Genomic DNA, 72,089 nt, shown 5'->3' on the forward strand with positions numbered 1-72,089 from the left:
AGTTAATGCAGCCACATCTCCTGGAACCCTTGGGAGTTTCCAGCAGAAATGTTCATGGAGGCATATGGTAAATACAGTTATTTAGAACCAGTTGGTAAAATCCATCAACTTCTTTGAAATTTGTGGGAATTGAATGAGGACTGAGCAGCGTAAGAGCTGGCCCACGAGAATAAATTGATAGCACAACTTCCCGAACTGGGCCCCTTTGGCGGCTCCTGAGCAGAGATATGTTTCTGGTTGTAAGTAACCAACAGGACACTTCTCTATATCATTTATCTCAATATGTCCTTCCATTCATTCCTCTAGTGTACTCCTCTCTCTTTTTCACTGGAGTCTGACATCATAAAAAGATATCACCCAAGCTTACAATTATTTCTCTTCATTCCAACACCTTCTTCTGCTTTCCATGACGTAGGTATCATATTAACACTGGCATATACAGTTGGCATATTAACAGTGATCACCAGCCATTACCATAACTCACATTTCATTAGCATGGAAAGTTGTGTAGTGGGCTAGGTTGAACATTCTTGTTGAAAGTCATAGAATGTACCACACTAATAATATCCAAGTCCTATTTTTCCAACTCCTTATTTGCTCTTGGCTATATATAAGTAATTTCCACTGAGGGTATGTCTACACTACAGCATTATTTCAAAATATCTTATTTTGAAATAGTTAATTAGAAATAAGTTATTTCGAAATAACGCCTCTCACATAAAATACATTTCAAAATAGTGTTTTGCTATTTTGAAATAGCATGTCCACACTGATTAGACGCTGAATCGCATTTAAGGCCAGCTGAAACCAGTTCCAGCAGGGCATCAGGTCAGTAGTTGCTTTGTGTGGCTGCTGTCTGAGGCTATCTGAGGCTTGTGCTTAAAGGGACTCCTCTGGACAGCTAGTTCTCAGGTTTTCCTACTTGCTTACCTATCTCACTGAGGGTATGTCTACACTACAAAGTTAATTAGAACTAACAGACGTTAGTTTGAATTAACTTTGATAGGCGCTACACATACAAACCGCTAGTTCGAACTTAATTCAAACTAGCGGAGCGCTTAATTCAAACTAGGTAAACCTCATTCTACGAGGACTAACGCCTAGTTCGAATTAAGTAGTTCAAATTAAGGGCTGTGTAGTCACTTAATTCGAACTAGTGGGAGGCTAGCCCTCCCCAGCTTTCCCTGGTGGCCACTCTGGTGCCCGTGCCCGTGCCAGGTGCAAGCCTGCCAGGACCAAGCCAGCAGACCCTGCACCTGGCACGGCACGAGCCAGCCACCCACTGCCACCCAGTCCTCCGCCTCTTCCTGGGACCAGGATGGTGGCTCCCAGGAGCCTGCCTGGGGCTGCAAGAGGTGGGCGCCCACCTGGTCTAGTGTGGATATCCATCTCCAGCCTTCCACAAACAGAGACCAGGGACACCATTTCTACCCCCTGGCTAATAGCACTCCATGGACCCAACCTCCATGACTTTATCTAACTTCTCTTTAAACTCTGTTATAGTTCTAGCCTTCACATCCTCCTGCAGCAAGGAGTTCCACAGGTTGACTATTTGCTTTGTGAAGAAGAACTTTCTGTTATTAGTTTTAAGCCTGCTACCCATTCATTTCATTTGGTGTCCTCTAGTCCTTCTATTATGGGAACTAATGAAGAACTTTTCTTTATGCATCCTCTCCACACCACTCATGCTTTTATAGACCTCTATCATATCCCCCCTCAGTCTCCTATTTTCTAAGCTGAAAAGTCTCAGTCTCTTTAGCCTCTCTTCATATGGGACCTCTTCCAAACCCCTGATCATTTTAGTTGCCCTCCCCTCTCCCAGCCTCTCTCTTCCCCTCTCCCACCTCCTTTTCCCAGTCTCCCCGAGTTTTGTTCAATAAAGAGAATTTCTATTTTTGAACACACGTGTCCTTTATTTTGTACATCAGGAAGGGGGGCTAGGGAGGAGTAAGTGGAAGGAGGTGAGGCAGGAATGGGGCATGAGCCACCGATGGGGAGGACTGGGGTGGCCCTGCGGGCTCCTCGGGGTGGAAGCTCTCCTGCAGCCCCCTGATTGCTCCCCCCCGGATAGCAGCCTGCGGCAAGTGCAGCCGGGCTGATGGCCGAGTGCTATGATGTACTGAGTGTGGGCATTCAGGGCACTCCAAGCCAGGACTGCTTTGCTGTCCCTCATCAAGTTAGACAAGCGAGCGGGGAACCCCTGAGAAATGTCTGTCCAGGATGGGGATCAGGGCCCTTTAAGCACAGCCCTTGGCTAGCCTGAGGCAGCAGCTCCACACTCTAAGTCCTTATCTGATGCCCTGCCGGCACTGCTTCCGGCCATCCTTAACCTCGGTTCAGGGTCCACTCAATGTGGATATGCTATTTCGAATTAGCAAAATGCTAATTCGAACTAGTTTTTAAGTCTAGATGCGCTAATTCGAATGAGCTTAGTTCGAATTAACTAATTCAAATTTAGTTAGTTCGAATTAGTGCTGAAGTGTAGACATACTTAGAGGGACAGCAAAGCATTTTTTTCTCTGATTGCTTTGGTTGGGACACCACAGCACTCGGCACCATGGAGCCAGAGCTGCCCCTGGGCACTCTGGTGCTCATTTTGGATGTCTTGCTGCAAGTCTGGCAGCAAATGCTGGAGACTGCCTGGCAGCTTCTGTGGCAGCCCAACCCCCAGGTCCTCTTCCAGACCCCCCTGGGGGCTGTGAAGGAGCAGCAGCCAGATGCCAGCATGCCCAGCCACATCTGGTGTCTGGACACCAGCAGCAACTGGTGGGACCACATCGTCCTGGAGCGCTGGAGAGACCAACAGTGGACCCAGAACTTCAGGATGAAGGAGGACACCTTCCTCAAACTCTGTGAATGGCTCGCCCCTGTTTTGTGACGGAAGATGCACTTGAGGCTTGCCATTCCCCTCCAAAAGCATGTGGCCATCACCCTCTGGAAGCTCTCCACGCTGGATAGCTACCGATCCATGGGGAACCAGTTAGGTGTGGGGAGATCCACCATCGGAGCAGTGCTCATGCAGGTATGTCAGTATCCAGCCACTGTGCCTGAGTGGGGCAATGAGGGGATGGGCTGCCCCAGGAAAAGGGGGGGAGGTGGTGCAAGTCCCCTCCACAGGAGGGTTTTTTCTGTCCGAGCCGCACTACAGACTGCCCACAGTGGCCAGGATTGCAAGGGAGGGTTGCTCCTGGGGAGGGGGTATGGGACAGGGGTGGGAAAGGAGCACACTCAGTCACCCTAGCACCCCAGTGACTATCAGTGGTTTTGTGTGTCCCTCTGCAGGTGGTCAAGGCCATCAATAGAGTGCTACTCCGCAGAGTCATCTGCCTCACTGATGTGGACGCGGTCATTGAGGGGTTTGGCGCTCTGGGCTTCCCCAACTGCCGGGGGACAATCGACGGGATGCACATCCTATCCGTGCCCCGGAACACCAGGCTTCACCGTACATCAGCCTGAAGGGATACTTCTCGGTCATCCTGCAGGCTGTGTCTGAACTCCGGGGCCAGTTCATGGACATTAAAGTGGGCTGGTCCGGCAAAGCACACGATCCACGGGTTTACCGCTACTCCTCCGTGTGCCAGAGGCTGCACGCCGGGACCTTCTTCCCCGACCGCCATATCAGGGTCGGGGACGTGGACATGCCTGTCTGCCTGGTGGGGGATACGGCCTACCCACTACAACCCTAGCTCATTAAGGCCTACACGGGACACCTCAACCCCTCCCAGCAGATCTTTAATGCCAGGCTCAGCAGGGCCCGCATTGTGGTGGAGGGGGCGTTTGGCTGGCCTAAGGCCTGATTTAGATGCCTTCTCACCCTCTCCGAGAGGAATATTCCACACGTGGTGGCAACATGCTATGTGCTGCACAATTTGTGTGAGCGGAAGGGGGAGGCTTTCCTGCCAGGCTGGATGGCAGAGGCCAACCACTTGGCTGGCCTGTATGCACAGCCACGCTCGACTGCCAGCCGGGAGGCCCATCGGGGGGCTACCGGTATCTGGGAGGCCCTGCGGGAGAGCTTACAGATGGAGGAGGAATAAAGTCTCCCTGGCGTGCCCCACTGGGGCCTTGTGCTTTATTCCACCCTCATGTCCTTCCACTTTCCCCTCCCTAGCTCTCCTTCCTGATGTCAAATAAAAACACGTGTTGCCAAAAAAACCCTCTCCTTATTGACCATAACTGGGGGTGGGGAGGGGGAAACCTGGGAGCAGGGAGCTGGAAGGGGGAGGCAAGGGGGGTAGGGGGAGGAGAAGCTTAGGGTTGGGGGTCTTGCCGGCCCACCTGTCTCCCAGCACTATGGGTATGGGGGCCTAGGTGTCCCCGGGGGGGGGGCGGATGCGGGTATGGAGGGGGGAAAGGGAGGGAGGAAGAAGCAGGAGGGGGAGCAGGAGTGGGAGGAGGAGTGATAGCTGGAGTGGCAACAGGAACTTGAGTGGCAGCAGGCAACAATCTCTGCACCATGGCGTGCAGGTGGTCGTGGATGGCATGGCCCTGGTCACGCAGCTCCCGCACGCTCTCCTGCCACAGCTGGAGATCTTCCTGCACCCACTGCTCCTGGATGTGGACCTTCCTTTGCAGTAACCCCAGGTGCTACCACTGGTATCCCTCCTGGTTCCGGGTGAGACTGCTGGCCTGGGTGCGGGAGGATGTCCTGGGCGGGATGGTGCACCCTGCACTCGCAGCTGGTGCAGCTGTGGAGAAACCAGAGAGGTGGTTAGTTATCCCTGGGGACACAGTGGGTGAAGCCCAGCCCCCCTCTGCAAGGTGAGGACAGCATGGCTCCGCACCATCATATCCTGCTATCCCCAGGAGTGTGAGCTGGCCCGGGACTGTACCCATGCCCCTGTGCTGTATATAGTGTGGGTGTGTGTGGGGGGAGGATGTGTCCTGCCTCTGTGTAGAGGGTCCGGCCCCTCCAAGATATGGTCCAGGGCCTCAAAGTAGGGGAAGGAGTCTGGGTCTGCCCCTGGTTGGGAGCTGCTCCCTGTGGCCCTGGCATAGGCCTGCCTCAGCTCCTTTATCTTCATGCGCACCTGCTCCTGGTTGCGCATGTGGCCTTTGGTGGCCAGGTTGTCAGCCATCCGCCTGTAGATGGCCGCATTCCTCCATCTAGTGTGGAGATCGTTGGAGGCCTCCACCCAAACCTCAATCAGGTCCATAATCTCCACATTGGATCAGGAAGATGCCCACCTTTTGCAGCCCCTGGCAGGCTCCTGGGAGCTGCCAGACTGCTCCTGCGGAGCGGTGGAGGGCTGGCTGGCACTGGCTGGCTGGCTCATGCTGGCAACGGGGTGAGGGCAGCACATATGGGCTCTGGGCTGGCAGGCCTAGAGCTGGCACAGGCCCTGTGGCCAAACTGAGTCTACCCCTTTAAGGGCTCTGGGGTTGGGGGGGAGCAGAGGAGTTTTCCTGGTTCAGCCCAGAGTGGCCACAAGGGCTCCCTGGGAAGGGCTGGAGGCCCCCTATTTCGAAATAAGCGTCTACACAGCGCTTATTTCGATTTAGCTATTTCGAATTTGGCATTATTCCTCATAGTATGAGGTTTACCAAATTCGAAATAACCGCTCCACTATTTCGAATTTTTCGAATTTATTTTGAAATAGCGGTTTGCCTGTGTAGACGCTATTAAAGTTAATTTGAAATAACGGCTGTTATTTCGAATTAACTTTGATGTGTAGGCATACCCTGAGAGATGTTTGAGATTTCAAAGCAGTCTAGTGAATTTAGATATATATCTGCCATTAAAATTAAGGAATAATAAGTGCCTAAATGTCTTGGCCTGCTTTAGTTTGAATCTACTTGTACAACATGAAGGTCATTAACAACTGACACAACCTACTTAAGGCTCTGGTGGATTCTCCAACTCTTGAAAACTTCATAGCAAGAGTGGAATCTTTGAAGGAAAACTGAGCCAGAGATTTTCCATTTAAATTTGCCTGCTAAATTTTTGGTTTAGGTCACAGTTGTGTTTTGCTGGTGTTTCAATAGGCTTGATACAATAATCTATTATGAATTCTGTGTCATTATTAATTAATTATTATTATTATTACAAGTAGGAATAACAATCATGGACCATTGTATTAGGCGTTGTGCAAACATACAACAGTCTAAATCTAACTAATTGTCCTATTATATATTTAATCTGTTTTTACCAAAATAACTAAGAATTGTCTAGTGATTTGATTCATAGTTTAGATGAAGATGAATATGCATAGCTGCTTTCATAGCCATAAAAAAGAGCTCTCTCATTTCTTTCTTTAATTTTCCTTTGAGCTTTTTGTGCTTTTCTGGATCATATTTTCCTGTGTTCTTAATGATCACAGATCTGGAATCACTACAAGACTGTAGCTTTCTATTTATCTACAGGCCAACTCCTGTTCATGCAGACATATTGCCTGCTCTTATACAATGTCCTGCCAAAGAAATGTCTTTAACTACAAAAGGCCTCTTATAGGACATGCGAGAGATGAACTGGTGGGGATAATGAAAGGAAAATATTCACAAGGGTTCATTTATTCCCTTTCCATGGATATTTCTACAGTTTTATACACATTGAAATATTTGTATGAAAAAGAAGTATTCTGAATATGTGGGTGAATGCGTTTTGGCACAAGCATATCTACTTGCAGCCACAAGCTGGCCTCAAGTCTATAGATGTTTTAGTCATCTATTGAGAGAGCTTGAGAACACCATGTGACCATGCACACAGGATTAATGGTCACTTATAAATGGTGGATTCTTAAAATAAATCAATAATTCATATGCTGCCCATAGGCTGAAATATGCTGGCGTAAGCCATTTGCCATATAGTTTGAAGAAATTAACCTAATGACACCTGAATTTGTGAACAGAACAATGGCTAAATTCACTGACTAAATTGTCCTACAGGTAAGTTAAGTAACATAGGGTGGATCCCGTGTGGTGTTGAATACCGTCTGTTCTCACCACTTTGGCTTCTGTAGAACTCCATTAACTGCAGTGCACTTATCCTGGTGTTAAAAGGGCTTGAATGAGATCAGACATACTCAGTGGCTACATCTACACTGGCATGATTTTCCGCAAATGCTTTTAACGGAAAAGTTTTCTGTTAAAAGCATTTTCGGAAAAGCACGTCTAGATTGGCAGGATGCTTTTCCACAAAAGCACTTTTTGTGGAAAAGCATCCATGGCCAATCTAGACACGGTTTTCTGCAAAAAAGCCCCGATCGCCATTTTCGCGATCGGGGCTTTTTTGCAGAAAACAGTATTGTGCTGTCTACACTGGCCCTTTTGCGCAAAAGTCTTTCGGAAAAAGACTTTTGCCCAAACGGGAGCAGCATAGTATTTCCAGAAAAGCACTGACAATCTTACATGAGATTGTCAGTGCTTTTCCGGAAATTCAAGCGGCCAGTGTAGACAGCTGGCAAGTTTTTCAGCAAAAGCAGATGATTTTGCGGAAAAACTTGCCAGTCTAGACACAGCCCTAGTGTGTTGAATGAGTTTCCATTTGTATTGTCTTTGTCTAATCCTTACCTTAGAGAGAAACTGCAAAAGTCTGGTTATGTCTAAAACATCTGCTTCAATACTGCCTTTCATGTACACCAGGTCTAGGTATCTATTAGCATGGAGACATGGTTCATTCCATTTGGGACAATGGTTGGCTGACATAGACATTTCAGTGGGCATGCAGGAGGCTTCATTATTTTATGATTCTGCAATCTCAGGTTGCAAAGAGTTTTCTGGAGCATAGGGATTATGGATGGCATAGAATAATAGGGTTGGAAGAGACCTTAGGAGGCCATCAAGCCCAACCACCTACTAAAAGCAGGACCAACCCCAACTAAATCATCCCAGACAGGGTTTTGTAAAGCCAGGACTTAAAAACCTCTAGGGATGGAGATTCTACCATCTCCCTAGGTAACCCATTCCAGTGTTTCCCCACTGTCCTAGTACAATAGTTTTTCCTAATATCCAACTTAGATCTCCCCCACTACAGCTTGAGACCAGTGCTCCTTTTCTGTCATCTGTGACCACTGAGAACAGCCTCTCTCCAAACTCTTTGTAACCCCCTGTCAGGTAGTTGAAGGCTGCTATCAAATCCCCCCTCACTCTTCTTTTCTGCAGACTAAGCCCAAATCCCTCAGCCTGTCCTCGTAGATCATGTACTCCAACCTCCTAATAATTTTTGTGGCCCTCTGCTGGACTGTCTCCAATGTACCCACATCCTTTCTGGGGTCATTGGTAGCTGGCACTATGTAGAACAGCTTTTTGACTGATCTACTTTATGCTATGGACTGTACCTGTGGCCAGACACTCCCAGAGCGGTCATTAGAAAAGTGGCTTGAAACTACATTGACTTCATCTGTTCTTGAATATGCTGAGCTGAGACACTGGAAAGGATCCAGGTTGCTGTTACTTTGTACTTTCATGCCATGTTTTTAATTTGCTTCCCCCAGCCAGAACCTATTCCAACATTTCTTTCCTTTAAAAACATCCATACATTCAGCAGCTCCTATAAGAACAAACTAGCAAGAGATGGAGGTGAAAGGAATTCTGGAGAGGGACACATTTTAGCTTGAAGGGCTTATTACAAAACAAGGTGTGCGGAAAAAGGTGTGATATAAATCATGAAAAATGCCTGGGTATAGCCCATTCTAAATCTCCATGTGCATCTAAAATTATTTTTGTTGTGTGTAAAGTTACCTGTTCAGATATAAGCAGTAATCACTCTGTTACTATAACCGATGAAAAGAATCAGACACAGAAGATGAGTGTTTCAAAGATTTGTAGGAAAGACAGATCAATGCGCAGATCAATCTGACCTTGAACTAGTGCTTTTGTTGCTTCTGCATCTTTGGCTGATTTCAGAAACAGTTTATTTCTGACAAGAGAGACAGCCAGGCCACAGAGAAACACAGAAAGCTTGAGAGAGTCTGGCTTGAGCTGCAGAGGTGTAAATCATTTCTTCTTGATTCCTTTTGGATTTTTGCATTGACCAGAATTAAACAAATTAACTACGGCAAGAGCATGACCATTAGGTGCCCAGCCATGTGCTAGTTAAGGGGGATTGCCTTCAAAGTTAAACGCCGCTTGTGTTTGGCTCTGTGTGTGTGGTGGGTGTGGATGTCAAACATGTGGGCTATTTCAAGTGGGCTAAAATAAGCATTTGGGATGTGAGAACTGTTCAGTTTTTTTTCTCTTGTTCGTTTCTTTGTTTCCTCTGTCTCTTTCTTCCCTCCCAGTCATTTTCACAAAAGCTGTTCTCTCCCCCTCAGTTCTCGATGTCCTGTGCTCCTCTCTGTCTCCTAGGCCATGTCCAGACTCAGGGGTTTTTTCGGGAAAAGTAGCCTTTTCCCGAAAAAACTTCCCCTGCGTCCAGACTCAAGCCGCGTTCTTTCGAAATTATTTCGAAAGAACGCGGCTTTTCTTTCGATGGCGGTAAACCTCGTTTCACGAGGAAGAACGCCTTCCTTCGGAAGTTCCTCTTTCGAAGGAAGGCGTTCTTCAATGTAAAGAGGCCGTCTTCGAAAGAGAGCATCCAGACTCGCTGGGTGCTCTCTTTCGAAAAAGCGGATTTTTCTTTCGAAAGATCCGCCTGCAGTCTAGACGCGATCTTTCGAAAGATGCTCTTTCGAAAGATGCTTTCGAAAGAGCATCTTTCGAAAGAAGCCTGCAATCTAGACATAGCCCTACTTTCAGTTCCTTTGTGTCTCTTTCACTGCTTCAACTTCTGGCTCACCTCACTTTTCTCCTACCTGCTTGCCAACATGCCTGCTACCATTCTTGCTGCTGTAAATGGAGCCAGTTGACCTATTTAGTCCAATGGGATTTTAGTATAGCAAAAATACTGTATTTTGTTTCACTGCTAGGGCTGAAAGAGCTTTTTGGGGGATGCTTGATCCCAGTCAGCTTAGAAGCTGCCTTTATTCAAACTCCTAGAGGATTATGTGTAGGGAGGCGATTTCTCCAGGTAAAATGAGGCAAGTTAATAATAATCTGTTGCCTTCATTTTGATTTTTGTCATGTTCGTGGCTTTGTGTCAGGCCATTTGGGGTAAAAGTTCAGAGTATTTATAAACACGTAAATAGCTTTATTCCCCAAATTCAAGCAGGCAAATTGCTTGCCCCCTTCTGGTTTAGTTGCAATTTTTTTTGGGGGGAGGGGTAATAACCATGAGCATTGCTAAGCAGCTTGGGTTTGCTGCTCACACTGACAAAACTTCCATTGACTTTGATAGAAGAAGGATCAATAGCCTACTGTTCCCCTTGGATCTAGGCCTGCAAAGTGTTGAACACTTTCTATGGGATTGTTGGGTGCTCAGTGTCTCTCAGGAGATGCCCTTAATGTGGGAATTATTCATGTCCCTATGCCATTACATAGGGGAAAAAAGTGCAAGACTTTAGGATTTACATGAAATCGCACCAATGATAATCTTCTCACAAAGCAAATACATGAGCCCAGAATTGCACCAGGATTTACACTTACTCAGATGCTACAAAAAACCCTAGGTTTTGTATGACCAACGCTCTGCAAAACACCCCTTAGTGAAAACTTCAAATGGCTCCCACTGAAGTCACTAACAAAACTCCCTGAGAGTTCAAAGCTACACGATTGTACCCTAAATAAGCTGATTTGACAGGCATGTTGGTTTTGGCATTGTGGGGAGGATGCAGGAGTGAGACTCAGAAGACCTGGGTTTTATTCCTGGCTGTGACACAGACGTGCTGGGTGACCTTGGGCAAGTCACTTCAGCTCTGTGCATCTAATGGGCGAGTGGGATTCATCTGCTGTGTCAGGCAGACCACTTAGGAGAAGGGAAACTCTAGTTTGAAATCAAGACCAGCTAATTTGTAGAAACTGTGCCAGTCACATATGTACATGGGTCTGTAGTGCCAATCCAAGCGAATGGGATACGCTTTGGCTGTGTTTTGACTAACATCTCAAACATTTGTTTGGCAATATGAGGGACCCTAGAGGCATAGAGCTAGAGCCAGAGGGACCACCAGAGCATCTAGTCCGACCTCCTGTATATTACAGGCCACCAACACCACCCAGCACCTGAAGGAGACTGCTCCTGCCCCCGAGCAGCTTATTTATGAAATGTTTCTTTTTCTTCTCCATCGCCATGTCTACACTACGTGGAAGATGGATGCTGGCACGGTCGATCTTCTAAGATTTGATTTAGCGGGTCTAGCATTAGATCTGCTAAATTGAACTCAGGGGGGCACCCTGGTATTCCTGCTCCTCACAAGGAGTAAGGGAAGCTAACAGGAGCATTTGCTCCTGTGTATCTCGTGCTGTATAGATGGCGCGGAAGCGCAATTTAAGACACGTTGACTCCAGCTATGTAATTAACATAGTTGGAGCTGTGCATCTTAAGTTGACCTTCTGCTGTAGTGTAGACCAGGCCTAAATGTTCTCCTTGAGTGGGCTGTACACAAAGACCATTGAAGTCAGTGCAAAGAATCCCCTTTGGCTCTGGGAGCTTTGGACTAAGCCTATGCTGAGCATACAAAGCCCCTGGTCTGTGCCCAGAACTGGATCAATGCTAGTGGGAGCAGAAGGACTGTAGAATAAGTCACATGCTAATATGCTCCTCTTTGAATGATTTTAGGTTTACACCAGCAAAAAAACCTGCATTTTGCCCTGAGCTAAAACTTTGCGATGCTGCCACTGGAAAGCTGAGACTTTTTTTTCAAAATTTCCAAAATGCCCAAATCCTCCCATTTCACTTGCTCTGCAGTGTGCTCCACACTGCGCTCTGCTTGGGATACAAAGTATTTGCTCCATGCTGCACTGCATCCCAGTGAAGCAAAAATCATTCCTTGCTGACTGGTACCCTGCTGACATCCCATTTCAGTTAATTAGAACCGCGAGTATTTAGCACAAAATATAAATGAGGCAGGATTCCAAGCTGTGGAAAGAAAGGAAGGAGAGGGGCAGAATGGTTGGACAGCTAAGGGGATATGTAAATGTATTTAAAATAGATGATTCTAGCTGCAGTGAACAGATGATTTTTTTAAATTCCGACTGGATGGCTTTAATCAAAACTGATAGTTCATACATCTGCTCTTTGAAGATAAGCCTGCAGTTACACAAATCACTTCAAGAAAGAAGCTGTGGTGTGCTGATGAGACCTCAAAAAGTCTAACCCATGACTAGGACGATTATAGTCTGGTTACTTTAGCAAGTTGCTAATTCTGAAATATTAGGCTGAGTTATATGTCCTGTCTGCAACATGAAAGAGATGCCTGTAGATTGTGCCAAAGCAATTAAGATGTTTTACAAATCATTAGAAACCATCCTTGATTTAATGGGCCTTCTCCCTTCACCTCTCCAACTTTTCTCCATATATTTGACCTAGAAAGGCAGCTTTCCATCATCCTGATATTTATTTCATAACAGGAGGTGGAGATTATAAAATAAAGTGGGAGCCTGCTTTAGGGGGATCCTCTGAAAGCTGCAGACTCAAATTTAGGATGATACCAGAAAGTATTTACCTTTAGAAAGATTATCTGAAATAGACTGATAGTACACAGGCACAATCTCAGGAGAAACAGGTTCAGAGTGTGTAGAGGAAATCCATTCTTGTGAGATGAAAGAAAAAGGAAACATTTATGTTGCTTCATTTCCATTTTGATCTTAAGGTATTAGATACAGTATTTTTGTAAAACAATGAGGGTATGTCTACACTACAAAGTTAGTTCGAACTAACGGACGTTAGTTCGAACTAACTTTAATAGGTGCTACACTAGTGCTCCGCTAGTTCGAATTTGAATCGAACTAGCGGAGCGCTTAGTTCGAACTAGGTAAACCTCATTTTACGAGGACTAACGCCTAGTTCGAACTAGCTAGTTCGAACTAAGGGCTGTGTAGCCCTTTAGTTCGAACTAGTGGGAGGCTAGCCCTCCCCAGGTTTCCCTGGTGGCCACTCTGGCCAACACCAGGGAAACTCTATGCCCCCCTCCCGGCCCCGGACCCCTTAAAGGGGCACGGGCTGGCTACGGTGCCCGTGCCAGGTGCAAGCCTGCCAGCACCCAGCTAGCAGACCCTGCACCTGGCACGGCACAGAGCCACCCACCCGATGCCCCCCAGCCCACCCCCTCTTGCCGGGACCAGGCTGGCGGCTCCCGGGAGCTTGCCCTGGACCGCAAGAGGCGGGCACCTTCCTGGGCTAGTGCGGACATCGTGGACCTCGTCCACGATCTCCGCACTAGGCACAGGAAAGTGGCCGTCTAGGGCAGGAGAGCTGCCAGCCTGGCCACCCAGGACCAGGTGTGCATGAAAATCAAGGGGGTCCACTGAGACCCCCGACACTGAGCCCTGAGCTTACAATGGCCGTACTGGGTCAGACCAAAGGTCCATCTAGCCCAGTAGCCTGTCTGCCAACAGCGGCCAACCCTAGGGACCCTGGAGGGGATGGACCGAAGACAATGACCAAGCCATTTGTCTCATGCCATCCCTCTCCAGCCTTCCACAAACTTTGGGCAGGGACACCACTCCTACCCTCTGGCTAATAGGACTCCATGGACCCAACCTCCATCACTTTATCTCACTTCCCTTTAAACTCTGTTCTAGTTCTAGCCTTCACAGCCTCCTGCAGCAAGGAGTTCCACAGGTTAACTATTTGCTTTGTGAACAACAACTTTCTCTTACTAGTTTGAAGCCTGCTACCCATTCCTTTCCTTTGGTGTCCTCTAGTCCTTCTTTATGGGAACTCAGGAAGAACTTTTCTGAATGCACCCTCTCCACCCAACCCCTGCTTTTAGAGACCTCTATCCTGTCCCCCCTCCGTCTCCTCTTTTCTAAGCTGAACAGTCCCAGTCTCTGTAGCCTTTCTTCATCTGGGACCTGTTCCCAACCCCTGATCATGTTAGTTGCCCTCCCCTCTCCCAGCCTTTCTCTTCCCCTCTCCCACCTCCTTTTCCCAGTCTCCCCCAGTTTTTTTTCAATAAAGACAGAGTCAATGTTGGAAGAAACGTTATCTTTATTTTGTACATCAATAAGAAGGGGGGCTAAGGAAGGGTAAGTGGAAGGAGGTGCGGGAGGAATGGGGTACGAGCCCCCGATGGGGAGGACTGGGCTGGCTCTGCGGGCTTCTGGGGGTGGAAGCTCTCCTGCAGCCCCCCAATTACTCCCTCTCCCCAGATGGCAGCCTGCGGCAAGTGCAGCCGGGCTGATGGCCGAGTGGTTTGATGTGCCCAGTGTGGGCACTCAGGGCACTCCAAGCCAGAACTTCTTTGCAAGCGGGGCACCCCTTAGAACTGTGTGTCCGGGGTGGGGGTCGGGACCCTTTAAGCGCAGCCCTCGGCTAGCCTGAGACAGCATCTCCATGCTCTAAGTCCTCCTTTTATGCCCTGCCGGCACTGCTTCCGGCCATCCTTAAGCCCTGTTCAGAGTCCACTCAATGTGGACTTGCTAGTTTGAACTAGCAAAACGCTAGTTCGAACTAGTTTTTAGTTCTAGACGCGTTAGTTCGAACTAGCTTAGTTCGAATTAACTAATTCGAACTAAGTTAGTTCGAACTAGCGCTGTAGTGTAGACGTACCCTGAGTGAACAACTTGCTTTATTTCATCAGGCCCATGTGTTCGTGATCCACGTAAAGTTACACTGGGAGATGCGAATTAGACCGAGTCTTTGGTTGCTTTGAATGTGAAGCATTTGGCCTATATATTCACCAACAACCCTGTGGATTTGAGGCCTGTTCCAAAGCCCAGTGGAGAATGAAGTAATGGGAGGCAGTTAGCTGCCGAAGAGATCAAAAGTTGAGGCACAGAAGAAAAGATGGGGCCTTCCCCTGTTTATTCTTTGTCATACGTGCAGCATCTCTCTTCCTCCGTGCTATTTTATGTCTCCTATTCCCTGGCACAGCAATGGCACAGACAGCTTTTTTGGCAATGCTGCTTTTTTCTCTACAGCCCTCTATGAGTCGTGTGATGGGGTCAGGGTGCATTGGTCCCAGAGGCTACATTAACTTCATTTCCAGCAGCACTAATTACTCTTCAGCTATGACATGGATTTTTGTCTGCCGAGAAAAGTGAATGTGCTTGTAGAGTAGTTCTTTGCTAGCACTTTGGCCACACCTAATTGATTTCTTGCAGACCTTTTGGTGAGGGAAAGTTGGTGAGGGAAAGAATCTACTCTTGAACCACCAGTTTAAAGTAATATTGTATGTGGTGCAGACCTCTGACAATGGTGCGCATCTTTCCCTCTCGGTGCATCTACACTGCAGGGTTGGTTTTTTTTGGAAAAACGGCTGTTTTTCCAAAAGAATGGAACTTGCATCCACAGTGCTATTGTGCTCTTTCGAAAGAAATTTGAAAGAACGCAGGGGTTTTTCCGACATTGGTAAACCTCATTCTGTGAGGAAGAACGCCTTTTACGAAAGAACTCTTTCAGAAAAAGGCGTGTGTGGATGTGGAAGAGGGAGTTTTTTCAAAAGAAGAGGCCTCTGGGAAAAAGCACAGGTGCCCTGGTGGCCACTCCGTCCATAGTAATCACAACTTAAATGCGAGATAGCGTACATTCAGTGTGGACTCTATCTTTTGAAAAAGCAGATTGCTTTTTTGATGTGCTTTCGCAGTGTGGGACGCTCTCTTTTGGAAGAAATTTTTTCAGAAGCTCTCTTCCGAAAAAACTTCCTTTGAAAGAAGCTTGCAGTCTAGACGTACCCCCAATCACAACTGTGTATATGCCACTGGGTTCAGTTTGCCAGGGGTTTGTTAAATTCCCTTTAGGTTTTGGATGCATATAAACCTGAAACCTAGCTCCCACTGAATCTCAAAGTAGGGACACTATGGGTATGTCTGCATTGCATTTCTCTTCCGAGAGAGGAATACAAATGCAGAAACCCGAAATTGCAAATGAAGCACGGATTTGAATTTCCCGTGCTTCGTTTGCATAATCGCAGGCCGCCACTTTTCCAGAATAACAAACACGGTCCCTGCGGGGTTATTTCAAGAGAAAACTCTTCCTTTGAAATAACCCATTATTTCGAAGGAAGGGTTTTCTCTTCTGCTGGTTTCATCTCATCACTGGTATCTTCCAGAGGAAGTTCTACCTGCCTCCTTCATTTTCCGTTTAGCAGCAGTGTGGAGGCTCACAACCACCTTTCTGCTGTTGGCTGCCTTTGCCTCATTCTGGCACATAGGGTGCCAAAAATGCCCACCATGCAGCAGTATTCCTTCTAATTTTTTCCATCCATGAATGGAATAAATGTTATGTGCACCAAGACATGTATGGATGTGCACCGCCCATAGAAGAAACACGTGCTGCTGACTGTGGGTGCTCAGCTATTCAGCTGGAGAGCATTTGCATCTCCTCGGTGGCCACCCAAGAATACAGCTTACAGGGAACACTGCTGTACAGCTAGCAATTCCACTGAACTTCCCTGTTCTCATTAGCCTCATGATGATAATGCAAGTAATAGGAGGAGGAGACTAAGGGGGGATATGATAGAGGTCTATAAAATCATGACTGGTGTGGAGAAAGTGAATAAGGAAAAGATATTTACTTGTTCCCATAATATAAGAACTCGGGGCCACCAAATGAAATTAATGGACAGCCGGTTTAAAACAAGTAAAAGGAAGTTCTTCTTCACACAGTGCACAGTCAACCTGTGGAACTCCTTGCCTGAGGAGGTTGTGAAGGCTAGGACTATAACAAGGTTTAAAAGAGAACTAGATACATTCATGGGGGTTAGGTCCATTAATGGCTATTAGCCAGGATGGGTAAGGAATGGTGTCCCTAACCTCTGTTTGTCAGAGGGTGGAGATGGATGGCAAGAGAGAGATCGCTTGATCATTACCTGTTTGGTTTACCCCCTCTGGGGCACCTGGTATTGGCCAGTGTTGGCAGACAGGATACTGGGCTGGATGGACCTTCGGTCTGACCCATTATGGCCACCCTTACATTCTTATGTTCAAACTACCTGGGAGGAGAGGGTTCAGCTGAGGCTAGGGAAGGCGGACAAGGAAAAGGAAAGAGTGGGAAAATGTATCAAAAACCTCTGGAAAATGTTATTAAAAACTTGAGGGCTTTGGGTTTGGTTTTTAATTAATTATTACTATTATTTCTTGGACACAGCTCTGACTGTTGTGAGCTTTTCTGACTCTATTTCCCTTTGTTTCAGCAGTATCTACAGCAATAGCATTAGACTTGGGCTGAAATTTTTCATTTCCTTGCTACATGCTGCAAAAGAGCATTGAGGAATTCCATAGAACCATTATAAAATGGCTAACGCTCTTTACATATTAAATGGTCCTCGAGAGGATATTTTTATAGCTAGGGACCATTATAAATTCTCTAGCTGATGAGCCTTCCATTGAATTTTTTTTTTGTCTAGACTCTAAACTGTAATTGCTTAATAATTAATTCTCCTGCTACAGTGAAATACGGAACTGGAATGTGTCGATTTTGTTTACAACCTGAGATCGTTCTTCCTCTTTCAGGCCAGAATCTGTAAGGAATGGAGCATCTGCAGCTCTGTCTCAAGATGCTGTCGGCATTTTACAGGATAGAGCCTCCTCTTTGAGTCACTTCAGCTTGCAGTGATTTGAGATCTGTATATCTTGGGGTGATGCTGTTTGGTGTCTACTTTCATGGGTCTCATCTCCAGCGTGGCTTGGATCCAGGATTTCAGTTTGGCCTTCTGTAACAATGGATTATTTTCACTTCTTTCTGCTTCCATTTATTCCAATATACTTTGTTTCTAGGTTCCCAAGTCTTCAACCTCTCAGCTGCTCGGCCTTTGCTCCTTCCGCTTGGCTCTAGCCAACCTTTCTTCTCTGTAGGTGCCCCTCAGATGTTTCACACTAGTGAGCAACATGATTTCATCTAATACATACACTTTTCAAGAAATAATGCCCTTTAAACTCTCAGTGACCTTTTAAGTCTCGGATAATTAAAATAGAGGTGCATTTTCAAAGAGTGGTTCCAGATGTCCAGCACATCCAAAATGAATCTATCATAATCCACATTAGACATGAACCAGAGGTCACCTACTAAAATGAACAAGCAACAGCAATGTTTCCTATAATTTTTTTCCACCCACGTACAAAACAAACTTTATGTGCACTGAAGCACGTGCGAATGTGCACCACCAGTAAAAACACATGCTGCTGGCTGTGGATGCTCTGCTAATCAGCTGGGTGGCATTTGAATCTCTCGTGAGTGGCCGCCCAAGCGCACAGCTTACAGGGAACAATGGCAGCAAGTTTAAAAAACTCCCAGGGGAATATTTCTTTGCACAATGCAGTTAGCCTGGGGACTTGTTTCCAGGGAATGTTGTGAAGGCCAAAATTATAACTCGGTTCAAAAAATAAATAGATCAGTTCATGAAAGATAAGTCCATCAATGAGTGTTAGCCAAGATGATCAGGGATGCACCAGCATGCTCTTGGTGTCTCTCACCCTCTGATTGCTAGAAATGGGGACTGCCCTGTTCTGTTCATTCCCTCAGAAGCAGCTGGCACCAGCCACTGTTGGAATATAGGATATTGGGCTACATCAATGGTCACCAGCCAGTAGATCAGGAACTACTGGTAGATCTTGGAGCCTCTGACAGGTGATCCTGACTGGTTTGGCCAGGAAGCTATCTAGTTCCAGGACTTCAACTGCTCCTTCCCCCACTGCTGCACATCTCCTGCCCTTTGCCTTGGAGCTGCTCCCCAACTGGGGAGCCTTCTGCTTTCTGTGCAGGGCAGGGGAGGGAGAGGAGAGTGCTGATGTCAAGGTGCCCCTTCCCACCTTGTATCCTATCGCCACACAGCAGAGAGGGGGCACAATAGGACTTGGTATGGAGTTTGCTGGCTGCTTTTGGGAGTGGTCCAGGGCCAGGATAAGGGTGAACCTGCCTTAACCCCACTGCACCACCATCCAGGCGCCACCAGCAGTGCCCAGCTAGAGCCCATGTCCTGAACTCCTCCCCCAGTCATGAATCTCCTCCTGCACCCCAAGCACCCAAAGGCCATCCCAGAGCCTGCACCTGGAACCCCCTCCTACATCCCAACGGCCTGCCCCAAGAGCAGCTCAGAGCCCCTCTCACACTCCAGATCCCTTAATCCAAGACCAGAACTTGCACCCCAACCCTCTGCCCCAGTCTGGTGAAAGTGAGTGAGGAGGATGGAGTGAGCAGGGGCGGAGTCTTGGAGAAGGGGAGGGAAGGAGGCAGGGCAAAGGTATTTATATTTGAGGTAGATCTTGGATTGCATTTCAATTCAAAAAGTGATCTTGTGCTTAAAAAGGTTGGAGACCACTGGTCTACATGGACCCTGTCTCTGGCAAAGTATGGCCAATCTTATGTTCTACCAGTTAACCCACTCTACTGGTACGTCAGACAACTACATGGATTCTGGGAAAATATTGTCAGCTTTTCATTCAAATTGATCCCATTCAGAAACATCAGAGAACTAATCTCCCTCATAGAACAATTTGGTAGCTATGCAGGACTTTATATGTGCCAATTATTCCACACATTGTTGCCCACAGAAATGTTGTGTTCATTGCCTGGAATAGAACTCCAGACCTTCTGCTCCACTCAAAAGCACAAACCATACTCTCTTGAACTAAATCACATTGTGACAAATGAGTTACAGGTGTTTTGACTTGGCTGAGATACAAATGATAAATTAATAATTCTCCATTGACTGTAGCAACATGAGGCTGGTGACTCTTGCACTAGAGAGAAGCATTCCTGAGCAGCAGGGCCGGACAGAGGCATGGGTGAGCCGGGCAGCTGCCCAGGGCACCTACCCACGGGGGGGCGCCTGATGGCAGCTGTAAGAGGCACGTGGTATCCCTTACAGCTGCCATCAGGAGCCACACGCCCGGCTCCCGCAGCGCCGGCCCTGTGGCGCCGGAAAGCAGCACCCTTGTCCCCATGGCTGCGGGGCCCTGCACAGTCCAGCGCGTGCGCCAGCAGCGCTGGCCAGGCAGTGCATGCGCCGTGCGCCCCGGGGTCGGGCCCCGGGCTGCAAGCCTGTGGCCGTGACCGGCCCGCACACGCGCCAAGCATCCCAGGGGTGAGCCCCAGGCTTCGCACCAACGGCCGTGGCTAGCGCGTACATGTGCTGTGCACCCCGGGGGTGGGCCCGGGCAACCTGGGGGGGTGGGCCCGTGTCCCACAGGCGGGCTTGCGCATGTGCCTTGTGCCCGGGGGCGGCACCGCATGCCTGGGCCCAAGGCGCCAAAAGGGCTTGGGCCGGCCCTGCTGAGCAGGTCTGATATCCTAAATGCAAGGAGGATTAATATCCCTGTACATGCACATACAAATATATTGCACTCGCGCCCTTCATCCCATAAGTTGGGCTACATTCCAGACCTAATTTATATGTGTGTGGGATGTTTTAAAACAAATACTGCTATGTCTAAAGGTTCCCCATCTAAAGGTTAACCAACTAGTCTGTATCTCCTATTATTTTCAGTGCTGTTATTTCTTTGTGAGGGCTCTGCTTTCATCAGAACATCTTCTATGCTGTCTTTGTGAGGGAAAGGACTCATCACTTCTTTAGGAGTCCTCATTCTCTTTCTCAACAAGTGATCGTACAGGATGATTCCCTCCAGCCCATTGAAGCTAATGGGAGAACTTTCACTGGGTTCAGTGAGTGTTTGGATAAGGCCCTGCAGTAGGAGGCATATAGATTTGGAAATGTTTGCACCTCTTATTGGCATGACCCATGCCAATAGGAGCTCTCCACAAGTAGTAGGCTTAGGGTATGTCTAGACTACATGCTTTTGTCGACAGAGGCTTTGTTGACAAAGAGCGGCTAGACGACATCCAGTTCTGTCAACAAAGCAAGCTGCTTTGTCAACATGAGAGTGTAGGCACAAAGGACAGTGTAGATGCAATAACACCTTCTGTTGACAGAACTCTGTTGACAGAAGGCGTTATTCCTCACAGAATGAGGTTTACCGCCGTTGACAAAACTACCGAGTTCTGTCGATGTTATGTCAACAGAACTTGGCGGTAGTGTAGACGCAGGTATAGTTTTGTCAACAAAAGTCCACTTTTGTCGACAAAACCCGGTAGTCTAGACACACCCTGAGGGTATGTCTACTCTACCACCCTAGTTCGAACTAGGGTGGTTAATGTAGCCAATCAAAGTTGCAAATGAAGCCCGGGATTTAAATATCCCGGGCTTCATTTGCATCTTGCCGGGCGCCGCCATTTTTAAATCCCCGGTAGTTCGGACTCCGTGCCCGCGGCTACACGCAGCACAGAGTAGGTAGTTCGAATTAGGCTTTCTAATTCAAACTACCATTACACCTCCACGAACTACCTACTCCGTGCCGCGTGTAGCCGCGGGCACGGAATCCGAACTACCGGGGATTTAAAAATGGCGGCGCCCAGCAAGATGCAAATGAAGCCCGGGATATTTAAATCCCGGGCTTCATTTGCAACTTAGATTGACTACATTAACCACCCTAGTTCGAACTAGGGTGGTAGTGTAGGCATACCCTTAGATAGTAACCTCTTCAACAGATAATATAGGAAATTACCTTGATTATAGTGCATATAGCAACTCCAGAATCATGAACAGTACCTAAGGCGGCATGAGCATTTGAGTGCACAGCCTTTCTTAGTAAAACAAAAAGGAATTATAGTTAAATACTGTTCCTTTTACTATGCAATATTTAATAGGTCCAGTCCTGTTTTCAATGAAATCAGTGATGGTTTTGCTATTATTTTCCGGTTGGGTTCTGGGTGTAGGATTGGGCTCATCATTGTTATTCACAAGTTGTATCTGCAAGTATTCAATGTAATCCTGTTATAATGTAATTCAATAAGTTATATGTGTTTCTACTGCTCATCAGTCATAAAGCTGGTAATTAGTCCTACAACTCTATAGCTATGCCAATACCTAATAGTATTATCAGAGAAAATGTACTGAGAATATGTTTTGTATTTTCATTCTTGCAATTGAAAGGGAACGAATCTGCACTGTGGTTTTTTTAATTAAATGTAGCTGTTGAATCCTACTCTAATTTAGGTTTTAGAGGTTCCATCAATATCATGGCAAATAATAAATATGCGGATACTTGGACTACATCAGTTTGAGTGCTGTGATAAAGAGGTCATTTAGGGGAATGCTCATGTGTTTATATGTGTTTGTATTTCTTCACCAACACAAAACAGATCAGTCATTTCATTCATTCTTCTGCAGGACAAAGTAGCTGACAGTACAGTACCCAACTGCAGTGAAACCTCTTTATAAAATGATATTCATTCCCTTCCCACCCTGAATGACCTGATTTCATGTCTTCAGGCACACAGTGTCAATTATAGACCAAAAAACCAAAAAAGCTGCTGTCAAGGGGCTTCTGAGGAGTGGAATTGCCATGCAGATCTAGTTACACCATGTAAAATTAATCATTATATTTCTGCCGCTACCTTGATTTTGCATTTGTGTCACATAGGGATTCTTAAATGACCTAATATTGAATGTGGTGAATTACAGGCTGGAGACCGCAATGTTTGTGATGCCATGACAGAGGATGGATTGATCTACAGGTTGTGGCTTTTCCTCATCTGTGTTGGAGTGTGTTCACCTCCTGAGCCACCTCAGGAATTATTAATTCCTGAATTTACCTTTGCATAACTGGGAAGAACTTGTAAGTGGACTGTTCGCTGCTGCTCACAAACAGGGAAGAATTGGTAGAGGAAGTATAAGTCGGTGGCAACCTGGGCATCCGTGACCATGAGTTGGTTGAGTTCAGGATCCTGACTAAAGGAAAGCAGCAGAATGCAGGCCCTGAACTTCAGAAAAGCAGACTATGACTCTTTCGGGGAACTGTTGGGCAGGATCTTCTGTGAGGCTAATATGAGGGAGAAAGGAGTGCAGGAGAGGTGGCTGTGTTTTAAAGTAGCCTTATTGAGGGGGCAGAAACAAACCATCCCAATGTGCTATTGGAATAGTAATTATGGCAGACAACCTGCTTGAATTAACAGAGAAATTTTTGCTGAGCTTAACCACAAAAAGGAAGCTTACAAGAAGTGGGAACTTGGATAGATGACTAGGGAGGAATATAAAAACATTGCTTGAGTATGCCAGGGTGTAATCAGGAAAGCCAAAGCGTAATTGGAGATGCAGCTAGCAAGGGACATGAAGGCTAATAAGAAGGGTTTCTACTGGTATGTTATCAAGAAGGTCAGGGAAAGTGTGGGAATTTTATTGAATGAAGAAAGCAACCTAGTGGCTGATGAGGTGGAAAAAGCTGAAGTACTCAATTTTTTTTTTTTTTTTTGCCTCAGTCTACACAGACAAGGTCAGCTTCCAGACTTCCATTGGACAACACAGGATAGGAAGGAGGTGAGCAACAGAAGAACAGGGTAAGGACTATTTAGAAAAGCTGGACATGCACAAGTCCCTGGGGCCAGATCAACTGATCTGAGGGTGCTGAGGGAATTGGCTGATGTGATTGCATTATCTTTGAACACTTGTGGTGAACAGGGGAGGTCCTGGATGATTGGGAAAAGACAAATGTAATGCCCATCTTTATAAAAGGGAAAGAAGAGATTCCATGGAATGACAGACCACTAAGCCTCACCTCAGTCCCTGGAAAAATCAGGGAGCACGTTCTCAAGGAATCCATTTTGAAGCACTTGGAGGACAGGAAGTTGATCAGGAATAGTCAACATGCATTCACCAAGCGCAAGTCATGTCTAACCAACGTTAAGTGCCTTCTCCGGCAAGATAATTGGTTCTGTGAATAGGGGAAACATCGCAGACATGGTATTCCTTGCTTGTTGCAAAATTTCTGATATGGTCTCCCATGGTATTCTTGTCAGCAAGTTAAATAAATAAGGCTTTGATGAATGGACTATAAGGTGGATAGAAAGCTGGCTAGGTCATCGGGCTCAATGGGTAGCAATTAATGCCTGTCTCTAGTTGGCAGCTGGCATCAAATGGAATGCCCCGGGGTGAGTTCTGGGACCAGTTTTGTTTAACTTCTTCACTAATGATTGGGATGATGGGGTGGACTCCACGCTCAGCAAGTTTGCAGATGACACTAAGGTGGGAAGGAGAGGTAGATTTGCTGGATGGTAGGGATAAGGTCCAGACTGACCTAGACAAATTGGAGGATTGCTCTAAAAGAAATCTCAGGTTCAACAAGGAAAAGTACAGAGTGCTGCATGTGGGACAGAAGAATCCCAAGCACTGTTACAGGGTGGGGGCCAACTGGTTAAGCAGCAGTTCTGCAGAAACGGATCTGGGGATTATAGTAGACAAGAAACTGGATATGAGTCAACACTGTGCCCTTGTTGCCAAGAAGGCTAATGGCATATTGGACTGTATTAGTAGGAGCATTGCTTGCAGACTGAGGGAAGTGATTATCATTTTTTGAGGAATAAGGGTTCTTGCACAAAAGGGTATTTTTGCGCAAACGGATCTGTCTACACTGCTTCTTTTTGTGCAAAAACCTCTTCCGCAAAAAGCATCAGAAGAGAATATGCAAATGAAGCACGAGAAGTTGCTAATGAGCGCTTCATTGCATTGCCTCTTCTGCAAAGAAAAGGCAGTGTAGACGTAGCCTAGGAGGATGCTGAAGCACTGGAATGGGTTGCCTAGAGAGGTGGAGGAATCTTTATCCTTAGAGGTTTTTAAGACCAGGCTTGACAAAGCCCTGGCTGGGATGATTTAGTTGGGAGTGGTGCTGGTTTGAGTAAGGGATTGGGCTAGATGACCTCCTGAGGTCTCTTCTAACCCTAATTTTCTCTGATCCTATGTTTCTTTGCAGATTATATTTTTAAATGGTGGAAGGTATGATAAGCACAAAATCAAAGGAACATTCTGCAGCCTTTCATTTTTTAATGGAAGTGACATTGGAGGTCCCGTCTGGACTCTGATTCTGTCCCTGTTTATCAATGCACTTTAAGCACATGCTTAGTTTTATTTGTGTGTTTAGGTCTTACTGATGTCAAAGTGACTTGAGTATTTTTCAAAGCAAACACAAGTGCGTAAGTGCTTTGCTGAATAAGGATGGGCTTACACAAACATTTAAATGCCAAACTGAGGCAAAAGTATTTTCAAAAATGAAAGTAATCATAATAATGTCTCAAAATTTTTAACTTAATACATTGCACATACTTTTAAAAGTAAATTTAATTGAGAACAAAGGATCTTCTAAGCACAGCACCAGAGGATTAGGTATTCTGGAGCTCTAGCATTAGCTTTGACAGAGACATTCTCCTGTCATTGGGCACTTTTACTCAGTTTCCTCATCTATAAAATGGCGCAAATAAGGATGTGATTAACTTATCATTGTTTGTGAAATGCTTCGAAGATGATGTGGTTATATACACTCAATCAGTAATGCAGTTAAACGGAGTACCATTTTAAAAGAATAATTTTCCCTGTAGGTGAATTATTGGTAACTAAGACATTTTTATTACCCATTTATTTAAACTTTTTCAGTTGTATTTCTCTCCCAAAGGCATAGATTCAGAGATTGTGTTACAAAGAAGCTGCCCTACAAGTGAATTTTCAGTTGCTTGTCCTTGTATTGTATAAACATTGTATCGAGTTTCACCAGCTGATGTTCTTGATTAGTGTTTTGTCAGGTCACCGCTTCATTAGCAGGGCACAAATAACTATTTGTCATATTGTACCAAGTCCTGCAGCTTTTACTCATGCAACATGGCCTCCATGTGAGTTTTGCATGAGAAAGGCAGCATAATTTAATCTTAATACATTGCACATCCTTTTAAAGTTGATTTTTTAGAACAAAGGGTCTTCTAAGCACAGAGACAAGGGATTAGGAATTTCCGAGTTCTAACATTGGCTTTGACAGAGTCATTCTTTCTGCCCTTGGGCACTTTTACTCAGCTTTTCCATCTTTAAAATGGTGCTAATAATAACTCCTACCTCAAAAAGTGTCATTTAGCTTAATTTACCAGGGTTTATAAAGCACTATGGAGAAAAGTGTCATGATTTGTACTCAGTAATGCAGTTAAATGGAGTATCATTTTAAAAGAAGAATGGACATTTTTACACTGTGCTGAAAAACATCTTCCACTGAAAAAATGTTTTGATGGAAGAGCTTTTACCAGATCTAGGAAACATTAATTGATACAGCTTCACAAGCTGTTCATTAAGTAAAGACAGAGAAGTTGAGATTAAATTTTGTGAATGAGAGCACTTAAAGTTTGGGCACTTAACATTTACTTAGTTAGCTAGAGCGGAGTTCTAAATAGAAGCCAGGCTTCCTCAGGCCTTATCTACACTTGCTGGGAGATTGACGTGGTGGGGATCGATCTTTGGGTGATCGATTTAGTGGGTTTAGTAAAGACCACTGATTGTGCTCCTATCAACTCCTGTACACCATTAGATCGAGACGAGTAAGGGGAGTCAATGGGAGAGTTTCTCCCATTGTCCCTCTACAGTGGAGATGCCACGGTAACTTGAACTAAGATACATTGACTCCAGCTATGCTATTCACATACCTGGAGCTGTGTTCCTTATTTCAACATTGTAGACCTAGCTTGAGTCCCAGACCTTCACCCATTGCAAACCTCATTTTAGCCTGTTACATCCCTTTATCAAAATATCTCCCAAGATCCAAGTAATTGCATGGAAAAAATTTCTGGCTTTCCATTTAGGGGTGGTCAGGTCTTCTCATATGTGATTCTTAGATATACCATATACCTGGAAGGCTTGCTTATGATTTCAGTGTTTTCACTGGGAAGCCTTGATCTTAGTATTCATAAATGGTGAGTGTGGTCTCGTCTATAGGATTATAATTTTCTATGTTTATAAGTATCCTTTTGGGGATGAAATTGCTGATATCATAGTCTACAGTTTGGCAGATTACCTCTCTTTGGACTAAGGCAAGAACTCAGTGAACTGTTGTTCTGATGAAACCCAAAGGCCTGACCCTCATGTGAGTGGGGAGCAACTTCAACTCTTGTCAAAGTCAACAGGAACTGAGGAAGTTTGGGAACTCTTCAGACATATGAGGCATCTTGGAGGTTGTCCACTGACAGAGTGGGGAAAGGAGGATAATTGCCCCAATGCCCAGCAATTTGAAGGGTCCTGGGGCTCCTGCCAATACTGGGCCTTTCAGAATTCCTGCTGGAACCCTTGGGTTAGCGGGGGGGAGGAAATATTGGGCTGTCCAGATGGTGCGGGGGGCTGGCTACTCCAGCTCCACTCCTTCTGGGAGCACGTAGATGCCTCCCCCGCTCCCACACACACACCTTGCCCACAGGCCTGGCGATGCTGTCACCTCCCATGGAGACCATAAGTAGAAAGAGGGCATTTTTGCTCTCAGATACACAAAAGGTTATGCCTACCCTTTCACCTTTCAGGAACGAGAGAGAGCAGTTAACACCCAGATAATTATTACTCGTATGAGGTGGAATATGACATTTTGTTTCATACTTTGCCACAGCTGTGATATTGGGCAAACTCTGGATGCAAGTGGAATTTAATACAATGCAATGGTGAAGGGGAGACATGAAATAAACTTTCAATCGTGACCTTCTGATGACACGGGCTATGATTTCATTTCACTAACCTAATGGCGCACCTTTGGAAATTATTTCTGAAGAGCATTTTGGGCTAGACGACTAGGAAATTAGTAATGGAAAAGGGAGTCTGGCTGGTTCAAATATAGCCCAGATCCGTAGTGACGACCATCATAACCATGTGAAATGCATTTCTTGGTCTCTGTCCCATATTTAAGTGTTGATTCAATGAAGTCAATGTCAGCCTCTCCACTGACTTCAGTAGGCATCAGATCATGTCCTTAGGGCTCAAATGTCCACTTCCCAAAATTTGCTGTCACCACTTGCTCCCCTGTGGACTGTTTAAGTAGAGACTAGCTGCTCATGGATTCTAAACTCTTCTCTCACCCTGGGAGTTGATTCCTCTAGGAAAGGCCCATGGGACTAATCTGCAGATGTTCGTCATGCAACACCACCTCCTATAGATATTTCGTGTGGATAAACACTCTTGCAGTGAGAGGACAGATGCACTGTCCTTTCCAGAAATGTTCCCCATAACCCATGTGCTTCTGTGACTGCTCAGAAGAAATTCAAATGCCGCCCAGCTGATTAGCAGAGCGCCCACAGCTAGGTTTGTTCCTAGAGATCTAGAAGTCTCTCCCATCCCAGTCTCTTGAAGTGTACAGTAATGGACGTTACAACTCCTTGTGCTTTAACAGTACCAGTGTGCAAGATAAAAATAGAATGAAAATATTCCAGAGCATTGTAGAAACTAGAGATGAGCTACTAAGTATCTGTAGGAAACTAAGCAGCTCTCTCTTGGACAGAATTCCAGTCTACGTGCCTTGGTGCACGTTAAAATGTTCTGCACGTGGATGGAAAAGATTAGAGGGAACGTTGCTTGCCAGACCTGTCCCTTGGATAGACAGACAACTTCATTCTCTATTCTGCCTTTTCCAGCATTCATTTCAAAGAAACATCCCAAAGACACTTCATAATCCATGAGTGCAGTTCAATAGCCATTGTGATGGACTTTTTAATTATCAGCTTATGAGTTTCAGCAGATATGTCTGTAATAATCAATGGTTGTCTCTCCTGATCACCCACAACATATATATACACTTAATATTAGAACTGCCCAGAGAGCTAGTGAATGGCTCTCTATTAGATAGCAAATTAAAAAAATGTGTTAGTCAACTATCCACTGTAAAATATTATCTCTCTGCTGGCATGCTCTGCTATTGATTCACCTCAAGAGAAGTGTTTCCGCTGCATCTACCATAAAACAAGTAAATTGCTCTGTAATTGTAAGGATTGCAGATTAACATGAAGTGGCTGTGGCAGGGTTCTGGTGCTTCTGCAGCACCCCCTTGGGTATTGTTGATGTGTTCCAATCACTCCAGGGCCAGCCGTTCACATGGGGGTGCTTAGTAACACTCAGAAGGGGAAGGAGTCTCAGCTGCTCAGCTGAGTTTCTCTGGATGCTCATCCCTTCTGGCATTTAATGGAACTAATATTTTACAAGCACGATAATAACAGGATTCTGCCTGTTTCACCTCAAGATGACTTGAGCCTCTTTTAGGCAAGGGATTCAGCTCCGCTCTCTGCCAGCCTCTCCCAAGGAGCTGGGAAGCTCAGCATTCTGCTCACTGCCCACATACCCCTGTTAATGACTTGAGCTTTCCTGCTCTTGAACCCCCTCCTCCATTCTTATCATCACATGCAGTTATGATAGGGCAAGGCCATGCCAGCCCATAGCAACACCTGAACCCATACCTGATTGGTGCAGAGTTTATACATCATGACACAGATAGTGTTTAAGAACAGAATTCCATGGACAACCAGAGATGACTTCCAGTGCAGTTGAATTTTTGACAGCTGACACGTCAGGAGGTATAGGAAGGCCAGCTTTGGACCAATCACAGTATCTTTCTTTCCTTCCATGAATATTTGTGTTCACAAAGAGTGAGGAACTGGCACTATTGAGAAATAAAATTTTCTGTTGCTTGATGAGCTTCACTTTTCGTGTATTCAGTGAATACCCAACCGAACTTCTCTAGAGATGACCTGGAGGAACTGCTTGTGAAGGGCCTTTTGTTTGCAGAAAGGAGATAATTCAGTGCTCATCGTGTCTCTGAAAGACAAATGTGAAACACATCAGTTCTATAGAACTATTCAAGGTGACACATGAGGCAATCTTCAGTTAAGTGAGGATTGAGAACATATCATCTATTTGACTAAGGGCTCTGTTTAGACTGGAATTCTGTCCAAGAAAGGGCTGCTTAGTTTCTCTAGTTTCTACAGAGCTCTGGAATATTTTCATTCTATTTTTATCTTTCACACTGGTTCTGTTAAAGCACAAGGACTTGTAACTTCCATTACTGTACATTTCAAAGCACTGGGGATGGGAGAGACTTCTATATCTCTTGGAAAGTGTAGGGACTTAGGGTATGTCTACACTACCCCTCTAGTTCGAACTAGCGGGGTAATGTATGCATACCGCACTTGCTAATGAAGCCCGGGATTTGAATTTCCCGGGCTTCATTAGCATAAGCGGGGAGCCGCCATTTTTAAATCCCCGCTGCTTCGAACCCCAAGTACACGGGGCTCGAACTAGGTAGTTCGGACTAGGGTCCTATTCCGAACTACCGTTACTCCTCGTGAAACGAGGTGTACCGGTAGTTCAGAATAGGCACCCTAGTCCGAACTACCTAGTTCGAGCCCCGTGTAGCCGCGCTACACGGGGTTTGAAGCAGCGGGGATTTAAAAATGGCGGCTCCCCGCTTATGCTAATGAAGCCCGGGAAATTCAAATCCCGGGCTTCATTAGCAAGTGCGGTATGCATACATTACCCTCCTAGTTCGAACTAGGAGGGTAGTGTAGACATACCCTTAGAAACAAATGGGGCAATTTCTTCCCTCTCTGCGAAGAAGAGTTTATTTTGAATTGCTTCAGTGTGTCACTCTTTCAGTGCCTTTTTGAGTAGATTGCTTTACTGACTCTCACTTTCCTTCCAGATGAGTTGAGTCCATGGCCTGTATATTGTGTGTGTGCTTCTGTAAGAATAATACATAAGTACCTCCTCAGACAAGTCAAACTTCATTAATAGGATTGGAATAATTAACCCATCAGCCCAGGTTTGATCTTTGCACATGCTTCTGTGGACTAGCTGCTCTTTTTAGATCTCTCATATGTTCTTTCTCTCAAGGAAGTTTCTGAAGTAAAACATGGCAGCCAGGCTCAGCCTTAGGGCAAGGCGGGCAAGGTGGTTGCCTTGGGCTACACACTTTCAGGACCCTGTGCTGCCCAGTGCCTGCCAGCCCGGCTGCTTGCTCACTGCCCTGGCTGGCAGCCAACCACAACATGCCACCTTGGGCCCTGCAAACTCTTTGGCTAGGCCTGATGGCAGAATGTGTCTTTTGGAAAAGTGATGTTTATCTCCTGGGTTTTTCATATAAACAATTCTATTTCATCCTATTCTGAAGAAGCTTTTATTATCCTTCATGTCTCAGCAGGGTCTGAAGACTTTGCACGTGCCTGAAGCACATATAAGCTTAAAACTCACAATTAGAACATAGCTAATTCTTTTCCACATAGGAGCTGTGCTCAAGGTGACCAGGTTCAGGGTGGGTAACAGGGAGTTATATATCAATTTAGCTGCTAGTAGTCTGTGTCTAGCAAAAGCAATAATCTGATCAAATTTCCTCTTCAACTCCTTAATTCTGAATTTACTCATAGATACAAAATCTTGTACTTTCTTAATTAATATAGCTTTATAAACCTAGGGGGATTTCTTTGGGCTTAATATAGGGATCAAACAGGGAAGTTAAAATCCATGGTTCTGCTTCAGCATGCTAGGGAAATTAAAGTTTGTTTACATCCTAAGCCAAACATTGGCATTATCTTTTCATTTTGAGCTGTTTTTCCATTCTCTGAGAAGTTTAAAATATCCAAGCAGATTAGACTGGAGAGGCAGCTAGCTGGGACATGCTAGGTCACCCTGTCTTTCTCAAGAGGACAATGAAAATGTTTCTTTATTGGATGTACAGAGTTTCCAGAAACTCCCACTGATATGCACACAAGAATCAGGCTGGATGGAGATGATTTGCAGGAATTGTGCAGTGTCCTAAAATAGATTGGTTTGGGTAGCATTTTGATCAAAAGCCTAAATACACCATATATTGTAAATTGATCAAATGGTGTAGATGACATAAATATACCTTACCAGTGCCTTGATAGCAAGAAGTGTGTTCTGAGGGTTTGGAGAGTCCAAGAGTAAGAATAATTTCTTGGGTTTCACTTCTCAGGCTCATGGATCTCAGGAATTAATTTAGGCATATATTCAATAATGAATAAGAGCTAGGGTTTGCATGCAGATCTGAGCTTTTCCCATAAAGTTTCATTCTCAGATAAAATCTTGCAAAATCAGCCAATCTCTTGTGTCATAGTTGTAAAATTAGCTGCCATTTGAAAGATGGATAATTTACCAAGAATCAAAATGCGATGGCTGGGTTTAATCCTAGGATTGGAATCCAAAGCCTGTCAGAATCTGAAGGGGTTCCTATATGTGATGTTGGTTTCGCCACTCTCATTGCAACGGGAACTTCTGCAAGTTGGTTGACTGGACCATTGAATGCCATTGGTGGCAGGATGTTATCTGTAGACCCCTGAGGTTGCTGCTGCCCTGGGAAGGTGGCAGGCTTCACTGAAGTTAATTCACCAGTTTCTGTTGGGGATTACTGATATTACTACGACAGTTGCTGGGCTAATGAGGCAATTGGCTCTGTAATTGGGAGGATATATTTCAGAGAACTGAGGGGAGGGGTCAGAGAGTGAGCTGGGAAGAGGAGTGAATGTTGCATGGAAATTTCCTCCTGCTGGATAACTGGTTCCCTTTGTAAAAGCTTTGCAATGGAAGACTAACACACACATGGTGAAAGACAAACAGCCTACACAAATCTGTGGATGGAACACCATTGCTGCGTCTAGACTGGCAAGTTTTTCCACAAAAGCAGCCGCTTTTGCAGAAAAACTTGCCAGCTGTCTACACTGGCCTCTTTGAATTTGCGCAAGAACACTGATGATCTAATGTAAGATTGTCAGTGTTCTTCTGCAAATACAATGACTCCCGTTCGGGAAAAAGCCCTTTAGCGCGAATGCTTTTGAGCAAGAGAGCCAGTGTAGACAACTGAGAACCGTTTTGCGCAAAAAAGCCGCGATGGCAAAAATGGCGATTGGGGCTTTCTTGCACAAAACCACGTCTAGCTTGGCACGGACGCTTTTCCGCAAAAAGTGCTTTTGCGCAAAAGCGTCCGTACCAATCTAGATGCTCTTTTTCACAAATGCTTTTAACAGAAAAACTTTTCCGTTAAAAGCATTTGCGGAAAATCATGCCAGTCTAGACGTAGTCTACGAGAACTAGCTAGGCAGTGGTACCCATGAGTAGGTAGAAGGATCAGTGTTGACCTTGAAGGGGGCTGGCTGCACTATGAAAATTTATGAGAAATGAAACACTAAGTGGTTAAAATCCTGACCCTGTAACATGCCCGATGTCTTCAACAATTGCTGAACCCTTGTAGCATCATCTGTAAGTCATGGCCAAAATCACACAGAAGTCTATGGCAGAATCAAGAATAGAACTCAGGCCTCCCTCCTGTCTCCCTGTCCCATGCTTTTAACTACAAAGTAATCATCCCTCATTACAGATGAGAACACTGCTGAATCCTCAACAATGGAACATCACATGGTAACTTCTTGTTGTCCTCCAATCTATCGCCCCCTGCTGAATGCCTCCCAGGGGAAGAGTTGTTAAACTTCTGCAATACTGTACTTTTAATGGGTTTTATCAAATAAATTAAGGGGCTTTATAGCTTTTATGCTGTGCACTGGATTCTGAGAGCTTCTGTCATCAGTGCAATAAATCACTCAACAGTAATGGGCTGCAGTGAAGAAAGTAGCATATAAGATGAAGAAGACTGTCGGATTTGCTCCCAATGGAAAGGATAAGAAATCATTTTGACTTTGAAATACCTACCAATCCTAGCTGTACATTCCAGTGAAGATGAACATTTCTGGGAATCTTTTTAAAAATCCCATAATGCCTGAAGCAAAATACAAAAACCGCCCAAGGTTTCTGAAGTAGTGTTATTGCAAGTGACCATTACAAGTGATATTCTTATCTTAAGAACATAATGGGTGCTGCTGGTGCAATTGCCCATTGGGGTAAATGGGAAATGGACACTAATCCCCGGGCATAGAATAATCCCTTTTGGGTATGATTGAAGTTGCTCATTTTTTTAAGATAACCAAATACACCATGTTTATGAGCTTCTTTTAGAGATTACTTAAAACTATATCCATGAAGACAAATTTTAGGAGTTCTGTCAGGCCCTTCATTAAAATCCCTATTTTGGGGGGCTTATCACTGCTCATAAATACTAATTCCAGGCTGAAACCTATGATCTCAGATATTACCGCATCTGCCTTGTCTATCTCATCTTGTGGGACAAACAAATGTTACAGCTATGCTGCAAACAACAATAGAAGCTTTTAAAAAAATAAATTTAAAAATAGTTTTATCAGAGTTAATGTTCAGCACAAAAGAAGTTGAGAGAAAGAAAGATCCTTTAGCAGCTGCTTGAGTCTTTTCAAACCATTGGTTCAGGTTTTAGCAAAAGTTTTGGTAGATTTTCATTTTATCCCAGTTGTCTCTCCAAAGTCCTTTAAAGTCAGTCCAAGTCTTTTCACTGACTCCCATGGGATTTAAATCTAGCCTAGTTCTAATTTTAATTTTCTGGTCCTAAAGCCTGAGGTACTATCTTGATCCAATTGGGATTTTTTATATTGTTTTTAATGGGAGCAGGTAAAGTATAATAAAAACACATGACCAACTCCTGCCCTTCCCCTCCAACCCCCATCTTTACATGGAAATAATAGGCAGCTAGACGTATTCAAAAGATTAAACTGAATTGCCTAATTCTGAAACACTAACCCAGGAACCAATCCCTGCAACAAACCCCATTGCCAACTCTGTCCACACATCTGCCCTAGTGACACCATCATAGGACCCAACCACATCAGCTAAACCATCAAAGGTTTGTTCACATCTACTATGTGATAAATGCCATCACTGTCCCTCTGCCATGCACATTGGATAAACTGGACTCTACACAACAGAATAAATGGCCACAAATCAGACATCAAGAATGGTAACATACAAAAACCGTGGGGAGAACATTTTAACCTCCTTGGACATACAATTGAAGATTGATATTCTCAAAAACAAAAACTTCAAAAACAAACTGCAATGTGAAACTGCTGAGCTGGAATTCATATGCAAATTTGACACCACCAGAATGTGTCTGAATAGGAATTGGGAATGGCTCCCTCATTTCAATAAGTAATTTTCTACTTCAAGTATTTCCCGCACCCCCTTTTTATCTACATCCACCCAGATTGAATTAGCTCTGATGTAACACTCCAATCTCTGTCTCCCTACTGTCTGTTTCTTTTTCTTTCACTTCATGCATCTGATGAGGTGAGTAGCAATGCACGAAAGCTTATGCCACAATAACATTGTTAGTCCTTAAGATGCCACTGGACTCGTTGTTTTTGCTGAAACAGACTAACATGGCTACCCCTCTAAGCTCTATTGTTAGTTGACCTAGCACATCTGAGATCTATTGTTAGTTGACCTAGCATATCTGTAAACAGATATGCTATAGCATATCTATTATCAGATATCTATATCAGATATCTATAGCATATCTGTAAACAGATATGCTAGGGCTTCATCTTTAAATATGAATGCCTTTGCTGTTGTAGGGGGATGGTTAGCCTTAACCACAGAAGATGATAGCATAAGGCTTCTCATGTTTCTTCTTCTTCTTCTTTTTTTTTTTTTTTTTTTTTTTTTTAAGGTACAATAGGGCAAATACATCCATGCTCTAGGCCCAGTGGCACCAGTGAGATTAAATTTTGGCTACTATGTTTCAAGAACGTAATGATGCAACAGAATGTCTCCAGAAGTGGTTAGGATTTTAGTTGCACTGGCATTTTTCAATCTCTTGTACATGGCAGACGGGGGGGGGGGGGGGGGAGGGGGGGGCGGGAAGAGACTAAATCTATTGCAGTCATTCAATTATTCTATCCTTGATGGTTGAATTACCGGAGCTTGTGGTTATATTTCCATCCCATAGTCACTAATACACTGATGGCCTTTTGACTAGTAAGTGGATAGTAACCTTTTCTTTTCAAGGTGGCAAAAATATATATATGTGGGAGGCTCTGACAATCTGTTATCCAGGTAAAGGACAGGTATTACTTGGGCTAAAGAATAGTCGATTTCTGGCATGCTGTGTTCTGCAAGCATGTCTGAGGTGTATTGGGTGTTTGAATTTGCTGTGCTGTAGGGAATATTATTGTTTATTGATGGAATGTTGGTCAAAACGTATTGGGAGGGAGCAGCATATGTGTGTTTTTTGCCCAAGGATTCAAAATAATTCTACACTTACAATGCTCAGTTTACAAGTAAAAATAATGTTTTTCTAACTGAGAACAGCACACCCTTAAAGGCTACTGAACTTGTCTGGAAGTAACACTGTGGGCATAATCTAAAAACAATGGGATTGTGTAAGTGAAGCTAAGAGCATTTATTGATGCATTCTCATTCATTTATACTTCACACAGTCCCATTGGCATAATAAACATGGTACATAATAATGACTAACATAATTTGTCCTGCAGACCCTTTTTTATTGGTGATGAAATGATAGATGACAAGAACCCAGCCAGACTGACTCCAGGCTGAGTTTGTGGGTCTAGTGCTTAGAACAATCACTATGAAATGTAATTGAGCTGCTCCTCCATTGCCCTGCATCTGCCTTGTCATTTACACATGTGTAAAGTGGATACAAAATGCCACCAAATCAGAATCTTAGAGGGAAATCCTGGCACCACTGAAGTCAGTGGCAAAACTCCCATTGACTTCAACAAAACCAGGATTGCACCCTTAGGCTACGTCTACACAGCTTCCCTCTTCCGCAAAAGCCTATGGAAATGAAGCGCAGATTAGCATATTGCCACAATTCATTTGCATAATTAATTAGGAGCCGTTTTTGTGCAAAAAGTCGCCGTTTACACAGTGCCTTTTTGCGCAAAAAACTCTCTTGAGCAAGAGCCGTTCTTCCTCATTTTTTCAGGAAGAACGGCTCTTGCGCAAGAGGGGGTTTTGTGCAAAAATGGCTCCTAATTAATTATGCAAATGAAGTGTGGCAATATGCTAATCTGCGCTTCATTTCCATAGGCTGGAAGAGGTAAGCTGTGTAGACATAACTTTAATATCTTGCAGCCATCTATGTGGCCAAGTATATGGTGAGTCAGACTAGGGAACCCCGCAATGCTGTTTTTTTCAATCTGTTTTTTAACTCAGAACCACACTCTTAAGTAAACAATTCCTTCTTGTATCTTCTTCTCATGGGCTACTCCAGTGGAGGCTGGGAGCAGTGGTCCCTATAAGCTGAGCACTTAGGCAGTCACCCAGAGAGATTCAGATGCTGCCCAGCTGATTAGCAGAGTGCCCACAGATGATAGCGTGTGTTTCTACTGGTGGTGCACATCCACACATGCAGCGGTGCACATTACAAAATTTATTCAGCACATGGATGGAAAAAATTAGAGGGAACATCGGCTGGGATAAAATTCTCTCTCTCTCTCTCTCTCTCTGTTTTTCTTTAGGAGACAGAAACCATGATTTCTATTGGGGCTTCCCCTAGACAGTATTAGCTAGATAGTTTTTGAATGTAGTGTAGTATTAAATTGCAGGAAGGGAGAATTAGACATTAGGAAAAACTTCCTGATTGTCGGGGTGACTAAGCTCTGGCATAAATTGCCTAGGGAGGCTGTGGAATCTCCATCACTGGAGATATTTAAGAGCAGGTTAGACAGACTAGACTTGATGACCACTCAAAGTTCCTTTCGGTTCTAGTACTCTATGATTACAGCTTTTACAATTTTTTCTTTAAACAGAAGGCACTGAGGCATAGTCAGAGCCAATGTCAAATGGACACTCCTTCTGATGACAGTTCTCAGAAAATCAAATGAATCATCCATTTGGGAAGGGAGCTCACTACCTGCCTGATACTGGTAAAGATTCTGTTTAGTGTTCTTTCAGTCTACCTGAATATTGTCAAATGATTCATCATTTTAGGTTCTTATTAGATTCATCAGTACTCCTGGCCTCTCAAGTTGCATCCTGGTCCAGAAAATCTTTTGTTTCATCTGCAGCTAGCCAAAAGATAACACCCTTTTTTCTCAGATGTCAAGTGAACACTGTTATCCACCTTGAGGCATGACTGTTGCTATGCTTTGTACCTAGCAAGAACCTTGATGGTCATAAGACACTTTAACTAATGCAGAATCAGAATAAAGCTTTCAGGTAGAGGGAAACCTGCTGTGCTGTTTCCCTTGTGCTGGCTGTAAGTCCACCTCTGAATGATATTTAAGGTATCACTCAGTTTACCAAAGGCTCAGAATGGGTTACAAATAGAACTGAATGAAATGTGTTGCCTCTTTTTCAGTGAAAAATGAAGATTCTGCAAGATTGTGTGAATTTGTATCAGTTTTAGCATATTGATCATTTCAGGGCGAAAAACCCAACTAAGTCGAAAAGAAAAAAATGTGTTTTGAAAATGTCAAAACAAACACTTCAGTTTTTCCATTTGAAATGAGTCTGTGTGTCAAAGATTCCTTTAGTTTTATTTCAAGAATTCAAAAGCATTTAAAATGGTCAAAATCAAAACACTTCCACTTGGTCAAAATGACACATTTCATTTGACCAGAAACATTTTTTTTCTGGATTCTCAAAACCTTTATTACTTGCCTTGCTGTTATTATAGAATGGATCAGCTGAGCCCTGCTCTTCCCTACCCATAGGAAGGCGAGCTCATAGGCAAATTGAAGGACACATGAGCTCCCTTGGCTATACCTCAGTATTAGCAATGCACGGACTTATGATGCTGATGAGACCTCAGGTCTGTAAAGTTTCTTTTCACATTTGTTTTCTCAGTCCAATTGAGATTGCTAGTTGGGTAAGCAATTGAGATTGCTAGTTGCTTTTTCTTTATAGTCTTCTGAGATCTTTGGATCTGCCAGCCATACTAATCCACATCTGTCTGCACCTTTGCTTATTAAATATTATCTTCCCCTATGCCTTGCCTGCTCTTTCTAGGGAGGGGAAAGAGTGAGAGCACTAATTAGATTCTGGTGCCAATTTACTGATGTACCACTGCCTGTTTACCCCAGGAGAGAGGGATTACTAGAATCCTGGAGCTCTCAGCAAAAGTTACTAGCATGAGATATTTTGTAGTAATTCTGTCACCAGTAACATCCAGATACTGTCTTTTCTCCATGTTAAACTCACCAATATATTATTTCATTTTCATTTGAAACCCCACCTTAAAAAAAATCCCATAACACTTTGTATAGCAATAGCCATGGTTTTATGGCTGCAATAAGTTTCTAGATATTTTGGGGGCAGAGCTTGCAGTGTTTCTATACAGCACTTCATTATTTTTTTAAACACAGTCATTGCCATTCCAGGTGTTGATATGGAGGAATTTGTTATGGGAAGATAAGCTGCACATGCCATTTGCTGTTGGAAAATGTAAAGTAATGAGGTAAGGTACATTTACGGTTTAACAGCAGCATGGCGTAGAATACAGAGCAAGGATGAACCTGAGGGGACTGCGAATAACCCACTTTATCTTTCTGTGAAATATTTAGCAGCAGTGTGTAGGCAATGTCTTCTGTGGAAGCTATTTTGATATAAAACGAGCTTACAGCGAGACTGCATTTTAAATGGAGTGAAGTGTAATGTGTGGTCTTAGATCACGATAGAATGCTACAAAAAACGTGGCACATCTTTTTTATTATTTCTATTGTGGCAGCCTTTAGAACCTCATCAGGGATTCTGGGCCTTATTGTACTAGCCATCGCAAAAACAACTAACACAAAGCCCATCCCTGCCTCAGAGCTCACAATCTCGGAGCTTAGACAGTACCCAACGGATGAATTAAACTCACAACCCAGGAAGGGGAAGGAGGACCCGTAACAGTAGAACAAAGAGTGATGACAACAGTGAAGGGACAGGGCAGAGGCTCCTCAGCCTGTCTACTTCTCATGGAATACTCTAATGGTGGAACATTACGTTGCCAATTAGCAAGTGAATTCAGTGTCCAGGGGATTCCCTGTTGGTCAGCCAGGATGAAATGATTATGGCTCATTTACTTGTCTGTGTCAGGGCTCTTGTGGGCTGTTTGGGGATCTTTCTTCTCCTGCTGTCCAATTGCTAATCTATTCCATATAACACAGATGCTTGCCAGTGCAAACGTTTGACTGGGAAAGACTAGCATGACTTTACTGCTAGCCTTCCCACAAATAGGACTTGCTGGTTCCAATGTATGCAGAATGTGCCCATCAAAGTACAAAGCTAATTCCTTTTTCCGTTCCAATGCCCCTTCCCCGCCCTTGGGAATGTATTTGCTGATATTTGCCCAGCTCTAGTTCAAATATGCAGTAAATTGCCAAGCAGAACAATAGAAGTGAAAGAGAGTAAATCAGACCTAGAGAATGCTGGGCAAAGTAATGGAAAAAGAAGGAACCTGACAGTGCCGCCAATAACTGGGTGTTTGGTATTAAGATGTGGGACACATGGGTTGATTTGATTTAATGCTGAGAAAAGTTAATTAATCGAAACATATGAAAAAAATAAGAATCCCAGGGAGGTAGCAGCAGGAACTGACACATTCCCTTACAGTGAAGGAGAATCATAATAGAAGCAGAGGATTTTAAGAGTCTTGCTATTGAATTGTTTGTCTTTGAGTTTGCAACATGGGAGGGTTGTGTTCCTTGGTCATAAATTTTCTTTTGCAAACTGGACTGAAAAGGAGGGGGGATGGAATCAATTACAAACCATATCAGACATTTAAGTTTGAACACACGACCTTGCATGAAATCTTACTAGCAATATAAACAGGACTGGTGCCAAACTAAGCACCAGAAGTATTCAATAATAAAATACAGCTGTCTCCATTGGCATTTACCCATGAAAGTTTGTCATTTTTACTGTTAGAAATGCTGACAAAGAGAAATATGTCAAATGAAAACATTTTTTTCCAGAGGAGGAGGCTTTCATGAACTGCAGCCTAAATATTCATTTAACATTTGAACATTCCATAAAAATAATTTATAACATAATTTCTTCTTAGAAACTCATTTCAACTGAGCACTTTCCAAAGACCCTGTCTGAGCTTGGCAATGCTTGCAAGTTTGCTTTCAAACCCATAATTCTTAATTATTAAAATACTCAATATACACTTTTCTTGGATTCTAGCAAAGCACATCAAAGCAGGGGGCCCCCTTTGCTTCAGCTTAATGCACACCATGTCAGCTAAGAAGGAAATAGGAGTGACATGGCTCTGAAGCGTATAAGGGCTTGGATTTTGCAACCCTCATTTATGCAAGCCTCCCCAAAAATCTGCACAGAGCTGTTTGCATGAGTTAGGGCTATTTGTATCAGGGAGGCTTTTTAGGGCTGAATCCTATGCAGGCACTTACTGTACCTTTTGCTCACAAAATAATACTGTGAAATGGAGAAACCTAGAAATAGACCAGCACTTGTTAACAATGATAGGTCACCCTACCTGCTGACCTTGAGGTAGTTACTTGTACCTTGTGGCAGGCGAATAGAGTCCTTGAGATCCCAGATAGGTGGGTCAGGTTTTCAGTATCCCTCCCATTCCCTAAGCATTAACAGGGAGGGAAAAGAGAGTGACACATATAGGGAACTGTTAACTTCTCTGGGTATGCTCTGTAGCTCTTACACACTGTGCATATGCCTTGCATTAGGAGAATCTTCTGGGTCAGTTTAGCTTATTGAATATTGTGTTATCTGATTGGCTGCTTGTTCAAGTTCTTTATTTCTATGCAGCCTGTCATCTAAATAGCCATCTAATTAAAATGCATAGTGCTGAAGGGGTCAGGTAAGTATGACACACCCCAAAGTAATAATATCTCTCAACACAAAGGGCCACATCCTGAGGTTTTTAACATCATCCTTTCTAAAGCATAGTGCAATTGATGTCCATGGATCTTTTGTCTGATTAAAGGATTTGGCCTATAGGTTTAGGTTAAAGAATCCCATTGTAGAGAAGTGGAAAATTGCCCCCTCCATTAATCCCTTCACTGGATACCTGTCTCTTACCTCAGCAAATTCAAGTTTCTCTTCCTCACCTACAGGACCCTACATAGCCTTGTCCCCATTTGAAAATTTGCTTCCTGCCCCTCCCCCAGTTCTTTGGCCTCATGGCTGCTTCGATTATAATCATCCCTCTTTGCCCACAGAGAGCTTTCTGTCCTTTCAAGAGCCCTCCTCTTCTTTCGTCTCTTCTCCTGTGGTCTTCACCGATGAAGGCACCAGAAGGAGGCATAAATTATGCCACTTGGACTTCCTTAGGCTCAGGTCTGAGTAGATAGTAATCAATTTTACAATCTTACACTGATAATGAGAGGATATAAACTTCCTCTTCTGAAGCCCCGCCTTGATTTCTTAGTACCGAATCAAAGGTCCATAAACTGAGAGATGCATTGAATTCCTGACTTGAGTGCATGTACGTGTGTGTGTGTGTGTGTGTGTGTGTGTGTGTGTGTGTGTGTGTGTGAGAGAGAGAGAGTGTGTGTGAGAGAGAGACTGTAAAATTTCCTCTTGTTAAAATTATGGTCCCTGTAGTGTTCTACTTGTTAAAATACTGCATAGTCATAAAAATCAGTTTGAAAATTATATGATCAGTCTCAAAGCAACTACCATCAACCGTTCTCTCTGTCAGTCCTTTACAGTTTAAGTACTGATTAAATTCTACAAAGGTGGTCAGAAATGACATTCCAGGTTTGTGAAGCTGAGATTGCTTTGAGCTTGTAGGTAATACATGGTCCAGCAATTATTAATGTTTAACTGGGTGACATTGCAAGTAACGAGAAGACACTGTAACTTTAAAAGAGTAATTTTTTTAAAGGCTAAGAGTGGCTGTTATCTTTTTTAAAAAAATTCTATATTTATTGCAGCTCAGCCCTTAACTCTGGGCTGTGCTATGTAATAATAATGGAACTGTTCAGACAGCAATTTACCAATGTGCTTGAGGCCCTGTCAAACCACATGGAGTAATGCCATAATCAAATTCACAATGTCTTATCTTCTTCAGATAAAGTAATCATCAAAGGAGTGCTGGCATGAACAGAGAAAAGATTCAGGGCGCACAGACATACTCTAATATATTGAGCTGCGACACAAATTGGGCTGTCCTTGTTTGCCTTTCTTCTCTGTCTCTGTTTCCAATTGGTCTGCCAAAGCAATGCTGCTAGTTTGGTTTCACACCATCTATTTAAGACAATAGGTCTTTCAAACAAATACATCTAGAAAGGGTTAAAACTCAGGCTGCAGTGTTTTCTTCCCATTTTCTTCTTATTCCCTTTAACACACTCATGGGCTGACATGATAAAGAGTAAATCCACAGACTAGAGATTTTCTGTTAAATCAATAAAATATTGTTTTAAAACTGAGTTAAGTGCATTATCTGTCCATTACTACATTGTGGTTTGCCCTCAGTCATGGAACTGAGACAAAGGTTCCCACAAGGCAAATCACATTTGTAGTTTAACCTAATTTAGATTTTCCATATAGGGGAGCTATTTCAGGGCCTCTCTTCTACAGGGTACATAAGCACATGCCTAACTTTAAGCATATGAGTAATCCCACTAATGTCAATGGGACACATACACAGGTAGAGATAAGCTTAACAAGCATATTCGGCTGATTCCTAATTACTCAGTATCAGCAAAGTAAGAAGAAAAGACAACCACTATCTGATGTTAATGCCTATTTAAAGAGCAATCATTTCAAATGTTTAATGCATTACAAAGGCAATTTTCCTTGCCTTTGACATTTGCATTTTCACGTCAAAAGCTATGAATGGGACACATCCAGCCTACTTAATTAGCTTCATTATTGTGGGTACTACAATTGACAGATAACTGCTTTTGCTGTTATGTATATCTTGGATTGTGTTATTTCCACTCCAAGTCATCTGGATGAAGTGGGTTTTACCCATGAATGCTCATGATCCTATATATTTGTTAGTCTTTAAGGTGCCACAGGACTACTCGTTGTTTAAAAGGAAAGAAGAGAGAATCAGATTTTCCATCAAACTGTAGAACTTTAGTACTGGAAAGGGACCTCAAATTCACCAAACTCAGCCCAAGCATTGTGGCAGGACCAACTAGATCATCCCTGACAGGGAGTTGTGCAACTCGTTTTTAAAAATCACCAATGTTGGTGATTCCACAACTTCCGTTGGAGTTAGAAAAGTTTTCCTAGTATTTCACCTAAATCCCTCTTGCCAATTAAGCTCATTACTTCTCCATGCCCACTGAAGGTTGGAAGATAATTGTTCTAGGATATTAGTATATTAGCAGATACATTATATTGTAGAAGGATATTTCATTCATGATTTTTTATAACCCACAGATCTTTTTCAGTAGTACTACCACTGAGGCAGTTATTGCCCTTTTTGCCAATGTGTATTTGATTTTTTTTTCCTTGAGTGAAGTAATTTGCATTTGTCCTTATTGAATTTCATTTTGCTGAATTCAGACCAACTCACTTTTTCAAGGTTTTTCAGTTCTAAACCTGCCCTCCAAAGTGCTTGTGATCCCTCCTAGCCTGGTGCCATATAAAAATTTTGTAAGCATGCCCTCAACTCCTTTATCCAAGCAATGTTTGCCCTTCTCCAGTCTTCTGGTACCTCAACTGCCCACCAGCCGTTTTCTAGGATTACTCTAATGGTTCTGAGATTGCTTCATCCAATGCCTTAAGCATCTTAAGATGAATTTCATCTGGCTATGCTGACTTGAATACATCTAACTTATCTACATATTCTTGAATCTGTTCCTTCCTTATTTTAGTGTTCATTCCTTTCCCCTTGTTAATATTGTATTGAGAATTTGTTCACCATTACATTTTTAGAGACGACTGAAGCAAAATAGACATTTAACACTCCTGTTTTCTTGATATCAAGAGTCAGTAGCTCTCTTTTTCTGTTCCATAGTGGACTTATACTTTCCTTCATTTTTCTCTTCCTCCTAATGTTTAATGAACTTTTGTCACCTACCCCCCTTGAATCTAGTTTAAGGCCTGCCTCACTAGATTATTTAGTCAGTATGCGAAGATGCTCTTCCTCATCTTGGTCAGATTAATCCCACCACTTCCCAGCAAACCTTCTAGATCCCCTGATCTAGAAAACTGAAGTCCTTCCATTGACATGATATGCACAGTTATACGTTCCCCTTCAAGACATGAGTGGCCCTCCTTGGGCCCTGATCCTCAATTGGAAGGAATGAAGAGAATAAAACCTGTGCCTGATTCTTTCACCCTAGCTCTCTGAGTCCTATAGTAACTGTTGATCTGCTCATGGTCGTATCTGGCAATATCATTAGTGCCTACATAGCCGAGCACCATGGAGTAATGGTCACTGGGACAGGTGAGCCTTGATACTTCTCCATTATGCCTTGGATGTGGGCTCCAGGCTGGCATCAGAAAACATCATGTCAGTATATTTCTAAGGGCCTGATTCAAAGGCTAGTGAAGTCACTAGGGCACATCTTCACTTGCCGTGCCAGATATCACCATTCTGGCATTCTATTTAGCAGGCCTAGTTTAGACCCATAAATCAAATGCTGAGGGCAGCTCCGGCTGGCTCCTGTACTTCTCGCAGTTGGGAGGAGTTAGGAAAACCAACAGGAATGTTTGGTCCTGTCACCCTCCCTTTGTGTGAATGCCGCCTAAGCTGACTCCAGCTACGTATTCTACACAGCTGGAGTTGCATACCTTAAGCCAGCCTTCCAGGTCTAGCATAGACCTGGCCTAAAATTCTTTCTTTTGACTTCGGTGAGTTTTGGCTTTGAGCCCAGTTGAACAAGTCAAACTGGCTATGCCCCAGTGATACAAAAATGAATGCAAGGCCTAGCAGAATCTTGCTCTCTCTCTCTTTTATTTTTAATTGCAGACTACTTTTGCAGCTTTTATTAGCTGCAAGACAATGAAGGCCCAATCCTGCAACCTGCTGAGCACTGTGAACTCTCACTGATTACAACGAGAGTTGAAGGTGCTCAGCATGTCACAGGAAATATGTAGCAATTTGCAAGACTGGGCCCTTATAACTATGTTAATTCTTTCATAATAAGAAATAGCTATCTTCCCTAAATGAGCTACACTCACAATTAAACCAAAGAGCATTTACATTCCCTAGGACTTCAGCACTTATAATAAAGGGAAGCATATTTGAGCCAGGCCTTTTTAGCCTCCCTCACAGACATAGTTTATTTGATTTTTGACCCCAAATCTGTAGCAACCCATGCTATTATTTCCCAGTGTGAATGAACTCCAGCAAAAATTGTAATAAAGTTGTATAATTCAGACCCTGAATATAGATTTTTTAACCTTAACTTAAATCTATTTTAAGATCTCTAAGGCCCACAAGTTTTCTATTCTGAAGGGGGAGTGAAACGCATAAAAAAAATGTGTAAGAAAATGTACTGCAACACTACGGAATTCTAACCACTCCTTCACTGAGATTGTTTTTGCTTTACCTTGTTTTATAAAGTCAGATTTTGGAATAAGCACAACCCCAACAAAAGTAAAGGAGCCAGAGCTGTTCCTTTGAACAAAAGGAATGTTTTTTGAAAAAATAACGATGAAGAGCTGGCTTGTGCTTTTATAACTATGCAGATGCTAGGTAGCTAGAGCCACACACAATAAAGACCATGTACAATGAGCCAAATACTCTCCACACTAGTAACCCCATCCAAGCCCACCAATTTCAGCGCAAATCCACATGATATAAATCCTGACACAATTTGGTCTTTGATCCCAGCTGTAGATAATTTGGGCCTGCTCCCATCCGCAGTGATGTCAGTTGCATAGGCTCAAATGCCTCTTTTCATATCTCCAAACAGAGGACACTCAGTGCATATGGATTCTGGCTAAAGCAGAGTCTGGCTATAGGGGTGCAGAAGGAAGCAGTTCCCTCCTGTCTGCTTATTCTGTAGAACTCCATGGGGTCACTTTGGGTTCTAGCACCACATGAGGGGAGAGGCTGTCCAAGTTCTACCTTCATGAATGCACAGATCACAGTGGCACCAGTTACTGTGATATTCTTTGTCCCTGTGAACTAGGTGCCCTGGGGTGGAGCAGCAGAAGCATGGTCATGCTGGGACTCCGTATACACTGTATATACACTGTATATACACAACTCCATATACACTGTATGATTAGATGGTGTTTTCGCAAGCTTTGAAAGTGCTGGAGCAAAAAGGAACAATTTGGGGTGGAGTCTCTGGATCCATACTATGAATATAGTGCACGGAGGGGCAGTGTAGCTATGCCATGCTGCAGACTGGGGGATTAGTGATTGCAGAAAGTCACAGAGCACTGCATCCCCACGGCTTTCTTCGGGACTTGGGAAAGGCTGTTCCAGTCTCCGATTAGCTCCCTTGTGTGGAAGTCCATTGTCTCTCTTTGAACAGAGGTGAGATATCACCTAGAGAGGAATGTGACAAAGTGGTGTTGAACCACGAAAGCTTATGCCCAAATAAATCTTTAAGGGTATGTTTACACTACAGCTTTATTTCGAAATATCTAATTTTGAAATATTATTTCGAAATAACTTATTTTGAAATAATGTGTCTACACACAAAATGCATTTCAAAATAGCTTTTTGCTATTTCGAAATAGCACGTCCACACTGATTGGACACTGAATCGCATTTAAGGCCAACCGGAACTGGTTCCGGCAGGGCATCAGGTCAGAAGTTACCTTGTGGCCAGGGCAGCCAGCAGGGCACCCTGGGAAGGGCTGGAGGCCCCCTATTTTGAAATAAGCGTCTACACAGTGCTTATTTCTAAATAGCAATTCTGAAATTGGTGCTATTCCTCGTGGAATGAGGTTTACCAATTTCGAAATAAGCCCTCCCCTATTTTGAATTAATTTCAAAATAGCAGTTGGCTTGTGTAGATGCTAGGAAAGTTATTTCAAAATAATGGCTGTTATTTCGAAATAACTTTGCTCTGTAGACATACCTTAGTCTCTAAGGTGCCACAGGATTCCTCGTGTTTTAACAGATCCAACTAACTTGCCTACCCCTCTGAGACTTGTTACCTAGAGAGGAGGTGAAATGGAGTAGAGCAGCTGAGGAAGGGTTTCTGAAAACTGGAGTATTCTGGTGGGAGTGTGCTAATAAAGTTTGCGGATGACACAAAGTTGGGAGGTATTGCCAATTTAGTAAAGGATCGGGATATCATACAGGAAGATCTAGATGATCTTGTAAATTGGAGTAATAGCAATAGGATGAAATTTAATAGTGAGAAGTGTAAGGTCATGCATTTAGGGATTAATAACAAGAATTTTAGTTATAAGCTGGGGACACATCAGTTGGAAGTGACAGTAGAGGAGAAGGACCTAGGAGTAATAGCAATAGGATGAAACTCCTGGTTGATTACAGGATGACTATAAGCCGTCAATGTGACATGGCCGTGAAAAAGGCTAATACGGTCTTGGGATGCATCAGGGGTGGCATTTCCAGTAGGGATAAGGAGGTGTTAGTGCCGTTATACAAGGCATCGGTGAGACCTCATTTGGAATACTGTGTGCAGTTCTGGTCTCCCATGTTTAAGAAGGATGAATTCAAACTGGAACAGGTACAAAGAAGGGCCACTAGGATGATTCAAGGAATGGAAAACCTGTCTTATGAAAGGAGACTCAGGGACCTTGGCTTGTTTACCTTGGCCAAAAGAAGGCTGAGGAGAGACATGATTGCTCTCTTTAATTATATTAGAGGGATAGGGTATGTCTACATTGCCACCCTAGTTCGAACTAGGGTGGCTAATGTAGGCATTCGAAGTTGCAAATGAAGCCCTAGATTTAAATATCCTGGGCTTCATTTGCATCTTGCCGGGCGCTGCCATTTTAAAATCCCCATTAGTGCGGACTCCGTGCCCACGGCTACATGCGGCACGGGGTAGGTAGTTTGAATTAGGCTCTCTAATTGGAACTACCATTGCTCCTTGTGGAATGAGGTGTACTGGTAGTTCGAATTAGAGAGACTAATTCGAACTACCTACTCCGTGCCGCGTGTAGCTGCGGGCATGGAGTCCGCACTAATGGGGATTTAAAAATGGCGGCGCCCGGCAAGATGCAAATGAAGCCCGGGATATTTAAATCCCGGGCTTCATTTGCAACTTCGAATGCCTACATTAGCCACCTAGTTCGAACTAGGGTGGCAGTGTAGACATACCGATAAATACTAGGGAGGGAGAGGAATTATTTAAGCTCAATATCAATGTGGACACAGGAACAAATGGATATAAGCTGGATACCAGGAAGTTTAGACTCTAAATTAGACGAAGGTTTCTAACCATTAGAGGAGTGAAGTTCTGGAACAGCCTTCCAAGGGAAGTAGTGGGGGCAAAAGACTTATCTGGCTTCAAGATTAAGATAGATGGGTTTATGAAGGGGATGATTTGATGGGATAACATGATCTTGGCAACTAATTGACCTTTCACTATCAGTGGTAAATAGGCCAATGGTGGGATAATAGGAGTTACTATAGAGAACTTTTTCCTGGGTGTCTGGCTGGTGAGTCTTGCCCACATGCTCAGGGTTCAGCTGATCGCCATATTTGGGGTCGGGAAGGAATTTTCCTCCAGGGTAGATTGGCAGAGGCACTGGAGGATTTTCGCCTTTCTCTGTAGCATGGGGAATGGATCACTTGCTGGAGGATTCTTTGTATCTTGGGGTCTTTAAACCATCATTTGAAGACTTCAATATCTGAGCTATAGTTGAGAGGCTTATTCTAGGAGTGGGTGGGTGAGATTCTGTGGCCTGCATTGTGCAGGAAGTCAGACTAGATGAGCACAGTGGTCCCTTCTGACCTTAAAGTCTAGGGGTATGTCTACACTAGCTCGTTAGTTCAAGCTAAGTAGGGTAATTAGGGCAAGTGGAGTTGCAAATGAAGCCCGGGATTTAAATATTCGTTTGCATGTTCCCGGGTGCCGCCATTTTTAAATCCCCCTTAGTCCGAACTGCGTGCCTGCGGCTACACGTGACACGGAGTAGGTAGTTCGAATTAAAGATCCTAATTTGAACTACCATTACTCCTCGTGGAGGAGTTACATTCCATGAGGAGTAACGGTAGTTCGAATTAGGATCTTTAATTCGAACTACCTACTCTGTGCTGCATGTAGCCGCGGACACGCAGTTTGGACTAAAGGGGATTTAAAAAAGGCGGTGCCCGGGAACATGCAAATGAAGCCTGGGATATTTAAATCCCAGGCTTCATTTGCAACTCTGCTTGCCCTAATTACCCTATCTAGCTCAAACTAACGAGCTAGTGTAGACATACCCTAGGAGTCTAATGTAATGGAGGAGTTTCTCATTTTCCATATAAATAGTGAATCCTGCACCGCAGCTGGAAAAGCACTTGAGGGAATGCTGGTACCCTCTGGGGGTTACATAGATTTGCAGGGGTTTTGTTTCCCTGTCACCCAAAACCATTAACCATTCTATCCTGGACAATTCACACATTAAAGACAATTACAACAGGGGACTTCCACTGGATTAACACTTTAGGGTTGGATTTGTGCTAAGGGGTTGGTAAGTGACTGAGCTGTAATGTTGTAATTGTGCAATGCTCTGTTTTCACTCTTCGCTTCTTCCCAAATGTCTATTATCGGAAGCAGGGAATCACCATTACAAGCTGGTATGGAGCACAGATCCCTATTAAGATTAAATCTGGTCAAAGTTTGCTAGTCTGAAGGAGAAAGAAGAGCTGTTTAATCCCCAGAGAGTAACTAAGCAGGTGCTTGTCTCATGACTTGAACTGTGAACTCAGTTCACATGAAGACGTTTAACTATGCATTTTCTGTGCTGTCGATTTCTCCTGTGTTGAGAACTAGTAGTATCCTCTCCAGACACTTATCTCTAACCACACTTTGCCCATCCCTCCCAAGAGTCCTTGGGACTCTTGGGGTTTCTGACCCTGATGATGAAATAGAGACGTGTTTGCAGTATGCTGACCCCAGACAGTTTTTCCATTTCATTCACATGCTGGGAATTGTGGGGCCCGATCCCAAACCCGAAAATATCTTCTGTTCATCACCACTAGGAAGGGGGGTTCTCAAAGTCAAGGAAATAATAACATTTATTAAAAGGGTTAGACGGAATGTGTAATTAAAATATTGTCAAAACGAAATGCCAAATATAATGGGACTGAAGCTGTGAAGAGTGGGCAAATATTAATATCCCTGTATCTGCCTCCTTGCCCTGCCCCTGCAAGGGGGGAATGACAGGAGGAAAGGGATTCTTGGGAACAACCAGGGACATCTCTTGGATGGGGTTCAGGGGGCAGGCACTTGGGATCCAGGGACTACTGCAGGCTCATTGTTCTCCTGGATATGCAGGGCAGTCCCCCAACAAGGAGGTTGGGGTGCCAATGGAAAGTTTGGTCCCAGGGGTCCCGCAGGGTCCGTGTTCTCCTGCCTGGTTGGGGGGGGGGAGGGAGCCCTCTGACTCAGCAGGACCATGGGCAGCAGCTGAAGGAGGAGGAAGTGGTGGTTCATGGATGTGTGCAGGAGCCACAGCAGCAGATGGGCCCCCAACTCACTTGTCCATCACTTCAATAAACCCTTCCATTCAAGAACACTCCTATTCCCTATGGCACGCCTCCTGCCCCATGAACCAGTCTGGGGTCTGATTCCTGCAGTGACTCAGTATCCTCCTTAGTATCACTGAGGATGGGGATTTCACCCAGTTCCTCCATATGGAGGTGCAAAATCACATGCTCTTCATCTTCTGGGGCGGCCTTCTTGCCCTGCCCTGCCCTGCCCCAACATCCTGTTGAACAATGAGGCAGGCAGGCATCACAGGGGGTCATGAGCCCATTCAGCTTCTGTCCATGACATGTATGACAAACCCTCCTAGAGCTACTGTTCAAGACTTTTTCCCTCCTGCACAGGAGCCTGGAGTGCTGTGTACATCCTGGCATGGAGCCGGAGTCCACTCAACGTTCATCCAGTCCAGCCTCCATGACATTTCCTAGTAGAGGTGAATGGTCCCACTGTCCCACTGACTACGGTCAGCAGCTGCGTGTGGTTAGGGGCCAGGTGGTCCCGCATTGTGCAAATCAAAAGATTGTTCTGATGCAGTCCGTGCACCCCACTACCGCTTATGAAGACTGCTGGACAGGGACTGGGCAAGGATCAGGAAGAAAAGGATTCCCTACACTGTGGGACTAAGGGTGGAGGATTATTGAAATGAGATCTGGTGCACGTCCCATACCTCCATCTACACCACAAACCAGGGGTCATGCCGCAGCCTGAGGGTGTACTTATCCACAGGCCCAGCCAAAGGATTGCAGGGCCCAAGGCAGGATGCTGGGAGTGGGTCCCCAGGCCGGTCGGAGGATGGTGAATACTCAGCAGCGCAGGGCCCCGAAAGCGCAGGGCCCAAGGCCTTTGCCTTGCTCGCCTTGCTCTAGGGCCGGTCCAGCTTATCCACACCCTTCAGGTGTGCTTGTTTATCCCCATGCACCTTGGGTATGTCTACACTACCCCGCTAGTTCGAACTAATGTAGGCATACCGCACTTGCAAATGAAGCCCGGGATTTGAATTTCCCGGGTTTCATTTGCATAAGCCGGGCGCCACCATTTTTAAATCCCGGCTAGTTCGAACCCCGTGCCGTGCGGCTACACGCGGCACGGAGTAGCTAGTTCGGATTAGGAGTGGAATGAGGAGTACAGCTAGTTCGGATTAGGAAGTCTAATCCGAACTAGCTACTCCGTGCCGCGTGTAGCCGCACGGCACGGGGTTCGAACTAGCCGGGATTTAAAAATGGCGGCGCCCGGCTTATGCAAATGAAGCCCGGGAAATTCAAATTCTGGGCTTCATTTGCAAGTGCGGTATGCCTACATTACCCCGCTAGTTCGAACTAGCGGGGTAGTGTAGACATACCCCTTCAGATAGCTGTTTCTGAGCTTAGAAGTGGACAAGAGGGAGGTTCAGGTGGAACCATGCACTTGGGCACATGTATGTTGCTAGGGTAGATGTACCCAATGAGAGACTTCCTCAGCAACCTTGTGTCAGCATTGGCTGCAAAGCTAAGAACACAATTAAGCTTCACAGTAACTCAGCAGCGCCGCTCTTTTCCTCCCCCTTTGTTTCCCTACACAGCTGAAAAATGAAGGGTAGTACATGCCTGTGGGACACAAGTAGCACGAGGCACCTAGCTACTAGTACAGTGCAAGGATGGTATGATGCCCCCTTGCACGTCAGGCCACGAGGGGCATCATTACAAGTAAAAGGAGTATATACATCTATTTCACCTGGCTGATCCCCCAAATCAGTCCACAAGGGAGATTTACTAGTAGTGAGAAACCATCAATACCTAAAGCCTCCCTTGTTAGCAAAACACTGGCAGACATGCTGTGCAATACAAATCAATCAGTTATAATAATCATTCATTAATAACACTTTATAACCAAGTGACACTTTTTGTCTGAGGATCTCAATTCACTTCCTATGCAAGGGTATGTGCAACCTGAATTCTACACTGCATATAAGGTCATAGGCAAAGTCAATGGCAGAACCGATAATGGCTCTGTTGAGCCAGGCTTGATCTAACCACTAGAAAAATCGGTTCCCTTATACAATCGCAGATGTCAGCGATAGAAGACCTAATGTTCTTGCCCATCTACCTTATCCACCTACCTAATCTTTAATCTGCAATTTTGTGTCACCCATGATAAAATCAGTACAAAGTTTCTGGCTCCTCTCTTAAATTAGAAAGCATCTCCATAGCAATAAGATCATGGAAGCTCCACAGGCAAAATCCTCAACATAAGACAGGTTCATGAATTCAACCCTCTGGTGGTGAATAGTTTTTACTGACATTCATTCAGACTTCTCAGAACTAGCCAACAAAACCCTGTTGGTTGTCAATATAACGTTGGCACATCACTTTGAGTGAGTAAGTACTGATATTCTACTACAATGAATTTAAAACACAAAGATAAACAACCACACAAAAATAAGTGCCATAGTTCCAAAAAGATTTTATTGTACCACCCTGACATTTACATGAGCTAGTTCCAAACTCTGTGGGTAGTCCTGTTGAAAATAAAGGGAGTAAGACTGGCAAAACTGAGATTCATGCCTGCACATTGGGGGTCTGACTTTTTAAAATTATATTAGACTGCAAGTTGGATCTGGAAGTTTAGCTAGTGATGGACCTACAGAGAGAAAACAAAAAGTATATTCCCTTATTTAGCACCAAGTCCATAATTTTGAATCAGTTTCACAGATTTTTGTATTGCAAAATTCTTCAAAAACCCCCCAAAAACCTCAAGCCAATGACTCAAATGAAAAATAAAACCATAACTATGCTTTTGTAGGGCTTCTTATCACAAAGCACTGAAGAAATATGAACTAATTCTCACATCATCTCAGACAAGGAAGTAAATGCAGGTATCCCAGTTTCACAGAGGTATGAAATAGGTTCATACACATCCAAAGTTGTATATTGAATTGGTAGCAGAGCTAAGAACAGAGGAGCATGAGTCCAGATCACAGGCTCTGCATTCTAACCACTTAACAACACTGCAAAATGGAACTGCAAGCAGCAATTAAAGGTGGATTGCGAACTGGTTTATGCCAATACCACATTTTGCCAATGCTATACATGAGTGACCCCTTCTAATTACAAATAGTCATACAATAGTTAAACAATACAGGTTGGTAAAAAACCAATATTTTACTCTAGGCTATGAGTACAATTTATCTGCCATAGCTACTTTTCACACCAATGATTTCCCAGTCCTTTCAGTGGAAGCCCATGGAGATATTATAATAATGTCAACCAGAGAGGGAAGGAAAGACAGATAGTGAAAGTCTCACCCAGGGATGGCCCATGTGAAGGGGCACACTAACCTGGTGCATAGATTGGCAGGGAAAGAGTTAATTCTTTCTCCTTGGGGTGAGTTGAAGGCACACAGCTGCCTGCCCTAAGTGCAGAGTAGCAGAGCTGAGCCAGCTGGAGAGAATTTATTAATTCCCCACAGGAACATTACAAAAGGGATGAGCTGGGCAGCGTGGAGGTCTGACAGTGATAGTCTAGGGCAGAAGGATCTCTAGGGAGATCCTTAATGCAGGGTGGGCAGGGGACCAGGAATCCTTTTCTGAGGGAAATCTTATCACCTTGGGTCCTAAAAGGGCAGAGCATGTTTTACAGTGCCACCTCCATTTCCCAAGGGAGCACAACTTAAAGGGGTTTAGCTCCTCTCACAGACCTGGAATGCTTTTCTACTCTCTCTAAATCAGAGGATCAAGCCCTCTCAGGGGTCATGAAATTACTGGGGGGAGCTGTCAAATTCCACCCCAAACCCAGCATTGCCCCCAGCCTTTATAATGGTGTTAAGTATATTTTTAAAAGCAGTTTCAATTCACAGTGTGTGTGTGTCTGTATGTACACACTCAGAGGCTTTTTTGATCTGAGGAAGTGGGTCTGGCCCAAGAAAGCTCATCATCTAATAAACCATCTTGTTAGTCTTTAAAGTGCTACATAGTCCTGTATTTTGTTTCAGCTACACCAGACTAACATGGCTACATTTCTATCACTATTCTACAGAGGCTTGTGTGTGTGTGTGTGTGTGTGTGTGTGTGTGTGTGTGCGCGCGCACACAGAGGCTTGCTATATGAGAGGGTCACCAGGACAAATGTTTGAGAATCACTGCTTTAAGAAGCCTCTAACTCAAGAGGCTCGCTACTACCCAAGCAGTTGGAACTTGACACCCACACTTAGCTAATTGGAGACAATAGTGCATTGGGGGTTTTTAATAATAGCTAGAGAGGAGGGGGAGGGGAGAGTTATCCTTAGCGGCTCACAGATCCTCAGTTGAATCAATTGGCATGGCTACACTGACTTATTCTAACCCATTGTGTTTTGCCTAACATGAATTACCTGCTTGGAAGCTGCTCCTGAAATGTAAGGCAAAACTACTGAGCCCTGAGTGGATGCTGGCTAATTAGGTGATAGAAAAAGAGAAACTTTTTCCTAGACTAGAGCCAGAAGGATACTGACTAGAGACTGTCCAGTACCTGAGAAAGTTCTCAAACTGCAGTGGCTATTAAGCAAAGCCAGCTTGTGCTTTTTTGTTTTTTTGTGCAGACACTAAGTCATAGCATTTAAAAATACAAACATCTAGATAATTAGAGGAACTTCAAATGCATCTTCATGGCTTTTCCAGACAGGATGACCTTGTCAGCTGTTCTATTTTGTATCGATTCCCACAAAGCCCAGCTTTTCGCAGCCTTCCGTTTCAGACACGGCACCTTGTTCCCCTGTATCTTGACGCAAAGAAATTAGATAAAAACTATTGATTAGCCAGGCACAGCGGGGAGGGACGTGTCTGTAACCTTCCTTTGTCTCGCAGCATGGCAGCTGAGGCAGCAGCAATGGGATTCTGCGCGAGGAGGACCGGGATGAGGTCACACTGCTGCGAAGGGAAAGAAAAGACAGCAGTCAGCTGGAGCGCTGGCCCTGCGCAGAGTTTGTGATATTGTTTGCCGGACTGGGACTGGAGGGTCATTTCTCCCCAGGATAAAGTTGCATTGTTTCTCCACTGCAGTTAGCTGGATTTAAAAAACACATTTGTATAAACAACCCCCTCCTATTTGTATAAAGAACCCTCTCCGTCCCTTAAAGTTGCTGACTACAGGAAGGGGGAAAGTAAAATAAATGGATCAGTTATTTATTACAATAATGCAGGTTCCCACCCTCTATGTTTTTCTCAGGACTGGAAGCTATGCTGAAATCCCACCCCCTGTTCAAAATAGATTTAATAGGGATTTTCAAGGAACATGAGCCAATATGGGCTGCACTGGTTAAGTAATATTTTAAGTAGCTATCGATTAAGTAGCTATAGCAGCATTTTATTGGAGCCATTTCTCAGCTGAGAAAGAGAGGAATTTATTTCAGTTCTGTTTCAAGCAATAGACATCCCATCCCATCCCATCCACCGAGAAACTTCCAAACAACACTTTATCTCCAAGTACTTTTCCCATTAATCTCTCCCATACCCCAGAAGGCTGGTGAGCCAACGCTATAGGTGGAGAAACTGAGTCATGGACATTGTGTGACTTGTCTAATGGGACTGCATGGGAATCAGTTAGAACCCAGGAACATGTGACCTCCAGGCCTTTGTGTTAGAATAGAACACGATTTGTATTCTTCTACTTTCCTGAGGTAAGGAGTAGAGGAAATATGGAAACCAATAATAGTACATCTCCATGCAGGGGTGGATATAGGGCAGAGTGAGCGGGGCGGCCGCCCCGGGCCCCGCGCTTCAAGAAGCCCCGCGCATGCGCAGTGGCGCCACCGCGCATGCGCCGTGGCAAAGGGGAGCCCCGCAAAATTGGGCTGCCCTGGGCCCCGCAAAATGATCATCTGCCCCTGTCTCCATGTGAGGTGAAATCATACCCTCTGATGATGGTTAAGATTTTAAAGTCTGTTCTGACAGCTCCAGCGTCCTGTCTGCTTTGGAAGGGACAAGTTTTTGAGCCTTGAGTAAACAAGCAATGGACAGCGACAGCAGTAGCTGGATAGCAAAATGCAGCTCGTGACCTTTGGGTTATATAGTAGTCAGCACTTGCAGCTCAGTAAATAACCCAGCACAGGCAGAGGCTGGATTTTTAGTTGCCTGGCATTATTGTACAGAAGTGACTGTCTGGGGTACAAAAGTGACTGGGGTTAAGATGCCTGTTTTCAGATTGACTTCTTGCCCCCATAACAGAATGATTCACTGAGCATTCTTCAGGTACAACTTCAGTGTTACCCTCTCTCCTGGGTCTGCTCCCATGGAGTTTCCTGTTGGAAAAGCAAGCCCTTTCCTTATCCTCCCTTCTCCTGCTTCAAACCATACTTGTAGCTCAGTATAAAAATACGGACCAGACCATAGTTAGGCTGCACAGCTGCATCCTGTTTCTGGCTCTGCCGTAATCTCCCCGTGAGATCCAAAGAAAGTCACTCTCTGCCCCTCAGTTTACCACTGTAGTCTTGCCCCTCCCAGAGATGACAGTACTCCCTCCCAGGTTGTTGTGAGACTTTGTTCTTCTATGTCTATAAGGCCCCTAGAGATGGCTGATGCAAGATGCTCTAAGGCCTTGTCTACACTAACATGTTTTGTTGCCAAAACCTGCCTTTTGGCGACAAAACAGGGAGAGCGTTTACACTACAATGCAACTTTTGTTGGGAAAAACACCCTGTTTTGCTAACAAAAAACTTCCACCTCTGCAAGAGTCTAGCAACGTAGCCATGAAATGTCGACGATGGGAGTGTAAAAGCCCTAGCTCAGTCCTGGGGCTTGGGACTGTGTTCAGGCCAGTGAACAAACCTCTGCAGGCCCTCTTTAAGCCCAGGTCCTGAGTACAGGGTGGAGCAGGCAAACAAAACACAGTTCAGCAGTTTTAGGTCAGCCCAGACCCTGGTGCAGGGCAGAGCGGGCAGACAAACACAGTTCAACTGTATAGGGGCTCAGGCCTGACAGCAGGCCAAGCTGAGTTTATCGGGCCACGCCCAGGGTCCAGGCAGGGCAACCAACCAACAGTTTACAAACAGCAATCTTAAGCAGTTATGGGCTCTGGGCACTCTGCAAGTGGAGCTAATTGTTTATAGGGCCCAGCTTTTGATCAGAGCAGGGCAACAAGCACAGTTACAGGTAAGGGCTCAGACCTGGCCGTAGGTTGAGCAGCAGTTTACAAGGCCCAGCCCTTGGTCAGGGAGGGGCAACAACCAGTACCAAGAGTTAAGCAGTTTACAGCTCAGACTTGTGGACAGGCTGAACAGAGGTCGGGTCTCCTTGCAGGCAGAGAGCTGACAAGAGCAGGGCTTTTATCCCCACAGGGTGGCAAGGTGAGGAGTTGCAGGGAGGATGCAGGTCCACCCGCTTCTCTGCGTCCCAGCCCAGGACCCTAACAGTGGCAGTGCAGGCTGCCACTGGGTCGGCGGGGATCCTGGCCGCAACAGGCCGACCAGGTCAGGGGTCGGCGGGGATCCTGGCCGCAACAGGCCGACCAGGTCAGGGGTCAGCAGGGATCCTGGCTGCAACATGCTGCCCAGTTGACCTCCATTGCCTCAGCCAGCCCTCGGTTGTCTTCCCCTGGGCTGCTTCCCAGTTTCCCCTGGGGGCCTACCTGGCTCCACTTCTGCTCTGTGGGGTCAGCCAGGGACAACAGTGCTGGCAGTGCAGCCCAATCTCCTGAGTCTGGCAGGGGTCCTGGACAGCCCAGCCAGTGGTTTGGGCTTGGTGGTGGTCCTGGTGACCCTGGCCCATCTTCTGGGGCTGGTTGTGGCCCAGGTAGCCCAACCCAGTCTTCCCTCCTGGAGCGGGGTAGCCACTCCTTCCTCCTCAGGAGCACAGGGAGAGCATCTGGCTTGCACACCTGCCAGGATCCAAACTGAGCTCTCCGCTCCTGCTCTAATAGTCCCAGTCCTGTCTTTCTGCTTCCTGTAGGCGGTGCTGGGGTGCTCAGGCACCACCCACCAAGGAGTCTTAGGGAGTGCTTCCCCTTCTGGGTCAGCAGGAGGCCAAGCTGACTCATTACAGGGAGGTAGGAAAACTGGTTTGACGGTTTTTCACTTTTGGCGACTTTTGCCTGTCGACAACACTTTGGTCGCCAACCTTCCCAGTGTAGACGTAGGAGACAGCAAAGCACGTTGCTGTGCTCTGTTTAATTTCACGACTGCAGGGGTTCTCAAACTTCACTGCACCCTACACCTCCCTTCTGACAACAAAGTTGCTACATTCTTTTAATAGCCAAGCTCCCATTGACTTCATTTGGAGTGATGGGTGTTCAGCAACTCTGAAAACTAAACCTGATGAGTCTGAGGTGGGACTGCCAAAACAGAGGTGCTCAGATGCAGCAGACCTTTGACTTTAACAGGATTCAAGAAAGAACTAGATAAATTCATGGAGGTTAGGTCCATCAATGGCTATTGGCTAGGATGGGAAGGAATGGTGTCCCTAACCCTATTTGTCAGAGGCTGAGAGTGGACGACAGTGGGTGGATCACTTGATGGTTACCTGTTCTGTTCACTCCCTCTGGGGACCTGACATTAGCCACTGTCTTTGAAACTCATGCTGGGCACCCAAAGTTAGAGACACTGTTGAAAATTATATGTTCTTATGAAGAACTGGGAATAGATTACAAGTTGCCTGATTTCAATGTTTTGCCTCAGTCCAAAATTAACCTTTCATCTTATTTAATGAATGTACTGTCTGTATATCGCTTTACTCTGTTTTCATTTAAGGTTAGATAGCCACATCCTGTATAAGAGTTGATTACCACTCAGTCCTCTGCGTCTAGCACATCTGAGTCATGTTTACCACCGCTTCAATGGTTTCCTGGAGCCTTAACTCTGCACATCTGGTGTGGATGGAAGTTACTCACTTGCCCTGACATTCTGTACTTTGAAGAGACATTTTGCAGGAAGCAAGTCCCTGGATATCTAGGAATGGTGAAAATGGTTAGCATGGATAGGGTGGGTGAATTCATTTTCTAGATTCCTCCAATCCAGCACAGTCCCTCACCAAAGCTATAAATACATTACACAGAGAAGATCTGCTTCTGATGGAAGTCAATGGGAGTTCTGTGATCAGCTTCAGCTCCTAGCTCATATGTTGTACACTGTTGTAATTCTGTTGCAATTTTGCAGACTGTGTGTACCTCTTCCTTGTTGCAGCTCAGACATTAAACAGACATTTCCATCAGTAAGTGTTTTCTGTCTTCCCTTTGTTACCCCAACCTGCCAAAATCAGAGGCATCTGACATGAGAGAAAGCCAGTTTTGTTTAATTCATCTCAGATTTATTTTGTGACATTTCCTGGATGCATTTACCCATCACATTATTAAATCAGGGTTTATTTTCTGGAGGCTAGAGCTACAGCTTTGGCTATATTTCTATACAGAAATTTAAATAATGTGAACACATAAAGAAATTGGTCCCTTTCAGGTGCGTTTTGCAGATGACAAGAGCACACACTTAATCACAGGCCTCAGGCCTTTTAAAATAATAATCTTATTTTTTTCATCATTTGAAATGTTAACAGAGAATTTTCACAGAAGAGAAGGGAACCCATCATTTGTTTTTTTGGCAATTTGTTCCTTTAATTATGATGAATCACCATTTGGCAACAGCACAAAGGAATATGCTTTTGCACATCTTTGTTCCTTCAGAGCGACTGGTAGAAGGTCAATCTTCTTCAAAAAGAAGTTCAGCTATCTATCCATAGGAGCCTCTTAATTTGCCCCACAAAAAATTGGAAGGGCTTTTTTGCCCCATGGGAAGAATACTTGGTTGTGTTTCACAGAATATATTTGTTGCTGTCAATTTGGGTGAAGTCTGGCTCATGTGGCAATCTACAAAGTTCCAAGATCAAAGTGATCTCATCTCCTAATAATATTCTGAGTAGTGATGAGTAAGACACAGTGAATTGACAAATTTTCTGCTGAAGTAAATAGATTCAGCTTGATGACTTCATTAACATTTCACCCATATGTATCACTAGAAAACTTGGCCTTAAAGGCTTGGTTTGGCTCAGATTAGAGATCCAAATTTTGCAGCTGGAACTTACATCTATATGAAGGATCATTCAAAAATGTGCAAGGTTATTGAGACATTTGCTCTAGAAAGAGATTTAGAAATCTCATTAAAATAACCTTTCTTATGACACTTCTCGCATGTTTTGGAGAAACAAGTGAAGTTCGTTTTTCTGCTTCCGACTCAGAGACAAACAAGGGGAGAGGTACATGCAAGTGTAAAAGAAAAAGATAAATGTAATATTTTTCATACCTCATAAAGGGTCCAGATTTGGCTTGGTTCATGAAGCTAGACCAAAATTTTATTCATTCTCCCCCCACCCAAATCTGGCCTACCCATACCTAGTGGTGATATTTTACTAAAATTCTCTCACCTCTTCTAGAAAAAGAGACAAAGGAACAAAAAAGTGGTGTATTTAAGAACAAAAGAATGAAGATGGTTTTATTACACTCTTTTGGGGCCATTAAATCATTCCATATTTAACACTAAATAAAAGTCATGGTCCACCTGAAACTTTGGGAGACCGAATGGTAAAATCATTTCGATCTTCAGTTAATACATTCCATCCATTACACAACTCTACTAAGACTCCAAAAAATGGGCAAGACATTGATTTAATTAAATTACATGAATTAAAAAGACAGTTAGAGGGCTGAACAATAGAGTGGGTTTGTTAATTATGAGCTTTGGTAATTATGAGCTACATTGTCAGCCATTGGAAGTGAGAGGCATATTTACAGAATCCATAGTATGTTTGCTCTGGTGCGTCCCATTCTGAACCTATACAATGACTGAATAGAGCCTCTGAGTCCATGGAATTGGCACCTTTCATGAGCGCTGAGCTGCAGATTTTATTTTATTTAAATACATTTCAGAAATAATAAAATCTCAGAACATCCCACTTTAAACAACACATACATTACTTCAGCCTGCAAATATGGGCAAAAAGCTATTGTGTGAGTGTGACGGAGTGACTGCCCCACACTGGCCTAACAAGGGTTAAACCCAGCCCTGGGAGAGGGCTGATTGGGAAGCCCACAGCTATGGCATGTAGCAGCCAATTAAGGGCCAGTGGGGCAGTACAATTAGAGGCTCCCGGAGAGGAGAGCACACAGTTGCTCTAACTGTGGAACTGGAGGGACCTGGCTACCCGGGAAGCTACAGAGGCTTCCTGAGACAGCGGTGCGGCAGAGGGGCAGGCTGAGCTGGGGAGCTCTGGCCTGACACAACTTCCAGGCTGCAGGATCTGAGGGGGTATGTCTACATTAGCTCGTTAATTTGAGCTAAGTAGGCAAATCAGGCAACCAGAGTTGCAAATGAAGCCCAGGATTTAAATATCCTGGCTTTATTTGTATGTTCCCATCCGGCCGCCATTTTTAAATCCCCCTTAGTTTGAGCGAACTGCCCGCGGCTACACGTGGCAGTTTAAAGTTAATCCGAACTAAGTCATTAGTTCGGATTAACTGTTACACCTCATTCCACTTAACTTTAAATTGCCATGTGTAGCTGCGGGCAGTTTGTTCGAACTAAGGGGGATTTAAAAATGGCGGCCGGATGGGAACATACAAATAAAGCCCAGGATATTTAAATCCCGGGCTTCATTTGCAACTCCGGTTGCCTGATTTGCCTACCTAGCTCGAATTAACGATCTAGTGTAGACATACCCAGGAGTACTAGGACTGCAAGGAGGCAGCCTGGGCAGCAGAAGACAGCAGTTCCACATCCCCTCTCCAATGATGAGTGGTCATTTCAGTCTGTAGTTAGCCCCTGAGGCAGGGGCTAGATGGTTGGCAGTGGGTCACTGAGGCAAGGTGGGTATAGGGAGCTGGGCTCCCCTGGGAGGGGAGGATCTTATAGTGCAGGGGCATTGCTATAGGGCAGCACTGTGAGGAAAGGCACCATTAGTAGGAAGGGACACAGGGCCTGAACCAGTGCAGGAGACAGGTGACTGAGAGCAAGACATCAGTCAACAGAGGGCACTCCAAGGCTGAAGAGCTGACTCTCCAAGTGACCAGCGGGAGGTGCCATGGCGGTAACTCACGACCTGTTGCAGTGAGTCACAGATGAACCAAGGGCCTCACTTCCCTCCTTAGTCTTCCATCTAGTTAAAAATCTATATTTGCTATGGCAACCCATGCTTTCAATGGTGCCTATGCAGATGCTGGGACAAGATGCAAAAAGTATGCATTTGACAGTGCAGGACTTACAGATTATTTGTTACACTAAAGAGCTCTGTGATCAACCATCTGCATGTAGTGCTGGTTTGGTGATCAGTTCTTTTTCCTTTAGAGCTGTTAACATCTTTTGATTCTTTTTTCATCCCCTGGCTTCTCCCTCCCTCCCTCCCTCCCTTTCTATTGCCAAATAAAAATATTTTATATTTTTTTAAGAGAAGGATTTTAAAAAGAAAGTATACATCCCTTTGTGGGGTGATAGTCTGTAGTTTGGGGAAAGCACAAAAGTATTTCTAGGGCTATTACAGCAGAAGAAATAAGTACCTTCTATAAATTCCATTCATCATAAAGTGTTCAGTAAGATTGCTAGTCCTTTGGTAGGTAGGCGTGAAGTTCTCCATTTACCCAGACTTGATTTGGGCATGTCAATTGCACTGAGGCACTCATTCGCAGTCCACATGCTGACATGCAGTCATTTGACCCTTTTCTTGTTTGTTTTTCAGAAAACAAACAAACCCTGATTCTACAAAAATAAACTGTAAAACACCCCCAGGGGGTAGGAACATTTCATGTTGCTCAAACGCTGCACAAGCTTATGTGAAATAACTGTGTGAATGGGCCCCAATAGAAAAAGCAAAGTGGACCAATTATAGTTAATGTTTTATTCAACAGATTTATCTCTTTTCTGTTTTCAGGTATTCCATTAATGGATTCTTGTAACCTATTTTGTATTGGAGCATAAGCTTTCATGGGCAAAGACCCACTGCATGCATCTGATGAAGTAGGTTTTGCCCACGAAAGCTTATGCTCCAACACTTCAGTTAGTCTATAAGGTGCCACAGGACTCCTCGCCGATTTTGCAGATTCAGACTAACACGGCTACCCCACTGATACTACTTTGTATGTTATACTATTTGATGCATTCTTAGGGTACGTCTAGACTACAGGGTTTTGACAAAACTATTTGACAAAACTATTTGCTTTGTCGACAGAGAGCGTCCAGACTCCAGGGCGCTCTGTCGACAGAAAAAAGTACCCGGAACGGCTTTGCCTGGTCACAGGGGCAGCATGTACTTCCTTGTTCTGCTGCCTGCACTTTGCAGAGACGCATGCTAAAAGGGCCATCCCCCCGACTAGCCATCCCCCCGACTGCTGCAGCTGCCTAGAGGGATAGCAAAGGTTCTGCAATGCCTGTTTGGAGTGCCCTGCTTCCTGGCACAGCACAGCAGTGTGGGGGGGGGTTTTCCTAACCTTTGTTTACCATGGAGCGAGAGCTTCCCCTGGCCAGGCGCTGGCCCCACTCCACGGTGCTTCAAATGCTGCTGCAACTGCATGAGACTATCATGCTGTTAATGCCTGGTCCGGAACCTGAGCCCAGACTGGAGCCCCTCCTTCAGGATGCAGCAGCACTGTTCCTTCCTCCGAACTTTTTCCCGGACAGGCGATGTTGGACGATGGAAACAAGTACGGACTGGTGGGACCGGCTCGTAATGGAGCAGTGGGATGATCAGGCTTGGCTCCAAAACTTCAGGATGCGGAAGTTTTTTAGTCTGGATGCGTTAGTTCGAATTAGCTTAGTTCGAATTAACTAATTCGAACTAAGTTAGTTCGAGTTAGCGCTGTAGTGTAGACATACCCCATTTCAGCAAGACTAACTCACAGGTGAGTCAGATGGATTTCCAGTTATGCATTTGATAGTGTTCATTTGATGACTAGGGACCTTAACATGCAGTGCCACCCCTAGGGCAGTGCGGGGCCTGGGACAACTCCCCCTCCAGTGCTCCCAGCTTCACCTCCCCACCCCACCTCTTCCTGCCCCTGCTGTAACTCATCCTGCCCCCATTGCACCCCTTCCCCCAAGCCTCCTCCACTAAGTAACATGACCTGGAGGATTACCGGGGAGGGAGGGGGAGCTGGCACTGGTCAGCAGGGATCAGGCCCCCATCCTCACTCACCATGGTGGTAGAAAGAGAAGAGATTGATAGGGCACATTAAAAACTCCTGAGTTCTGCTCTATATCACCCCCCTTCCTGGGCATACTTTTCAGTCCCCCTAGGACCAGAATGAGTGATGAAAGCAACCACAAAACCAACCAACCAACCAACCACAAACAAAACAGAACAAACAGGATGTTTACAAATGTGTTGAGCTGATTTATTTAACCTAGTGGGCACTTTCTATACCTTTGGGCTACATGAGTTACATGGGCTACATCTAAGGGTAAAAATGAAATAAGTAGTGGTGAGCTAAAGTCATCTTTTCATGGGGCAGAAGTAAAGTTGGGTCTGAAACGCCAGGCCTCCCTCACAATGAGACATACAGTCCTGTGCCATCAAAACAACTAACTTGGCCTACTTCCTAATGTCTGTGGCACTGAAGAGTGATGTGCATTGTGGTGTGATCATAGAAAAGATTAGATTCGTAGACACTAATGATGATCGACTAGAAGGGTAATGGTGTGAGTAAAAACAGAATCAATGTGGTATGAGAGAGACTTTATTTTAATATTCCTGTTCATTGAATGCTTTACAATTATGTTTGGATGGACTACAATGGCACTTAATACATGGCAATCTAAATGTCAGAAGACATCCAAATAGTTAGTTTAAGTTACAAGATGGCACAAACCTCATTTTAAGCAGGTGCTTTCACTTAATAAAAGAAAAAGCAAAGGCAGTTGGTGGTTGGCAATACCATTCTTATTCATCTAGTTTGGAACAGAGTATATTTTCCTTTGATATTTATGTATAGTTCCTATACATACGGTTTGAGTATCACTTGACAGTCAAGATCTCCATGCGTCCTCCTCTATATTAAACTCTTCACATCGCACATCAGGTGTAGCTGGGATTTTTCCCTCCTCTCCGCTGCTCCACTGAATATATCAACTGTGGCAATTCTGCAGCGATCTCAACAGAACCCGAAGAATCAAACTATATCAAATCAAAACATGGAGAGAAAGCTGCAGGTGCTTTGTTCCCAGAGGAACATATCAGGCGGCTAACAAGTCAGTTTTTGTTACTCAGTGCAGTACTGTCATCCGACATACACACAGAAGGTTGTATGTTGTGTAGGGCTTTTATTGAGTGAGAATTGCATCCCTTTGGCTATGGAAAAATCTACAGTTACTGATCAGGAAATGTTTAATTACAGAATCAGGCCAATATTTACACTACTTGGAAGTTGCAAAGGTTTGTGTAATCACCAAATAGATGATTTTTCATTGCTCTGAGATATGCACAGCTAAGACGCGTCCCATGTCTGCTATTGATTTCTCTATGTCTTTTGCTAAACTGGTGATTACTGCCTCCCTGTTATAGCCTTCGAAGTCTCTTGGTGACCTTTTGAGTCTATGGCTGTGTCTATGCTGTTGGCTTCTTGCACAAGAACAGCTGTTCTTGCACAAAAACTTGCCGGGTGTCTACACTGCACACGCGTTCTTGTGCAAGTAAATTTACAGTCTAGTATTGGAAAACAGGGCTTCTTCCGGAAGAGTTATTCCTCTCCCCATGAGGAATAAGTCCTCTTGCACAAGAGCTCTTGCGCAAGATGGCAGTGTAGACAGGCAACATGAATTTCTTGCGCAGAAACCCCTATGGCTAAAATGGCCATCAGAGCTTTCTTGCACAAGAGAGAATCCACACTGCCATAGACGCTCTTGCGCAAAAGCACATCACTTGTGCAAAAGCACATGCCAGTGTAGACATGCTCTTGTGGAAGACTTTTTGTGCAAGAACTCTTCTGCAAAACAGTTCTTGTGCAAGAAGCTGCCAGTGTGGATGTAGCCTGTATATATGTGTTTATCCTCTAGTTTTATGTGACATGAGTGGTAACCCTTGGTATCTAACGCCCAATATCACAGTGCTCTCTAGTCTATGGAAATCTGGCATTTCATTCCCTCTTCGTGCATAGTATTAAGAATATTAACATGTAGTGCTGACGGCACACTCGCTTCATTGGAAAAACATAAAAACTATAGCCACAGCCAGGATTTCTGTAAAATGTTCACTGTGAGAAAATCCAAGGTCCATGGCAAGGTACCATGTTGGATTTCAATTACTTATTAGGACTTTTAACCCTCATGAAAATCTGGCACATTATATCTGGTGCATAAAAAGTGCTTACTATGCCTACAAAATGAGAAATCATAATACAATGTCATTTGTGTATGGAATACCCTCTGTATAGGATATACTAGCTCTCTCGGCATTGTACTACTATTTATAGATAAGATGGGTCAAAGCTTCAGCTAGTGAAAGTCAGTGGAGCTGAACTTACAGTATTGGAAAGTGGCCATTTTTTCACTGAGAAGATGGAAATGTCTTTGTCTGGGCTTGAAGATAAGGCAGGAACATGACTGAACTTAAAAGGTCCATTTCTTTGCATTCCCCTACCGGTTCCTTTCTTTCTATTATTCAATAACAAACTGCATCCAATGTTCCTTCTACTCTTTTCCAACCATGTTCATATTTTTTGCATCCATGTGTGTGATAAATGTTTGTGCACCAAGGTGTGTGTGAATGTGAATCACCAATAAAGACAAAAAACTTTGCCGTTGGTGCCCAGCTAATAAGCTGGGTAGCATTTTAATCTCTCCTGAGTGGCAACACGAGTGCACAGCTTACAGGAAACATGGATTGCATCCTTCCAATCTATTGCTAGAAAGGATGAAATATATAAAACCAGAGACAAAATGTCAAAATACCCATCTGCCGTCTAAATAGTGTCAATTAACATGGCTACCATATAATGGGAAAGACCTGTTTAACTGGAACTTGATTTTCCTCATTCTAGCAACAGATTGGGAGCTTCCAATACTTGGCATATAGTAGAGCCTGGTTCTAATGAAGAACATGAGAAAATTATTCCCTTTCCCTTGTACATGTGTTACTGGCTTTGGAAATACCCCTTCAACTGTTCCAGATATGAAAATGAATGTTCTCCTTCCCTTAGGGTGTGTCTAGACTACCTAGTTTTGTCGACAAAAGTGGACTTTTGTCGACAAAACTATACCAGCGTCTACACTACCGCTGAGTTCTGTCGACATAACTCAGCAGTTTTGTCGACACTGGTATACCTCATTTTACGAGGCATAACACCTTCTGTCGACAGAACTCTGTCGACAGAAGGTGTTATTGCCTGTAACATTGCGTCCAGACTACGGAGTTCTGTTGACAAAGCAGCTTGCTTTGTCGACAGAACTCAATGTGTCTGGACGCTCTTTGTCGACGGAAGTTTTGTCGACAGTATCTGTCGACAAAACTTCCGTCGACAAAATGCGGTAGTCTAGACGTACCCTTAGATAGACTGAAAATGGGTCCGATTCTGGTGTGGGCAAACAACCATACACACTGAGTAAACTTGGCTGTGAGAGGCAAATGGCCTGCTTGTCAGGCTGTGTCCATCAGAGCAAGACTACAGGTACTTTTCAAACTCTCTTCCTGGTGATTCTCAAGCAGCTGATTTGTGACACTTTATTTTCCACCTTGATGTGGGATGTGAACAGAGATGAACTGATAAGTAACCAGTGCATAATTGATAACTATTACTGATAAGTAACCAGTGCATAATTGGACAATTACTGCAACTCTTGCAAACAGTACTGACATGAGCTTATCAGAGTGACAAACACTGGTGTCATCATTGTGGTTGTGCCCTTGACCATTCTCATGTACATGGTTTTTAACACCCTACATTTGGGGGATATGAGGTGGGGGCAGAGTTCCCTTAGTTGCCCACAAAAGCATTCTTTCCCATGTGTTGTAGAGTATTATGCTACAAGGCAACATTTTAGTTCACTCTTCCCATTAGTTTTCTTTCTAAAACAATGGTTAGATATGAGTATAATCACTAATCCATTTGTTCTCCTTGATCTCAGGCAATGACTTTTTTAAATGTCACAGATCAAGATTTCCTCTCTTTTCTCAAATGTTTAGCTAGCTAGCTTGTTTCATTGATGCATCATTACAGGACCTGAGATCATGAACATTCATATTCAAAGAGGTTACCTATATGTTTCCAATTACATTTTTTCATTATTTCCTCATTTTTCATTAGAAGTCCAGATCACCATCCGAGAATACCTCACAGCACCAATCACAGCAAGAAAGGGAGAAATGTTAATCCATACTCCTTTGACTTCTCCCATCCTTGGTGTTTTTTTGGGAAAGTGATAGAGATGCTGCCATGTTAGTCTGGTCTAGCTGAAACAAAAGACAGGACTATGCAGCACTTTAAAGACTAACAAAATGGTTTATTAGGTGATGAGCTTTTGTGGGCCAGACCCACTTCTTCAGATCTGAGGAAGTGGGTCTGGCCCACGAAAGCTCATCACCTAATAAATCATCTTGTTAGTCTTTAAAGTGCTTCATAGTCCTGTTTTTTGGAAAAGTGAATGTTTGGTCATCCTAGAACTGATAAAGATCATGGAATCATAGGGTTGGAAGAGACCTCAGGAGTTCGAGTCCAGTCTCCTGCTAAAAGCAGGACCAATCCTAATTAAATCATCCCAGCCAGGGCTTTGTCAAGCCAGGACTTAAAAACCTCTAGGGATGGAGATTCTACCACCTACCTCAGTAACCTATTCCAGTACTTCACCACCTTCCTAGTGAAATAGTTTTCCCTAATATCCAACCTAGATCTCCCAAACTGCAACTTGAGACCATTGCTCCTTGTTCTGTCATCTGTCACCACTAGTAGTGGCCCATCAATACAGGTGAACTAGGCAGTCACCTAGGGCACCAAGATAAATGGCTTTTGAGGGCTTGGGGGGGGGGGCGATCGCGCACCGATTGTGCGTTTCGCCTAAGGTGCCAGTTGCCGGCAGCTCATCTAGGGCTGCTTCTGGTCACCACTGAGAACAGCCTCTCTCTAGCCTCTTTGGAACCCCCTTCAGGTAATTGAAGGCTGCTATCAATTCCACCCTCACTCTTCTCTTCCATTGATTAAATAAGCCCAAATCCCTCAACCTCTCCTTATAAGTCCAGTGCTCCAGCCCCTTAATCATTTTTGCTGCCTTCTACTGGACTTTCTCCAATGCATCTACATCCTTTCTGTAATGGGTGCCCAGAAATGGACACAGTACTCCAGATATGTTTTTCTTCACTAGTGTAGAAAAAAGGTGAAAGGAGATAGGAGTTTATTGACTGCTTCTTATAGCAACTTATTCTATAAAGCTCAAGTGCAAAGAATAACATTTCTCTCCTACTCAAAAACTTGTAAGAGGCTGAAAAGTTCTCAAGAGGCACTTCTGTTTGGCTGATGTTCCTTCTACTCCTATCTCTGCCGCTGGTTTCCTAGAATTGTTTGTGTTACCATCTAAGTGGAATACAATCACTTTTCATTATTGGCTTAACCCAAAACTCATCCAAGTCAATCAATAGAAAGAATCTCACTGGCTCCGAAGGACTTTGGATCATGCTACTGACTTAATTTGAGCTTTGGATCAGGCTCCATGGTGCTTGAAAGTATCCAGAAACCCTTCTTCAGGTACTCACAACTTAGCCAGTCTATGTGAGTTCTCGTTTATATGGGAAAAATAGGAATATGCTCAAATCTTCCCCTTACTAGTGACAGCATCTACTGCACATTTAATATGGGAAGAAGAAAGGACATATAATCTTCCACCTGAAAAACAAAAGAAAATCTCTTCTGTTTGTGGCCTACTGGGGTTGCATATGGAATAAACAAGGTAGTGTTAGCTGAATATCCAAAATACAACTAAATATTAAATTCCGTCTTTGTTAAGATTGCCTTCCTTATAATCCCTTTTCAGAGTTCATCAAAAACAAGCCCTATTATGTATTGTTTGCCAGAAGTAACCTCAAGTCTTCTGTTGTATTAATATGAATTATCTGTGTGCATAAATCACCATATCACTTTGCTGGAGGAGGACGCCTTGGAATCTGTCCACATCGTTTTTGCCCTGAAAAATGTTATGGGCTTCCCAATGTGGGAAATGAATTTCCTCTGGGGTGGAGACACTCTTTGTACCTACATAACAGGATCCTTACTTAAAGTGTTTGAATATGAGGCACATTTGTACCATCCAGGTTTAGGAGATGATAGAAGTGGGGTTCTTCAAAAAGGTTCTAGCCAAATAAATGAATTACTGTAACATGAAAATATTTGCCATAGATAAGGATCTACAACATCCACAAGATTTTTGCAGGCTATTTGTACGTTTTATAATTTAGATTATTCTATACTCATGCTATGGTCCTTCAGCTATGAATTGCTATTCTTTGTTCAGGACTGGGCAACTCTCCAGTGACTACATTCTTTTGATTTAATGACTATTCTCCAAGCTAAAATAACTTCCTTTCTCACACTATTTTGGGCTCTGTGGCCAAAGTTACTGCTACTGTTCTCAGGAAATCACTGGATTATTTTTTTATGTAAAAAAACCTAGCTGTGCACCAAAATGACTACATCTTTTTTGGTTAGGATATAATTTAGGATGCTTCTGTAATGGGAATTTACATAACAATGGAGGCTATAGGATTTATTAGCCCAAGATTACCCATGAGAAAATCCTCCCATTTCATTATTATTATAACTGGTAGTTCCTAGGAACTGCTTTTTTGTACAAATATGTCTATTAATGAAATATGGGATATTTTTTCTACTCTACAGGTTGAATCTCTCTAGTCTGGCACTCTCTGGTCTGGCAACATCTTTGGTCTGGCATGTCTTTAGTTAGCCGGATGTCCATGTATTATGGGTGTGGCCAAGTTTCCTGTG

The 72,089-nt window shown here is 44.2% G+C and overlaps 1 long non-coding RNA gene across 1 annotated transcript; it reads left to right on the top strand.

Annotated features, from left to right (window-relative positions):
• Window positions 1-36,757: 36,757 nt before the first annotated feature.
• LOC112546164 (uncharacterized) lies at window positions 36,758-60,491 on the top strand. The gene is made up of 5 exons (XR_003089795.2): window positions 36,758-37,564; window positions 38,317-38,451; window positions 39,020-39,096; window positions 56,009-58,608; window positions 58,651-60,491. It is a non-coding gene; the product is annotated as an uncharacterized LOC112546164 (long non-coding RNA).
• The last annotated feature ends 11,598 nt before the right edge of the window (window positions 60,492-72,089 follow it).

This window comes from Pelodiscus sinensis, chromosome 18 (genome assembly GCF_049634645.1).
Source record: "Pelodiscus sinensis isolate JC-2024 chromosome 18, ASM4963464v1, whole genome shotgun sequence".
Classification (NCBI taxonomy): domain Eukaryota; kingdom Metazoa; phylum Chordata; order Testudines; family Trionychidae; genus Pelodiscus; species Pelodiscus sinensis.